We start from the raw sequence: 72,089 nt of genomic DNA, 5'->3' as shown, positions 1-72,089 counted from the left end.
ATAACGATAGATTTTGTGGTATCCCCTTGTGTAAATATTTTAAATTGAAGATCGAATTCATTCATTGTATTCATATAGGGTCAAGGAGTGTACCTGTAAAAAATCATCAAAATCGGAGTTAAAATAACCGTTAAATCGTGATTTTTCGTTTATAACCGTCGAAAAGTTTTATCCCGTTACTTGATCTCTGAATGTTTTTTTTTTGTGATTTTTTATTGATGTGATCTCCAAGCATATACAAACAAGTTTGACGGTTTGGATCATTGAAATTAGTTTTGGAGAATTTGTATCCCATCAAAACGATAGATTAACTAACACTTAAAGAATTTATTTATACTTTCATTAAGTATAACATAAGATTTTGTGGTATCCACTTGTGTAAATATTTTAAATTGAAGATCAAACTTATTCATTGTATTCATATAGGGTCAAGGAGTGTAGCTGTATAAAATCATCAAAATCGGAGTTAAAATAACCGTTAAATTGTGATTTTTCGTTTATAACCGTCGAAAAGCTTTGTCCCGTTACTTGATCTCTAAATGTTTGTTTTTTGTGATTTTTTGCTGATGTGATCTCCAAGCATATGCAAACAAGTTTGACAGTTTAGATCATTGAAATTAGTTTTGGAGAATTCGTATCCCATCAAAACGGTAGATTGACTAATACTTAGAGTTTATTTATACTTTCATTAAGTATAACATAAGATTTTGTAGTATCCACTTGTGTAAATATTTTAAATTGAAGATCGAATTCATTCATTGTATTCATATAGGGTCAAGGAGTGTACCTGTAAAAAATCATCGAAATTAGAGTTAAAATAACCGTTAAATCATGATTTTTTGTTTATAATCGTCGAAAGGTTTTGTCCCGTTACTTGATCTCTGAATGTTTGTTTTTTGTGATTTTTGCTGATGTGATCTCCAAGCATATACAAACAAGTTTGACGGTTTGGATTGTTGAAATTAGTTTTGGAGAATTCGCATCCCATCAAAACGATATATTGACTAACACTTAGAGTTTATTTATACTTTTATTAAGTATAACATAAGATTTTGTGGTATCCACTTGTGTAAATATTTTAAATTGAAGATCGAATTCCTTCATTGTATTCATATAGGGTCAATGAGTGTACCTGTAAAAAATCATCAAAATCGAAGTTAAAATAACCGTTAAATCGTGATTTTTCGTTTATAACCGTCGAAAAGCTTTGTCACGTTACTTGATCTCTGAATGTTTTTTTTTTTTGCGATTTTTTGCTGATGTGATCTCAAAGCATATATAAACAAGTTTGACGGTTGTGATCGTTGAAATTAGTTTCGGAAAATTTGTATCCCATCAAGTTCCAATGGTGTGTATACATACACACACACACACACACACACACACATATATATATATATATATATATTTATTTATTTATTAAGTAGATTTAAATCTATTTATTTTGTACGTATAATTGACTGGTAGACGGAGTAGTACATCACGTGTGTCATTATAAAAATAGTGAGATATGTCATATGTGTGATAAAAAGTTAACTTAAAAAAAAAAAAAAAATTCTCACCACTTCTATTAATTTTCATTTTTCCCTCTCTTTTTTGTTTCCTTTTTAACTTTTCTTATAATTTTCACTTTTCCCTCCAACATCTTTCCTTAATTTCCTCACTTTTTTGTTTCATTTTCAACTTTTCTTATCATTTTCATTTTTCCTCCATTTTTCTTCAAAAAGGGCGGCAGGAATGGAATGGAATCAAATCAATGGATACATCATGCATCATGCATATTAATTAATAATTATTATAGTTTTTATAAAATTTAATTCAAAATTTAATATATATATATATATATATATAATTATATAATTATTATAGATAGTTAATATTTTGGGGGTATAATTATTATCGTATATATAATTATTATAATTATTATAGACTTTATAGTTAATTTAATATATATATATTATTATAGTTTTAGGGGTATAAAATTGTTAAATTAATGTATATAATTATTAAAATATTTTTTTTAGGGTTATAAAATTATAAAAACAATATTTTGCTTATCGTGTATCGTGTTACCCACGTGTATACCCGAATCAACCCGTTATCTTAACAGGTGCTTATCGGGTTACCCGATAACGACCCGATTCGTTATCGTGTCGACCCGAACAACTGTTAATTTCGTGTCGTGTCGGGTTATCGGGTCGTGTCAGGAATTGCCAGGCCTAGTCTTCAAGTAAAAGAAGGTTTTGAGCGATAACAGCTCCATTGGCCAAAAGTCTATGAAACTTGGAAAAATTTAAAAAAAATGAAAAAAAGTAAAAGTACAAAAATAGAAAGAAAAAAAAATATATTACATTCGAATATTTAAAAAAAAAATTGTAAAAATGAAAAATAATATTTACAGCCAAAAACAATTCTTCGTACAATTATAATATAGAAAAATAAAAAAAAGGAAATAGTAAACTACTGTGTTAAGGGGTCCCGTGACTGTTGAGGCAGCTTCTAGGACATCTCTTGATACTGCTGCTAGGGGGCTCCTAGTATGGTTGCCCAATAATCATAATCCCAGAAGCTGACTAAGACTGGGATATGGTAATGAAGTACAAGCAAACTAATTCCTTTTGACGCACCAGTTCCATCTCCACATGCTGAAGTCTAGAATCAGTCTCGGTCAATGGAGTAGAGCTGGATGAAGAAGAAGACTCGACTTCCCGAACCCGACATACTCCTAGGCTGCCAACTTTCTTGCCCTTCCTTCGTCCAACCCCCTCTATCAGCATATGGAGAGACACCTTTGGCTCAGGTGTCAGCTAGGCTTGACAGTTCCTGACACGACCCAATAACCAGACATGACACGACACGAAATTAACAAGTGTTCTAGTCGACACGATAACGAATCGGGTCGTTACCGGGTAACCCGATAAGCAACTATTAAGATAACGGGTTGGTTTGGGTATACACATGGGTAACATGATACACGATAAGTAAAATATTAATTTTATAATTTTATAACCCTAAAATAAATACTATAATAATTATATACATTAATTTAATAATTTTATACGCCTAAAAATTATAGTAATTATATATATATATATATGTATTAAATTAAATATTAAAAATTGGTGACCATTGGATCGGCTTAAATATACATACCATTCGATTTCTTAAGTGTTATACGTACAAAATAAATAAATTTAAATCTACTTAATAAATATATATATACACACACACACACACACCCCATTGAACTTGACGGTATATGAATTCTACGAAACTAATTTCAACGATTTAATCGTCAAACTTGTTTGTATATGCTTCGAGATCACATCAACAAAAAATCACAAAAAAAAAAAAAAAAAAAAAAAAAATTCAGAGATCAAGTAACAGGACAAAACTTTTCGACAGTTATCAACGAAAAATCACGATTTAACGGTTATTTTAATTTCGATTTTGATGATTTTTTACAGCTACGCTCCTTGACCCTATATGAATACAATGAATAAACTCAATCTTCAATTTAAAATATTTACACTAGTGGATACCACAAAATCTTATGTTATACTTAATGAAAGTATGAATAAACTCTGAAGTGTTAGTGAATCTATTGTTTTGATGGGATACGCATTCTACGAAACTAGTTTCAACGATCCAACTATGAAACATGTTTGTATATACTTCGAGATCGCATACAAAAAAATTGCAAAAAACAAATATTCAGAGATTAAGTAAGGGGACAAAACTTTTCGACGGTTGTAAACGAAAAATCAAGATTTAACGGTTATTTTAACTCCGATTTTGATGATTTTTTACAGTTACACCCCTTGACCCTATATGAATACAATGAATGAATTCAATCTTCAATTTAAAATATTTACACTAGTGGATACCACAAAATCTTATGTTATACTTAATGAAAGTATAAATAAACTCTAAGTGTTAATGAATCTATCGTTTTGATGGGATACGCATTCTACGAAAGTAATTTCAACTATCCAACCATCAAACTTGTTTGTATATGCTTTGAGATCACATATGCCAAAAATCGTAAAAAAGAAACATTCAGAGATCAAGTAACGGGACAAAACTTTTCAACGGTTATAAACGAAAAATCACGATTTAGCGGTTATTTTAACTCCGATTTTGATGATTTTTTTTCAACTACACTCCTTGACCTTATATGAATACAATGAATGAATTCAATCTTCAATTTAAAATAATTACACCAGTGGATACCACAAAAATCTTATGTTATACTTAATGAAAGTATGAATAAACTCTTAAGTGTTAGTTAATCTATCGTTTGATGGGATACGCATTCTACGAAACTATTTCAACGATCCAACCGTCAAGTTTGTTTGTATATGCTTTAAGATCGCACACGCCAAAAATCGCGAAAAACAAACATTCAAATATTAAGTAACAGGACAAAACTATGCAACGGTTATCAACAAAAAATCATGATTTAACGGTTATTTGAACTCCGATTTTGATGATTTTTTACAACTACACTTCTTGATCATATATGAATACAATGAATGAACTCGATCTTCAATTTAAAACATTTATTTACACTAGTGGATACAATAAAATCTTATGTTATACTTAATGAAAGTATAAATAAACTCTTAAATGTTATTGAATCTATTGTTTTGATGGAATACGCATTCTACGAAACTAATTTCAACAATCCAACCGTCAACCTTGTTTGTATATGCTTCGAGATTGCATATGCTAAAAATCATAAAAAGCAAACATTCAAAGATCAAGTAATAGCACAAAATTTTTCGACGGTTATCAACGAAAAATTATGATTTAATGGTTATTTGAACTCCGATTTTGATGATTTTTTTTATAGCTACACTCCTTGACCCTATATGAATACAACGAATGAACTGGATCTTCAATTTAAAATATTTACACAAGTGGATATTACAAAATCTTATGTTATACTTAGTGAAAATATGAATAAACTCTAAGTGTTAGTGAATCTATCATTTTGATGGAATACGCGTTCTACGAAACTAATTTCAACGATCTAACCGTCAAACTTGTTTGTATATGCTTCAAGATTGCATACGCAAAAAATTGCAAAAAAAAAACTTTAAGAGATCAAGTAACGAACAAAACGTTTCGACGGTTATCAACGAAAAATCACGATTTAACGATTATTTTAACTCCGATTTTGATGATTTTTTATAGCTACACTCCTTGACCCTATATGAATACAATGAATGAATTCGATCTTCAATTTAAAATATTTACACTAGTGAATACCATAAAATTTTATGTTATACTTAATGAAAGTATAAATAAACTCTAAGTGCTAGTGAATCTATCGTTTTGATGGGATACGCATTCTATGAAACTAATTTCAACGATCTAACTATCAAACTTGTTTGTATATGCTTCAAGATCACATACACCAAAAATCACAAAAACAAACATTTAGAGATCAAGTAACGGGACAAAACATTTCGACAGTTATCAATGAAAAATTACGATTTAACGGTTATTTTAACTCCAATTTTGATGATTTTTTTTACAGTTACACTCCTTGACCATATATGAATACAATGAATAAATTCGATCTTCAATTTAAAATATTCATACTAGTGGATACCACAAAATCTTATGTCATGATGATCGATGAAAATTGAGGATTTTGTAAAAGGAATAACATGCAAGTTTTGAGTTCTATTGGCAATGTTTAAACTTTTGAGTAAGGCTTCACAACCTTGAAAACAAAAACTCTTTCATTTTGCATATCCTTGCACATTTAATATTTTGTAATAGACTAGTAGTGTATGGGTGTTTGTTTATTAGGCTTTTATTTTCGAGTGTAGATGTAGTACTTAAACAACAAATGTGTTATAATGTTTTGAAGTAATATTTTTATGTGGCAATGTATGTAAGTGCAAATTTAAGAAATTTTTTTTGTTCTTAACGGGTCAGGTGGGTAAGTGTGACCCGACCTGTTAAGGGACCGTTAAGATAACATGTGTTACATGAAAACGACACGAACACGACGGACACAACCCGTTTACCAAGCCTAGTGTCATCTCTTCTATAGGAATGTTTAGATGCTGCTAGGAGAGCTTGGCGAGTTACTCGTCCTTCTTCTGTGCCATATAAACAAGGGATATCAATATTAAGTCAAACCATAATTATTGTAATGAAAATTATAATTGAAAAATAAGAGTAAATAATTATATAAACTCTGTCTGTGACCTCGTTACTATAATTCGCGTGCGTCTCCACCCAAACCACAACTTCTAGGAACTTCTCCCCAGTCTCATATTGTTCCTCAACCCGGTAAGATAGGGGTCAAGAATTGGAGTGGTGATCTTACAACTTGTTGTCCTGATTTCCTTTATTTGCCGCTGATTTTTTCTGTTTATTACAAATATATAGTTTAACTTAAGTGAAAAACAATATAAATTAAATTAAATTTGATTACCTAATACTTTTCACTCTCAAAATGAGTGCACAACCACTCCCACTCGGCATCTTCTCCACAATCTCCTTGGGTAGTTCTGCCAGCGCTGCCTAAGGCATCAGATTTGATGTAATCGACACAACCTTTGTCCTGTTTGTTCAAGTCGAAGTTAGATTGCAATTTCTCAAAAAAAATAAATGGTTAGTTTAAAACCACATAAAATAAATTAAAGAAAAAATAATATTAAATTAAGCAAGTAATAGTACACTTCCCAAAAGTTGGCGGTTCATCTCCTTACAAACCTCATCCTTAGGCGTAATCCATGATTCGGTGTCTATGGGGCATTTGTTGCAAATGAGGGCACTGTAGTCATGAGTCAACAAACTGTTAACATTGGCACTCGCTCGACGGTGGTTAGGGAGGTATACAATCCGAATCCTTTATTGCGTGGTCCAAGTGATTTGGTTTATCTTCAAGCCCTAACAAATGCCTCAAGCCTTGTTACTCCTTAGTCTGTAAGGAGGTGTCCTTCCTCCTCCACGGGCATTGATTCGATCTCTACCTTATCCTGGGAAAGGTGGAAAGTGATCGAGGCGGATGGTGGGGGCGGTTAGTGGCGACGATGTGGAGTCGCCTGGCAATTCAGGCTACATGGGCAATGGCGCAAACGAACGCACGTCGATGGCTGACTCGGTCGTAGTGGCACGTCGGTGGCTACCTGGGCAATTCGGGCTACCTGATGCATTGGATTCTCACTCTCATTTGGTACTTCATTGTCCTCTTTAAACTTGTGTTACTCAAATTCCCTTTTGGTGATTCGATTTGTAATTTGAAATATGTGAGGTTGGAATTTTAATTAAACTCCTCATTGATCATGTTAATAACTTAATATCATTCTTAATGTTTTCTTTTAATCTGAATTTCAGTTTTGTTTGCAAACCAAAATTGATGCGTTAAAAGGGTTATAATGTTAGGGCTTTAACTACATTTTGTCTTTAAAGATGCCACTAATTAACTCATTATTGGGCAATTATATAGTAACGTTTTCCTCATTCAATTTGTAATTATATGTCTAATATTTAATTACCCATTATCCTATATTAGACCTTGTTTTTATTTTTTTATTTCTTATATTTGTTTTCATCTATTTCTCTTTCTCTAGAATTCTCTCATTTCTTGTCTATGGATTCCTCATTCTTTCAAATGCTGATATGTATTCAATTATTTTGTACCAATTGAGGAATCGAGTTGTTCACTCGACCTAAGTATTGTGAGTGTATGCTTACAAGAATTACATGTTGTTTTAACCTGGAGGGTAGGGCGCCATAAGGGGTGAAGTCTACTCTTAATGATAGTTGCATGCCTCAACCTAAAATTTTGTTCTAATCAAGTATTGATGAAGAGCTGTTTCTACCCTATAAAAGATAAGTATTTGTTTGTTTTATCTAATCAGTTGTGAAAATATTATAAATTACTATGTACTAATATTTATTTTATGTGTTATTGTAGGAGAAGTAGCATTCATATCACCAAATATTTCCAACACTCCATATGCAATATATCCGAGTAACTTTTGCTCACCACCTTCTTCGACACTACGGTGGTATCCTACCATCATCTCCATTTACTTCCTAAATCTTCGGCCACAATAGTCATGCCTTTGTTGCTGGTGTTTTTCATGACGTAGAGGGTATTGAAGCAAATAAGAATAGGAGAAGGGAGAAACATGAATAGGAAGGCACAAAGTAGAAAGTGGAAAATGAAGGTATTGAGGAGAAAAAGAAATAGGAAGGCACAGACTTATAAATTTATGCATAAGGGCTTGCTCGGTGAACCCTCCGTTGGGCAAGGAATAGGTAAGAGTTGAGCAAAAGTTTTGTCAAAGGATATTTATTACACACCACCATATTTAGACTTTTTTTTATTTCCGACATTACACTTAGCCGACGAACTGTTTTGTCGGGCAAATTTTTCTTAGCCTACATTTCCCCACATTGTCGGGCAAAAGTTTTCCATCTTCGTGCTAAAAGTTTGCCCGACGACGTATTACTTGCCCAACAACGGTGTGCCATTACTCAAAGATTTTCATTAAACTCTAAATGTTAACCGTCTTCACCCTACCAACTCAAACATCCATCGCGTAAAGGTTTTTGACTTGAAAGAATTTCTTCCATCACGCAAAATATTGTAGGGCAAGCTGTATTTACTAGTAGTGGACTAAAAACTCTCACTTAGTACTATGGTTTAGTGATATTAAGGTTGAGGATGATGGAGCATAGACTTTGTATTTTTGTTTTTGTTAATTGTTTAGGGTTTTCTTTTTCTTCATAAACCTGAATGCAAGGATCAGAAATGGACCCAATTGGGAATTGAAGAATGAGAATGAATAAAAGTCCAGAAGATCAAAACCCAAATCGAAATGGAATACCACTGTTGACAGGTTAACTTGGATCTAGTGCCTTTGTCAAGGTATTTATCTTGGTCCGAGAGCCCATCATGATTATGATTGGGGCCTTGAAGCTCTCTTTCTCCTTTGTTAGTGCTTCCTCGTTCAAAATTGTGGACTTTTTGAAGGAATTGTTTGTAAAATGACATCTCCTAGAGGTCACTTTGTTTTTGCTGCTTCTTTATTTTCTTCTACTGTTTTCCGCTTGCTCCCTAGCTGTTCCGGCATAGAGCTGATGCTAACTAAATAAGCACACAAATTAAAACCATCTTGTGACAATTGTAGTATAAGTATAAGTAGGGATCGTTCTTAACCGGGGATTAGGAGGGATTGCAAAATCACTTGGAAACTGACTCAAAAAAGTAAAATAAAGTTTAAAACACTAAACTAGACTCAAAGAATGCAAAACTAAACACTTAAAACACTAAAACAAACCAAAAGACTCAAACAGCACCCAAAACACTCAAAATTGCCTTAAAAACACTTTCTGGGCAGTTTTGAGCATTTTGACTACTTTGGACGAAATTGGGTAATAAAATGAATCAAAACACTTAGAAACACAAACTAAGACACTTTCTAACTAAGTTGGACACTAAAGCAAAGGGAGATTGAGTTTTTGACGAATTTGAAAACAAAACTTAAAACTTTGTAAAACGAACAAATTTTAAAACGAATTTGGATTTAATGAATGGAATGGAAGCTAGCTAAGGGGTTCATCTCCACACATGCCATACTTGTACACAAAACGATTTCTAATTGCTTTTCAATAACCCATGAATTCTCAACGCCCCAGATTAACCGTGAATTGCACTAATTAACCCTCAGATTTTCCTAACGTTATTGAATTGGATGATTGCATACGACAACCCAAAACATTCCCCACAAGTTCCCTACATGAATTGCATAATAGAGATACAAGCAAGAATCATTAAGTTCTTTGAAAACCATAAGCATTGACGAAGCACTCGTTACTATGAATTGCATGAAACTTATGCCAAGAATTTACTTAACGCAATTGAGGTCATCAACTTTTACTACTTGTGAATATAAGTTTGTAACGATTAGGTGAAACTTCCTTATATCCTAGCATTAGATTTACGCATGATAATTAAGCGTGCACTTTCAACCAACACACACAAATCAGTTTAATTCAAATAGATAAGTAAATTGAATTCACAACTTATGAAACGCAATTAGAGGTAATCAAATCATATAGCAAGCATGATCATGGTTTCGAATCCCCCCTAGCCAAGGGGGGTTTAGTTCCTCATACGTACAAGACAAAGATAAGTAAATTTAACCATTGAAATCAAGGAGAGGAAAACACCTAAAAATTCCAACAACTCAAACTTGAATTGTATGAACGTTTAAGCCCTCTTCTCCTCCTCTTTGTTGCGGCACAAGGGTTTGTTGTGAATTTTTGGGGTTATGGATGGTGTAGAATGATGTGTTTAGGATAGGGATGGATGTAGGGGATGGCAAGGCTTATTTTTGGGCAGAAAATATGAAGAATGGTGAAGTATGGATGTGTTATAGAGAGGGGATGAATTTCTGGCGTGAATGGTGAATGAATGAATGTTTTGTGGCTGCAACAAGGATGTTTATTTATAGGTGGCTGAATGATTAAAGAGGGAATGCATGTGGAATGACAGCTAGGGAGTGAATGATTAAAGAGGGAATGCATGTGGAAGTGTGGCTGATTGTTTTATGAAGGGGGAAAGCTGGAAATGGTGTTAGAATGGGCTAGGCCCTTTGTTTTATGTCCTAAAGTGCATACAAGGCCTTCAATTTCGTCCAACACTTTGGCTCCAAGCATAAGCTATCCATCCTTAGCCCAAAAGTGCTTCAAAAGGCTCCAAAATGCACTTCTTTGCTCCTTTAGCCCTTAGAACCTGAAAACATACGAAAATAACTTAAAAGACTTAAAGAACTAAGAAATAACAACGTAAATGCACAAGAACAAGCCAACTAAGTTGCCTAAATATGCTCCTATCAAGAGCTTTGGTTGTTCGCTCCAGTTACTCCCTAGTTGCCTTTTTACAGGGACTAGTGTAAATTTTGAAAAGCTTTGAGTGAATATTTCCTCTCATTAACTGATAATTTTCTTTCTACAAACTACAAGTATAAATAGTTGTAAGACTATACAATCAACTCCTACAAGCTAGCTAATTGATTTGCTATATTACATGATAAGAAAGTAATCAATACAAAATACTTGCCCTATAATACTAATTGATACGAGTATTTTCACATAATCTTTGACTTTCTCAACACTCTCCCTCAAGTTGGTGAGTGAATATTGTGAACACCCAACTTGCCGAGCAAAGAATGAAATCTCTCCTTTCCAAGAGCCTTGGTGAACAAGTCAGCTAGTTGAGAGATAGATGGAACAAATCCTGTTATAACCTTTCCTTCCATAATCTTATCACAAACAAAATGACAATCAATCTCAATATGTCTTGTACGTTCATGAACTACTAGATTTGCTGTTATATGAAGAGTGACTTGATTGTCGCAAAACAAGGTGGTTGGCCCTTTGTCTTGAATGTGTAAATCATGAAAAAGACTTTGTAACCATGTGAGTTCACAACAAGCTACTGCAATTGATCTATATTCAGCTTCAGTGGAGGATAAAGATACCGTCTTCTGACGTTTGCTTTTCCATGAAATGAGACAATTTCCAAGGAAAACACAATAACCAGTTGTTGAGCATCGTGTAGTAAGACAATCTGCCTAATCTGAATCACAATATGCCTTTAATTTTAATGAATAATGAGATGGAAACATCATACCTTGCCCCGGTGTACCTTTCAAATACTTCAAAATACATAAGCCTGCTTCGTAGTGAGGTTTTCCGGGAGATTGCATGAATCTACTTAATAAATGAATGAACTACGTAATGTCCGGTCGTGTAATGGTAAGATATATCAAATGGCCAACCAATCGTCGATACTTGGCTAGATCATCTAGTCCATCAACATCATCTGGAAGCATTTAAGATTTTGCTCCATTGGAAAACTTACATGTCGTGAACCCAAAAACCCCGCATCATTCAAAATGTCCAGTACATCTTTTCGTTGCAAAATGAAAATACCGTGCTTTGATTGTGCCACTTCGATTCCCAAAAAATATTTTAAATTACCAAAATCTTTGATACAAAACTTGATATTTAAAAAATCTTTGAGATCATTAATGGCTACCAAATCATTTCCTGTTATTAAAATGACATTGACATAAATAAGAAGCACAATAAATGACTTTCCTTTTCACTTAGTAAAAAACGAGTAGTCTGCTTTGGACTGAACATACTCGGTGGATTGGATAGCTTGTGAAAACTTTAAGAACCATTGTCAGGAAGCTTGTTTCAATCCATAAAGTGACTTGTTAGGGCGACAAACTAGATCCTCCCCCTATCGCCGAAGACCAGGCGGTGGGAGCATATAAAATTCCTCCATGATACCACCATAAAGGAAAACATTATGGACATCAAGCTGATAAAGAGACCATGAGTAAGCAACAACAGGAGCAAGCAGCGGAAAGTAACAAGTTTGGCCATTGGGAAAAAAGTGTCATGGTAGTCAATGCCTTACAATTGAGTGTTACCCTTAGCCACCAAACGATTTTTGTAGCGCTCAATACTAACATCAAATTTTCGTTGTATCTTATAGACCCATTTACAACTAATAGGCACCTTGTCGGGAGCTAATGAAGACAGGGTCCAATTGTTGTTGGCTTCAAGAGCTTGAATTTCCTCATGCATGGCTTAGCACCATTGAGGATGTTTAATAGCTTCTCCATAACTGATAGGTTTAGGAGCAAAAGATAATTGTGCAATGAAAGATTGATATTGAGTTGAGAGTCCTTTAGAAGATAAGTAATTGGAAAGGGGATACCTTGTACTAGGGCAGAAGGGCGAAGAAGTAGTAGGGGCAACGTATTATTGGACCAAATATAGTCTTGCAGTTTAGCTGGCAAGACTCTAATGCGATTAGAATGACGCAAAGGTGCTGGAGAAAAATCAGCAACAGTGCTCTGATCATTTGTAGCAGTAAGATCAGCTGCAGTGCACTGATCAGTGAAGGCAGCAGGCACTGATCAGGAGGGTCAGTGGAAAGGTTAGCAGGTGCAGCAGGCATGGTTGACATTTGGAGTGGTGTTGGGCTATTAAAGGTGCTAGATGGAGCAATTATAGGCATTGGTGCTCAATTAGGAAAATGATTTGGTTGGGTTGGTGTTTGAGCTGATGGAGGGGGTCTGGTTAAGGTTAGGGATAAATATGCTCATGAAATGTGACATCTCGTTGTAAAAGCTTGTTTGGAATTAAGATCATATAATTTATATGCTTTTTGTCTGAAAAGATAACCAATGAAAACACATTTTGTAGCCCATACATCAAATTTGTGTGTAGGGTGAAGATTAGTAGCATAAGCTAAACACCCAAAAGTACGTAGATGTTTATATGAGGGACGATGTCCAAATAATTTCTCATGAGGCTTGGCTTGACAATAGTGGGGTAGGAATGAGATTTATATGGTAAACAGTTGTAAGAATACATTCATCCTAAAAGTGCAAAGGTATATGAGATTGAAAAGTAAAGCCCGTGCGGTTTGAAGAATATGTCGATGCTTACGTTCCACGGCCCCATTTTGTTGAGGAGTGGAAACACAAGAACTTGAAAAATGATACCCTTATCACTAAAAAAAAAAAAAAAGCATGCATGGAAACAAACTCACTCCCATTGTCACTTTGAATTGTTTTAATTTGGTGGTGGAATTGTGTTTCGGCATAGGCAATAAAAGACTTAAGTAATGTTTAGGTATCTAATTTATGATGCATAAGATAGATCTAAGTACAACATATAAAATCATCAACAATAGTAAGGAAATAACGGGCACCAGAAAGAGATGGAATTTTATGTGGCCCTTAAGTGTTACAATGTATAAGTTCAAAAGCATGCTTTGTATTAATATGACTTAATCCAAAGGACAATCGAGTTTTTTTTGCCAAAGGGCAAACATCACAAGGTTTATTTGATGAATGAGAAATTTATGGAAAACTCTTAGCTAACAATTGTAGTTACAAAGATGAAGAGTGGCCAAGTCAGCGACGCCAAGTAACTGAGAAGACCTTGGGTTGTGAGGTAGTTGGAGATGACGTGCGTCCTTTAGAATCCACCATATAATAGAGCCCATTATGTTGTCACCCCTAACCAATCATCGTCCTCGTTTTCAGGTCCTATAAAATACATAAATTAGGATAAAAGGTTATTAAACATCGTAGTGATTGGGTTATCCAACTAATGGAAATTAAATTGATAAAAAATGAAGCTATCATGAGAACATTGTAAAGTGGTATTTTGGATCCAAAATGATAAGTTCCAATAAAATTGATAGGAACCCAGTCTCATTAGGCAATGCCACTAGCTGCAAAGGCGGATTTGTGATGGCATAAGTCAACATGAGACAAGATATGTGGTCTGCGGCACCACTATCTATCACCCATTGAGGAGAACATGTAAGAGACCCACCTGCAACATTGGCCTTAGCATCAACTCGTAATTTTTTACTCATCAGGGATAAAAGTTGTTGAAACTGACCTGCCGTGAGATTAGGCTTTCTGCCATCCTTCTTCTCTCGTCCTCCAGAACCTCCAAAACCATTTAATTTCCCATGAAGGCGATGCTCCGGTGGATAGCGGGAAATTTCCAGCATGTTTCGATGGTGTGGTAGTCACGATCACAATTCGTACAGTACATTGGTTTCTTCTTAGAGGATTGGCTTTTCCCTCTCTTGTTACCATGTCTAATTTGGACAACCATAGTCGCAGGTTCGAGGAGACTTGGCCCTGCAGCAGGGCTGGCCCTAAGGGGGTGCAAAGTGTGCAACCGCATAAGGCCCCAATTTTTTGGGGCCTTCAAATTCTAAAAAACTTTATATATACACACGTAAAAGCGTAGACATGACTACAATGCTTTCTAGGCAGAGTTGTCAAGTGCGGATACTGTCATTTACTAGCGCACGGGTTCGAATCCTCACATGCTCATATTTATTTGTCAAGCGCGGATATTGTCATTTATTAGGTTTGTTAAAAAAAAAAAAAACAACATTTCTTTGATTATATAACATAACTTTTGCTAATAAACCTGTAATTAGGAATATAAATTAAAATTCTTAAAAGTCTAAAAATATCATCTTTAAAAACTCATTTTCTTATATGACATCATTTAATAGAATACATGTAATAATAAGAATCGTTTATTCATTTGGTCACCACTTAAAAGTTATCTAATTATAATTTTCATCCATTTGAAGACTTTAGTCATCCATATATCAAAAGAAAATTATAATACAACTTTGCTCATACCTACCGTTAGATCCAACAGGATCTTCTTCGGATCATTTTGGTGAGGATTCTAGGGATCTGTAAATCGTGTCTGTTCATCGTACATCATGCGGTTAATTTTTGTCAGGTACCTATTTGTATTTAATTTTAAATAAAAAATATTTAAAATGATTTCTGATCGTACGGTGTACGATGAATGGATATGATTCACGGATCCCCAGGATCCTCACAAAGAGGATCCTGATTCCCATTAGATTATTTGGTTTAATTGTTGAAGACACGAATCTCGAATTTTCAACTAATCTAACAGCAGTCAACCGAGGGGGGTGGTGAGAATAATCCTTGCTTTGGGGCGTGAGCAAAAATGCAATAAAAAATGGGATTTGCTATCCACACACCCCAAATTACTCCTCACACACCTCTTGTTAATTTATGTCCGTTGATCTTTTTCAATTTATCCGATTCGACGGCCGAAAATGAGGAGGGTGTGTGGATATCACATCCCTAAAAAATAACACTTCATTATAAGATGCTATCAATATAACCAGTAATTCATTTAACACAAATTTTTCATGAGATGAACTCTAGATGATAATAAAGAGCATTAATGGTTATCATTATGGTATTTGTACGGTGATATGATAACTATATGGCCATCACTCCATACTTTTTGTATTTAAAAAGTAAGGAGTTTTGAACAAAAAAGATATAGGATTGCAAATAGGTGCGTACCACCACACTATGCTTCATGATTTTTTTATTTTTTTTGGCCTTTTTGCCTTATATCAATTTATACATAATATAAAATATAAAAGAAAATTTAGCAATCAAAATTTTAAACCATGTAAGGCCCCCGTTTGAGTCTCGCACATGGCCTTCAAAATTTTAGGACCGGCCCTGCCCAGCAGCCATACCCCGTTGTTTCTCCCCCTGCGTGGAATAAACAAACCTTATGGAAGAGAGAGGTTGGATCAACAATATTTGGCCACGAAATGCTGAATATGAATCGTGTAATCCCATCAAAATCTGCAACACCTTGGTTCTCTCAGCCCGCTCATGGTTGGACTTGGCGGCGCCACAAGAACAATGCTCAAACGTTTGGTAGGAATCCATCTCATCCCACAAACTCTTAAGCTTGGTAAAATACACGTTGATGGGCTGTTGGTTTTGTAAAAGGCGTGCAAGGTCACGCTGAATTTCGAAGAGACAAGACACGTTTTGTTTTGAGAAAAACGTTCTCGGAGATCATCCCAAACCGCCTTGGCTGTCTTCATGTACACCACACTGGTGGCGAGGTCTCCGCAAAGCGCATTGTGAATCCACATAAGGATCATGTCGTTGCACCGTTACCAAATAGCAGATTCTTTGGGCTTCTTCTCTGCGGATGGTTGTTCAACACTTCCATCAACAAACCCGAATTTGTTCTTCACACTTAGTGCAATAGACATAGAGCGGCACCAAGTGATCGGAATGATGAATGTAGAAGGGGCTGGCGGGATCACTATTAGAGGCTTGAACATCGTTGATTTTTGTTCAACGCTGGAAATTTATTCAGACGTAGAATCCTTCCCATAGCCTTAAAAAAAAAAAGAGAAGGAAAAAAAACTAAGAACCCAGGAGGGGCTCTGATGCCATGTAAATTTTGGAAAGCTTTGAGTGAATATTTCCTCTCATTAACCGATGATTTTCTTAATTTCTACAAACTACAAGTATAAATAGTTGTAAGACCATACAATCAACTCCTAAAGACTAGCTAATTGATTTGCTATATTACATGATAGGGCATAGGATATTCAAACCCTATCTCTCTTGTAGAATCCAGCTTGCGGAAACGAAGAAAGCTGACGTTTTCTTTCTTGGCATGGAGGAGCAAAAGAGAGCACCGGTTCAAAGTGAATTTGGTTCAATTTTGGCGGGGTACCATCCCCTAGAAATTCATGGGGCTTGACAGCATCTGGCACATTAGTCGTGACTCTTTAATTATTCGAATTTCGTGGACTTAGCTTTACTTGCAAGGCAAGACGATTTACCTTGCGGGCAAATCAAATAATTAAATAGCTAGCCGATAGTGCAGATTTTTGCTGAGATTATTTAGTCCGTATTAGGACATTCTTTGACTTGGATGCCAAAAAAAAACTCTCCAAATATTTTATCGCCTCTTTCTTTTTTATTGGATTTCTTTCACGCCAAACAATCACACAATACAAAAACAAACGACCTAAACAAGAACAGTAGAAAGACATTCTCACTACCTCTCTCTCTCTCAATCACTGTCGATTTTACTTTCTAGTATGCTGTCTCTCTTACTGGGATGTCTACTGTTGTTTTCAACAGGTTTAGGGTTTAGGGTTTTGAAGTATTCTTAGAAATCTTTCCTCTGTTGGAAAATTTGGAACTTTGGCATCCAAAGTGAAGGTTCCAATCCTGATTTCCAAAATTAATTAGATGATTGTTTTTTACTGAAAGTAACTGTAATATATTGGATGGTGGTGTACTGATGGAAGATAGAAAAACTGAACCATTATTTTTTGCATCAGGCTTGTTGAAGATGTCATTTTTTACTATTTTCGCAAATTTACAGTTCCTAATAAATTGTGAAATTTGGGTGGGAAACCATTTGAGCATTTATTTTTTTGTTACAGAATCAACGTCTGTCTTTGATTTATAGTTGGTAGTAGTGCATTTGTTTAGAGGTAAGCATCATATGATCATAATTTCAAAATATAAAATTTCATACCAGTTGAGGCAAGTTACATAATATAACAACATACTTTTCGGATGTTATTTAGAGTTACGAAATTATGTGATCACATTTACCATACTTTTGAGGGGCTTCCAAGTACCAACTCCCAAGAAATTTTGGATAAGGAAGAAATAGTCAACTAAAGTGATTAGAAATGCACTTCATGAACATTACAACTCATGTATATGAGATTGGTAAATGATGCATTCCATGCAGTCATTTGCAAAATTCCTCTTATATGTTTTTGTAGATCTCATGTGAAGAGCAAAATCTAGGTAGGAGTTTCACGTTTCCCTTAAGATGCACAACTTTAGTTGGACACATCTTTTCATCCTTATAGAAACTCCTTGGAGGTATTGAACATGGACGTTCCTACCTCAAATCCAATATGTTCAGAAAAATAGCTATTGTTATCTTTTTACATTTCTTATAAACACATGCACGCGCCACTGACTATAGTGGTCTAATGGTATTCTTGTTCATTTGTAAGTGAAAGACCTTAAATTTGAATCTCGTGAATGATAAATTTGCAACCCATTTATTCTCCCACTACTTAGTGTAAATACATTGTTGTATAAAAACATAACGCACTCGCGCACACAGTAAAGTCCACCTTTTTATTTAATTTATCAGACTAAATAATTATAGAAACCAAACAGTTAAGTCCAAACACTGATTAGCTTGAGAATTAAGTAACTGACAAAGATTCTGATCTCCATTAACTAATCAAGGCAAAACCACAATATAGAAAAGTAACAACTCCTAATCATCGAGTCCAGTTTGACGTCTTGTTGTGGATGCCTCAGGTCCAAAATAGAAATCTTCCAACATCTCTAAAACCCAAGTGCTGATAAAAAAAAAAAAAAAAAAAATTGCAATGATGGTTCTGTCGTGATCCTTTTAGTTTTAATCGCTAAGAAACATTGGTCATGGAGGCTTTGACAGTAATCGTTCTATATTTAACCGTGAAAAGAAAAAGCCTGCTTTATCGTGATACTTTTGGTTTTAACCGCGGAAAAAGGGAAAACTTTGTGTAAAATCGTACTACTAGTCTACTACATGATAGTTCTTTTTATCTTTTTCTAATTTTTGTTTAGGGATTTATTTTCTTGACAGGGCCCAAACGTAAGGAACTAAAACGGGCCCAAATGGAAACCGAAGATGAAAAGCCCAAATTCGAAATGGAAAACCACACTATACAAAACCAAAGAACCTAAAACAAGAACACAGCAGAAAGACACTCTCATTTCCTCTCTCCCCATCTAGGTCGATTTTACTTTCAGGTACTCTCTCTCTCTCTCTCTCTCTCTCTAGTTGTGTTGATTTCAAATTTTGGGTTTGAATCAATTTTGAAAATGGTGATCAATATTGTTAGAAATCTTTGCCTGTTTGTCTGAAAATTTGAAACGTTGGCATTAAAAGTGAAGGTTTCAATCCTCATTTGCAAAATTTGATTGCTTTTTACTGAAGGTAAATGTAATCATGGGCAAGTTGAATTCTTGTTGTTGTCATTAAGTCTTCGATTCTTGGGAGTTTTTGGAAGTTGGGTTTGAAGTGCTTCTTCTATCTGTTCAAGTTGGATCAAACTGGATTTATGGACTTAGCAAACCATACAGGGTTTATGCTTATAATTTTTCTTGCAGATAAAAGCTAGATGTTCGTTTCTTGTTATATAAATATAAGATTTCCTTTACTGTTTCCACAAAAGCACGAGTTAGGCAAATCGCAACTAGGTTTTGGAATTTGATAATATAGTGTTTTTTTTCCTTCTTGTTTTTTGAATGAGAATCCCTTTATTGTTTCGGCAGAAGCATGAGCTAAGAATGTCGCAAGAAGGTAGGTGGAATTGGAAAATTTAGGTGTTCTTGGTATTTATTTATTTATTTATTTCTTTTTTTTAACAAACTACTATCCTTTAAGCTTGTAGAAACTGAAAGAAAAGGGATATAAGTAGAAATATTGATGTGAAATATCGATGTAAAGTTCCACTTCTGGTTAAGCTTATGCTATAAGGATATTGCATTTTGTTCTTATGTTATGTAAACACCGTAAACACAATAAAGGACTTGGGTACAGAAAGTCTGGCTTATATTAACAAGGCTATGAATGAACTTGCATATAATATTTTGTGTGTTTTTAAATTTTGGCATGATTTTTGGCTGATACCTACTACCACTTCATGAAAGCCAGATTCCATGCTTTGTTATGTGGTCTAAAGCTTCAAAAGAATGTTATTATTAGTGGATGAGGAAGCAACATGACTTCTGTTTGACAACTCCCTGCTGTTTACCTACGTGCATTCATTTTGTCTCATCAATAGATATAAATAGGAGATTTCCCCTCATTAGAGCTTTTGCACTGCACCGCCCTCCAAGAGTGATGGATTAACGTTTGATAATCCCAGGGGGTTTTCGACACGTCTTTGCTAAAGAGCTCCGTCTTTCTTCATTCAAGTAAGATGCTAACTCGTTCACCTTCTATACACTACATTAGTAGGGTAGGAGTTGATCATTCTGTCGTCAACCCTATCTATTCTTTGTTCATTAGCGCAAGCGCTAAGTAACCATGGCAAGAAGGCCATAGCAGCCTTTGGGGCAGTCAAATACTTGTTCCCCATGCTCCATCTTTTTCCAGTGGTATGGAAAGTGAGACATTCTTTTGGCAATTCATTTAGTGACTTCGCGGTTGCCTATTACCCTCTATGAACAGTCCATGAGCTCGGGAAGAGAGGTAGGGCCTTTGGTCAACCAAGAGAGGTCCAGCCCTTCCTCAACCAGTTTCCTGAAGCGTTGGAAAACTGGTTGAAAGTTGTTTAACTTTATGAGCTAAAGGATAGTTCAAAAGTTTTTTAGCTATTCTATCCTGTCTTTTGTTCACTTGGAATAAAGATTCTATCCAGTCTTTTGGATCATTGAGCATTATGTTTCATAAAATCACTTTGACGCTCAAACATAGGCCTTGAAAGTGCATATCCATTAGATCCTTCATTACATTTTCCTTGCATTAGTCATTCGAAAATGTATTTTCAGTGTGCTTGATATTGATCATTATATGCGCTCCTTTAATCTTAATTTCTTGTTTTGGGTTTCTTATTAGCAATGGGGTATAAGGGAGTAATTTGGGCTGCTGTATGTAATGTTCCCAACCGTTTGATATTTGATGTGTCTATATTTTCTCTGCCCTTTCAATTGCTCAGCGGAATCATTCTTCCATACTTAACAGAAAAAGAACAGGGTACTGTGCTACGGTGTTTTCTTTAGCCTGAACAGCATCTTTCTTTCAGAGGGCAGACAAATTTAGTTTAGTCTTCTCTTTCTCTTTTCGGATTTGCAGATGGAAGCATAAAGCAGAAGTTGATGCAGAATTTAGCTGTAAATGGCTGGGATTTCAGGATTTAGGAGCCTTGCACCTAAAACAAAGACTGCTATTGTTGCGGGGGGCTTGTCAGCTTTTGTTTTCGGAGTATATTTCGACACCATGAGAGCTGTTGGAGGCACAGATGAACTACAAGTGGCTATAAACAAGTTTGAGGAGGAAAAAGGTCAATAGAGGCTGAAGCAAGCGTGGCATCAAAGGTTTGATCCTTTATAAAAAAATGTTCATCACGCGACTACCTTCATATTCTTTATAAGAAATTATTACATTCTTTTATTTATTTATTTTTTAGTTTATAGGAAATTTAGAGAATTGTTTTTAGGTTCAAATAAAATATCAAAAAGTACTTGGATGTTTTGGAGTGAATTAAAAACAGGATTAAAGGACTTCGGAAGAAAGGGAAAAAAAAAAAAAGATTAAAGGAAGGTTCCAAGAATTTTGGTGGAAGTAGCTATTTCCTTTAAATAATGGGAGATTTGAATAAAACGTCCAATAGAGAAAGCAAATTGCCAAGTTTTTACCTTCAACGACTTTAAGAATTCAAGTCAATGCTCTTTTGTGTCAATCTTACTCGGATATTTTATCACACTCAAGAATTCAGGTCAATGATTTGTTGTATCAATCTCACTTGCCTCTGTAACGAGTGAGATTGATTAAGAGCACATACATCGGATACCACAGATTTTATCATGCTCGAGATTCAAGTTAATGCTCTATTGTGTCAATCTCACTCGTCTCTGTAACGAGTGAGATTGATATAAGAGCATGTACATCGGATACTGTAAATTCTAATAAGTTACAACATAGTGGAGAGTATTCTGAAGGCACCAACCATTCAAAGAAAAGCTGAGACGAGTGAGATTGATACAAGAGCATGTACATCGGATACCGTAAATTCTAATAACTTACAACATAGTGGAGAGTATTCTGAAGGCACCAACCACTCAAAGAAAAGCAGAGATGAGTGAGATTGATACAAGAGCATGTACATCGGATGCTGTAAATTCTAATAAGTTACAACATAATGGAGAGTATTCTGAAGGCACCAACCACTCAAAGAAAAGCTTTGAGTGAGATTGATACAAGAGCATGTATGTTGGATACCGTAAATTCTAATAATTTACAACATAGTGTAGAGTATTCAAGGCACCAACCACTCAAAGAAAAGCAGAGACGAGTGAGATTGATACAAGAGCATGTACATCGGATACCGTAAATTCTAATAAGTTACAACATAGTGGAGAGTAATATGAAGACACCCGACCACTCAAAGAAAAGTAAAAGCATCCAAAAACCAAAACAGTGCCAAGACTTCAATTAATATTAAATAAGAACATCAATAATATCTTTTCCAATCATCTCCTTCGCGCACACATTTTCTCACTCTAACCCTCTTCACATTTCTCTGGAAATCAAACATGCCGGATCAACCAGGCGGGTGCTGCAGGTGCTGCTTCAGCTTCATATTCACCCTCGGCCTCACAGCCCTCTTCGTGTGGCTGAGCCTCCGCACCTCCAACCCCAAGTGCACCATCCGCTCGTTTTACCTTCCTGCCCTCAACCGGACCCTAAAGGACACCAAAAACAACACCCTCGTCGTCACCCTCCGGCTCGGAAACACCAACAAGGACAAGGGCGTTTACTACGACGCCGTCAACCTCACCTTCCGGCTGCAGCCCAACGCCACCGGCATACCGGTGGCAACTTATGCTGTGCCCCAGTTCTACCAGGGGCACAAGAAGACGGCGACAAAGCAAGCGGTCGTGGGGCCCCAAGAGTGGCTTAACTGGACGGCGGTGTCCAGTGGGGTCTACGCCAATGGGAGTGTGATTTTTAGGGTGGATTTGGCCACTGCTGTGAGGTTCAAGATCATGTTTTGGAGGACCAAGAGGCATAGGCTGAACGTTGGGGCTGATGTGCTGGTCAATGACTCTGGTGGAAAAGTCAACAGGAAGGATATCAAGCTCTCTGCTGCACCAGATCATCACCAGATTGGATTCTTTTCCGGACGGGTGGGGGTTTTGTCCAATTTCTTGGTTTTGATTTTCCTTATTTTTCTGTGATTTTTTTTATATTTTCTTATTTTATAATTCCATATGTTGATTTGCTTTTAGTGCTATTCTTTAACTTGGGAAGAAATTGGTGCTAACTTTTTATATTTTCTACTTGAACTGGAATTTCAAATTTTTGGTGTCTATTTATTTGGGTTGCCTAAATTATTGGATATTCATTCTTGTTATTTGGCAGTTGTTTAGATGGACTGTAGACAATGTAATATTAGTCAAATCACAATTCCGCTCGCCTAAGGACCGAAAATTTCACACCGTGACGTTGTTTAGTTTTCAAACACACTGACTTGACTAATCGGCCTAACCCAAATCTGCGACCGCACCAGCAAATTTGTCTCTCTTTATATACCCCTTATTTTAAATTATGGAGTTCATGAGTGGTGTGTGTGGGTGGGAAAATTAAATGGGTTGGAAATAATGATGCCACCAAGAAAAATACATTTTTGAAAAACTCCTGGTACGGTTTTGCAAAAGTAGGTAGTCCCACAAAAAAAAAACGTGGTTGGATTTCAATTGGCGACCAATTCTGATGCTTTCGGAATCAGATTTCAATTGAGGCTGTAAAGCCTGTGACATGGAGCCATTGGACCACTTTATTAGCCTAGAATACTTGAAATGGTACTGTCAAGATTAGATTGGCATTAGACCATGAATTTATGTTCTTGTTAGTGGATCTGGCAAAATCATGACACTTTTAATTTTAAATTTTTTTTGTTTTTTTTTGTTTTTTTATCACAAGACAACTTTCATTACAATAAAAACTAGTACAAGGTCCAAAAAAGATTAGGGAGATTAGCAACCCGACATACAAAAGGAGGCCCACAAAGTTTAGGTCTGAAGGCAACAGAAATATACAATTAAAAACCCTAATCTCCAATCGCAAAGACCGCATCGCCCCCGCCATCATATCCTCAGAGGAAGCCAAACTCCAAACAGAGAAAGTAAACATTAGATCCAAGTCCCCTTCACGAACCCCTACAAATATATACAAAGAAAGTAACATATGGGAAGAGGATGAGGCTAAGGGGTATGTAAGATACCCAACACGGCCTCAATGGGGATCCAGCATGCCGGTTGGGAGAGGGAAAGTGAGGGAGGGAAGTGGACTTGATATCCAATTTCTTATTAGAGCTCGCCGATCCAAGTACATGGTGGGATGGGGATGAAGTATCACACTAAGAGGAGGGAGGAAGGGAAATAAAAGACCGAAAAGCAGTAAAAGTAGGCGAAAAAACGCTGGATAAGAGGCAAGAAGCCCTAGATAGTTGAGACTCAGCTCAAGGAAAACAAAGAATAAACCCAGGGGAGAACCGATAATTAAAAAGGAAGGGAGAAAATTGGAAAAGATGAAGAAAGATGAGGAGGGAAGCAGGGATAGGGGAGAAGCAGAGGAGAAGAGGGGGGAAGGAAAATAGGGAAAGGGCAAGGGATGGAGAATTTGAGAAAACTCAGAAGGAAAAGGAGAAGAGCAAGGAAAAGAAGAAAGGAAGGAAGGGAGGGAGGAAAGGTGGATGCCTCCGGCACCCAAGCCAAAGGCTAAGGCCGGCGGCGAAGTTGCTAGGAGGTTTTCACAAAGAGAAAATTAGAGAGAGAAAAGGGAAGACTTTTGAGAGAGAGTCCATCAAAAGCTGTTTAATTGGAGCGAATTTAGTTATGGTCACGTTTAATAATTTAATATGATACAAATACACTTGGAAAATAGTTGAGTTAAACGAGTCAATTTTGTGATGGGTTGACACGGTTCCGCACGATAGTCACATTTTTTTTTAAAAGTTTTTTTTATTAATGAGGACGTTGAAGGATTAGGAGCGTCGAACTACCCATAAGGCTTGCTGAACTATAAAAGTAGGCTACTTACGTCCTACTCAGAGCGATTAGAAAGGGCTAGCTTCCCAATAGAACGACTCCCTTCTCCCCCATCTCTATGTTGTATATACTTCCAATTTTTTGGACGCATTTCTTTTGTGGAATATGTTCGGATATTTGGTTATGTAATGTGTTACACCAGTACTGTAAGTCTTTAGTATTGTAAGATTTTTATTTTATTTTATACTAAACTTGATATTATTTTGTTTAGTTAATAAGAAAGAAAATGGTCAAACGAGACACGACGCTTTAAACTTGCAAATGAGTTTGTATTTACATATTTGAACATGACAAGTTAATGGGTCAGGTTTAAATTTAGTATAATTCCCCGTAACACATATACTAATTGCAATAGGATTTCTTATATCAAAGCCTATATATATTAATCTCCATCTGCCATGTTAAACCTTAAAAATTACAACCTACAATCAAATTCCTTCTCATATTTAACAAAAAATGAGGTAACTAATTCAAAGCAAATCTACATAATATCACAATGCAACATCCTTAAATATTATGTCACCATTTCTCTGGTTCACCTAGGAGGTGAGCTACCAGTTTGTAGTTTTATCAGACTGTAGTACGCTCCATTGCTCCCTAACGAAATCAATTCGTTATGTGAACCCTGTTCCGCAACCTTCCCGTTCTGGATCACGGCAATGGAGTTGGCCTTCTGTATTGTAGATAATCGGTGAGCAATGACGATGCATGTTCTGTTAGCCATCATCTTTTCAAGCGCTTCTTGAACTGCCTTTTCCGACACGCTGTCAAGCGCACTGGTAGCTTCGTCCAGTAGAAGGATTGACGGGTCCTTGAGTATTGCCCGAGCTATTGCAATCCCTTGTTTCTGACCTCCTGATAGCTGAACTCCTCTCTCTCCACAATACGTATCATAACCATTGTCCATTCCACTGCAAAATATAGGAAAAGAGAGAAATGTCAGCATATTATGAAACTGCAAAACGACACAATATTTTTTCGTATGTAAATGTCAGCTGTAATTTCATACCTGATGAAGTCATGAGCATCAGCCAGACTTGCAGCCCTCTTTATCTCAGATTCTTTTGCATTCTGTTTACCGTATGCAATATTTTCGCGGACAGGTCCAGCGAAAGGAGTAGGCTCCTGACTGACCAATGCAATATGTGACCTCAATATCCTTAATTTATAGTTCTTGACATCCTGCTCATCTTTGCATACCGTTCCCTTCATTGGATCGTAAAACCTCTCAGTGGATTTTCCAGAACCGCTCCCTCCAACTAACGCCACTGTCTTGCCTGCGTCAATTCTGAGGGTCAATCCCTTAAGGATCATCTGGTCAGGTCTTGTTGGATACGAAAAGAAAACATTTCTGAACTCAACCCGACCCTTTATCCTCCTCTTGATTTCCAAACCCCATTGGTTATTCGGATCAATCTTTCTTTTCCTGTCTAACATTGCAAAAACTGATTGAATGGCACTGTTTCCGTTATATAGATTAGAAGTCATGCTTCTGGGATCTGCAATGATATAAGCGGTGAATAGCAGTATCAAAAATGCCTGGAAAAGTTCCTTTGGAGTTATGAGCTCGTCCACCAGTAGCCTCCCACCATACAGTATGCTAAAGCTGTAGCAGCAGTGTTGAAGAATTGGGAGCTAAACAAGCCAGCACCCAAAACATAGGACTGTTTGATGCTCTCCTTCATCGGACCTTACAAGGTTGCACCAAACAGCCCCAGAATTCTTTTCTGAGAAGACAAGGCGGTTATGGTTCTGTGGTTAATGACAGCTTCGCTCGCCAATTGGCTTCCTTGCTTTTCAGCTATTTGTACGTTCTCACCACCACTCTTCATTAAGATGCTTCTTGCGTAAAAGCTCCCGATGACTAGTGGCTGCACTGCTATCATAACAAGGGCTAGCCTCCATGTCAGCAAAAGTCCTACTGTATAAGCAAAACAAGCCCCGAAAACTGCTTGGACCAGCAATGACATCCGGTCCCCAACAAGGCAACAAGAGATCGAACCGTGTTTACTTCGGTGGCGAAACTTGCACAAATAGCTGCACTTGTATTCTCATCTTGATCAAACCACCCGATCTCAAAAGTCAGCAGCTTTTCAAGCAGTTGCTCTCTTACTCCTGTCGTCAACTTTTCTCCCATGACCGCAAAATTGTAATGTTGGAGGAGATTGGTGAAGAAGTTGAAAACACCGATTCCTAAGAAAACGAGGGACAAGACTCTGGATTGTCTCTTAATTTCAGATTTGTCCTGGAGGAAGTAGACTGATATAAGTGATCCAACACAGTAGGCGTTTATAGGTTGCAATGCCCCGGAACCGATTGCACCCAAGCATCCGAGTAAGGCTTGTCCCCATTCTGGTGCATTCATTTTCAGCAGGCGCCATTGGGATGGAGGAGGATAATTGGGGCGCTTGGTGTCTTCATCGTCACTTTTGTCATCAGGATTATATTGGACAGAGAATGAGTAGGGTGTTCCCATGGACATAGACATTGTTGTGGGGTTGAATGCTGGAGAAGGAGTAACCGATCTGAAACTAATGGGGCTTGGTGCAACACTCCTCCTACTGCGAGGCTTTTCATATATTTGAGAACTGAAATCATCAGAAGCCTCGTTTTGGGCCACTGTCTGCTGCATTTGTACCATCTTGAAGTATTCGCCTCCCTGTTCTCCCTTCTTTTGCATTAGCTGATTGTGTGAGCCTGACTCAACTACTTTCCCAGCTTGAACAACAAAAAGCAAGTCTGCTGTTTGGATTGTAGACAGGCGGTGGGCAATGATGATTGTTGTCCTCCCTTTTGATGCCTGATCAATTGCCTCCTGCACTACTCTTTCGGACTACGCATCCAGTGCACTAGTTGCCTCATCAAGAAGCAGGATTTTTGGATCCCTAAGCAGAGCACGCGCAATGGCAATTCGCTGCTTTTGCCCCCCAGACAGTTGGAATCCAAATTGACCAGCCTGGGGAAACCATAAAAATGATGTTATGAGCAGTAATCATGTGACGAGATCAGTTTCAAAGAAGTTCATATCAGGTCAATTTGTACAGTTAATTTTTTTTATTTTTTATTACCATAACATTTTTGAAATATAATTCAAGGTTTAAGAACTAAGCATGGAAACCAAAATAGATTCCAAGAATGGAAGATAGCATACTTGAGTTTCATATCCGTCTGGTAACTTAACAATGAAGTCATGTGCGTTTGCAGCTTTAGCTGCGATTAGTACTTCTTCCATTGGTGCCACTTCCTTTCCGAAAAGTATGTTCTCTTTCAAGGAAGTTGCAAATAGAACAGGTTCTTGATTAACTAGACTGACGTCTTCGAATTTTGTGTCCATCGAGAAGAATTTCTCCTTCAATGGGGTCATAAAATCTTTCGAGCAATGCAATGGTGGTTGACTTTCCAGAACCACTGCCCCCAAGTAGACCTGCACTCTTTACCAGCCGGAATCTTAAGACTCATCAAGCCTTGTAAGACCGGGGTATCAGGTCTCGACGGGTAACTGAAATAAATGTCCTGGAATTCTATTTCTCATCTGACATGTGACAAAGCCTTCCCTTTTTTATCTTCAGTGTCAATACTAGGAACTCGATCAATCATTTCAAGGATTTGAGTTGTAGCTGCTAATGCCACCGTGATGGCAGTTAAGTTTGGGAGTGCACTTAAAATACTCCTGCCATAGCAAAGCTAGATTATAAGTTCAAGATCAAAAGTGAACTATTGAAATGAAATGCAGTGTTAAATTAACTCACAGGCCTCCCATGAGGACATTGAAACCGGCTACAAAAACAAGACCGCCATCTTCGCCTTTCTGAGTAACCAAATAAGTCCCGACCCAGGCCTGAAAACCCCAACCGATATAGATGATTCCCATGCTTCCCATCAGCAATCCCTTTACCAAACCTACATTTATTCCAAGCTCAGTAACTGTCTGAAGTGCAGTGCTGAACCTATTTAGCGTTTGGTTCTCTCCAACGTATGAGTACACGGTTCTTGCTGAAGAAATTGCTTGTTCAGCAAGTTCCCCAGCAACTCCATAAGCTTCAATCCCCTTCATTACCATCCCCATCAGGATCTTTCCGAATACAAGTCCCGGAGCTACGGACATGACTGAAAGAGGCAGCTTGAAGGCAAAAATATGGCAGAAGAAGAAAGTTGACATGTAAGTCAAGCAGTCAGGTATCTGCATCAAAGAAAACATCACACATTTAATTTATCGCCAGCTTCATGCGCATTTTCTTCAATTCGGTGCAGGAAAATGTTGTTTTCATAGAGTTTTTAATTTTTAGTTGGATTTATGATGAAATTAACTCTTACCTTCTCGCACAGGGAAACTTGGACTGCGGTGGCATCAGAGGAGATGATTGAGATAACTTGGAATGCTGTTGAAGAACCAGCGGTCTGAGTGTCAAAGAAGGAAACTTCTTGTCTAAGAACAGATTTCAGATATTCCATTCTCATTTTAGAAGTCTGCCTCTCCGCCGTTCGTGTCCAACATAACCCTTCTGCAGAAATAGTAATCACCACAAGAGGATTAGGTTCAATCTTTCATTCTTTCCTTCAAGCAAGAAAACTCAAGACAGATTATTGGAAAAAGTTGCAGATAACCCGAAGAGAAGTAATTACTAACTAACGTTCGAATTTACGTACCAACAAATGCTGCTAATCCAACTCCAATTGCAACATAGAATAACCTGAGTGCAAACTGGAGAAAAAACAAAAAATCGAAAGTAGCAAGTGCCGCAAATATTCAACACAGTGAAATGCCTTGTACTGAAAGAGTTGCAGAGAAAATTTACCGTGCTTAATTACCTTGTCCACATCTGCATTTGTCACCTGACTCTTTCCATAAGAATTAATAACCTCACTAAGAACATACATCATGAGAGGGTTCTGCAACCCGTCACCGATGCTGCCTAACGTCCCGAAGAACATCAACAACTTATCGGTGCCATCGGCGTATCGAAACATGCTGTTTTTGAGTCCCATTTTTGTTGTAGGATTTGAAACGTTAGAACTTTCAAGGCCATCGAGTTTTATACAACTTCATCACCCATTTAACCACAGATATAAAGAAGAAAGATTTATAATGCGTAATATAATGTGTATTTTAGTAATTTAATTTGCCAGAATATCGGCAGCTTGTTATCTGTTATATTTTTTTTATTTTTTAAACAAGCCGGCAGTCCCATCCTGGACGTTGGTAAGCAATGAATGTTTGTTGGTATAATTCCAATTAGTTCATAATCCAAGGCTTAATTTGTCTTCATGCATTCATTCAACATGATAAGAAATATTCCACTTTAGAGTTGCTGAATTTGAAAATGACATTTAGACTTTTGTTCCCCGGAGTTTTCAATTTGACCAACTATGGCCCTATAGTCTACTTATTTTTTAAATTTTGGTTATGTAGTTTGCTTACTTTACAATTTCAGTCCCAACCGTTAACTCCTTTAGAATCGACGACGAAAATTTGATGTGACAAGATGTGTGTGTGTGTGGTGTATGAGCATCTTTGAAATTTTGAAGTGCACCAGGAGAAGACTGGCATACCTTTGTGAGTTTTCTCGACCCTCGGAAAAAGTGGATAACCGTGATTTGTCAAACTACATGATTAAATTTTCTAAAGTCGAAACCACAAGAACCAAAGTTAAAGATTCTCTAAACTACAAGGAGCAAAAGTTTAATTGGCCAACTTATGTATCTGCATCACATCTAGTAACAAACCAATTAACAATAAGTGAGGATTTCGATCGTTTTTTGTAACATTCTTTTGCCTTTTGCATTGTTACAAATGGGTATAAAAGTCACACACTTCAATTCGGTTAACAACAACTATATGGTTTGTTTTCTTTTTCAATCAGATACCAAATTCGACAATTTTCAAATTAATTAAGTCCAAAGATTAGGATAAGAATTCTCTCCATCATAGAGATCCTCACATTTTATGCGTTTATCATATATCGTGCGGCAAAAAATCATTAGATGTTGTTTGTGTTTAATTTTAAATAAAAAATATTCAAAATGATTTATGACCGCACAATGTACGATGAATGGATAAGATATAAGAATCTAGGGATCCTAGAATCCAGATGAAATCCAAATCTCAAATATTAGGTTAAAGACGAGAAATTTTTTATTGTAACTGGAACATAGGTGGTACATCACGTGCTTTTATATGAATGGTGAGAAATTGTAATTTTCAAATTATTAACTTTTTAACACACATATCTCATTATTTATATAGTAATACATGATGTACTACCCGGTATTCCGTTGACATTGAAAAAGATCTCTCATTCACGAAGTCCATTCAATTTGTTTTCGACTTTAGATTCTTTTATTAATTGTAAGATTACCCTTTGTAAAAGCAACCCAATTATTATTAAAATAAATAATCTGCGATCTCATTGTTTTGTTTTGGAAATTGTTATTAGCACTCTAAAAATTTTATTTTACACTCCTTACAAGTGTTTTTTCTTTCTAATTATAGAAAATTTGAAGTGATAAATGAGATTTTTAAAGTGTTAATAACAATTCCCTTTATTTTTTTTTCTCTGCTGTAATTCTCAAAGTGGGTCCGACGAATGTTGCCCTTGTATCTCTGTCTTTAGGACATTTGTGCTCGATAATGAGTCTTTACCATTCCTTTCACATAGCAAATGTCGATAAGAGAATGGCTTCTAGGACACTGGTACAACTCATGACAGTGTTATATGATAATAAAATATATTGATGCAATGTTATATATATTTTTATTTGGTTAATACGGAATGTTATGTGATAGTGTACACGTTTATTATTAAAATTGTATCTCTTGGGGTGGAAGAATTTTACGCTTAAAAAAAGCTAGCATCTTTCGAATTTTAGAGTTTCTCTTTTGTTAAGGGAGCTGCTATTGGTGTCCTAAAAGGTCATCGTGCACTCTTTATGTGCAAAAATTAAAAGGAAAAAAAAAAAAATCAATTGAAGTGCAAGATGGTCATTTTAGAGTTCATTGGAACAACGTATTATCGCCCTAAATTGGAGACAAAGAATACCTACTCCGAAAAACTCAAAATTAATTTGCTTTTCTTGGACTTGTGCTCGTGGAGCTGTTCTCTTCTTTCTATTTCTTTCAATAGTAATGCTAAGTAGACTAACATAAATGATGAACGCTTTTGGATAGGATACCAAACAGGCCTTTTCGTTTTCGTCTACTAAACTAGGTTATTTTCAATGAAATGTACAGGCAAACACCAAGGTCCAAGTAGAACAACAGATACTTGAAAGAATATTAGCAGACACTCCCAAATGAATCCATCTGCAGTCACGCAGGAAAAGTGACGAGGTATCGACATCTTCAGTCCCAAACATCCAAACACAAGATCAAAGAGCAATACAAAGGCACGTAAAATAGAAATTTCAAATGCAAACGGAATAGGAAACCCAGCAGATGCATATGAAAGTACTTCTATTCATTAACTATATAATATTAGGGTGACCCATCCATTGGTCGAAGTTGGAGGACGAAAATCCAAAACCAAAATTAAACTATTCCCTGTTCAGTGAAGGATGAGATCACAAGCATCATTCCGAATTCAGAAACCCCCACTGAGGCGAAGGACAAGGTGAAGGGTAGACTCCTTTTGGATGTTGTAATCCGCAAGAGTACTTCCGTCCTCCAGCTGCTTACCGGCATAGATGAGTCTCTGCTGGTCCGGAGGAATGCCCTCCTTGTCCTGGATCTTTGCTTTCGCATTATCAATGGTATCACTACTCTCGACCTCCAACGTTATCGTCTTCCCAGTCAATTGTTGAGGAAAAATTTGAGTACACAACTCTCACACAAGCGTTGGAGAGACAAAACAAGTAAACAAATCACTTATATTACACTCACAAAATATTACAACTCAAGAATTCTCAAAGACACAACTTAGAAGCTATGACACTCTCTTTTTAGAGACACTTCAGACCACTCACACTCTTCACAAGATCACTCTCACTTGTAGGCTACTTGGTCGCGTTACAACACTCATGCATACATATTTATAAGGCATGTTTGCCGACTTATACTATCATAGAATTTGCTAGTGCACTGATCATGCACACACCCTTCCACCGACTTAAGAAACAACCTTCTAGTCCTTTCTACATAGGACTACTTAGCTTAGATAATTCTATATTTAATGCTTCTTCACCGACCACCTTCCATGCATATTTGAACTAGAAAAATCTAGATCCATTGCAGCCTTATGGAAGACTTGCTGCTAGAATCTTCTAGAATCCAAACACCAAATGGGCTGGTGTTGATCTTCAACATCAATGTGTTCACAAAGATATGTATCCCACCACGCAGACGAAGTACCAGGTGGAGGGTGGACTCCTTTTGAATGTTGTAGTCAGCGAGTGTGCGGCCGTCTTCAAGCTGCTTGCCTGCAAAGATCAACCGCTGCTGGTCTGGGGGAATGCCCTCCTTATCCTGGATTTTGGCTTTCACATTATCAATTGTATCACAACTTTCAACTTCCAGAGTGATGGTCTTCCCGGTCAAGGTCTTCACGAAGATTTGCATACCACCACGCAGTCGGAGCACCAAGTGGAGAGTCGATTCCTTTTGAATGTTATAATCGGCAAGCGTGAGACCATCCCCAAGCTCAAGCTGCTTACAAGCGAAGATGAGCCTCTGATGGTCTGGGGAAATACCCTCCTTGTCCTGGATCTTTGCCTTCAAATTATCAATGGTATCCGAGCTTTCAACTTCCAAGGTGATGGTCTTTCCGGTCAGCATCTTGACAAAGATTTGCATGCCACCACGGAGACGAAGCACCAGGTGGAGAGTGGACTCCTTCTGGATGTTGTAGTCAGCGAGTGTGCGGCCGTCTTCAAGCTGCTTGCCAGCAAAGATGAGCCTCTGCTGGTCTGGGGGGATGCCTTCCTTGTCTTGAATCTTGGCTTTGACATTTTCAATTGTGTCAGAGCTTTCAACCTCGAGGGTGATGGTCTTGCCTGTGAGGGTTTTCACAAAGATCTGCATCTGTTCACATAAAAAATCCCTAGGGAATGCTTCAGAAGTTGAAGATTCTCGAATCGCATCAGCTTTAGCTTCTTAATATAAATTATTTAAGACAGACTGAAGATTCTAAAGAGTTTTGTTCAACTTTGATACGAGTATACTAACAATTTCATCCACTACTAAACAACTGAGTGAAAAGTGAAAACACATAGACATACAAGCAATCCAAAACACAAACCAAAACCAAAAATACCATCCGATATATTTCTACATCTAAATCAACACAAAATCCAGGTGGTAGTAGAGTCAGAACAGATTAGCCTTGAATTTTAACAAAATCTCAGACATCCAAGGAAGGATAAAGCAGCACTAGCTCTCAAGCCCGGCGAAAGGCGAAAGCTCTTAGATGTAGGGGTTGAAGGAATTCAAGATAACAGAATACAAACCTTGGAAGCGAACCGAGAGAGAAGTTTGAAGAGGTTGAAGGAATTGGCGTGCGTCTGATTTTTCTCTGAATTCTGAACGATGGAGGGGTTGAGGACGGGGGCCGTCGTGTTTTTATAGAGCGATTACCGACTGAGATTCTGAGCGTGTTTCAAGGATTTAATAATTTCAGGGTATTCAGTTAGAAATTTAAAAGGTTTTATAAAAGTTCAGATGTATTGAGGATTACAAATACTTTTTAAAAGTCTCTACACATTAGGGAATCCTACGAGGACTAATTCAATGGAACACCGCCACGTGTTGGGATATTTCTTGCACGCCAAGATTAGTCAAATAGTATCCCTTTACTGGGCAAAAGTAATTAACAAACAAAATAAATTTACATAAAAAGCAATAAAAATAAAAATATTTTTACTTTTTCCTAATTTTGCATTTGAGAATTTTTTTTTTTTTTTTTTTTTTTAGTAATTAGCTGTTGGTGAGGAGGAGATCAGTGGAGATTAAATTTGTACCAAGATGCATAGACATAATTACTTTTTGACATTACGTAAAGAGCCATCTTTGAGAATTTAATCCTTCATTAACTTTTAGTCGGATAGTTTTTTTTTAATAATAGACAACGTTTTCGTCTACTAAACTTCGTTATTTTTAAATGAAATGTTCAAGCAAACACCAAGGTCCAAGTAGAACAACAGATACTTGAAAGAATATTAGCAAACAACTTGTGCAGATCCCAAATGAAACCATCTGCAGTCACGTAGGAACAGGGCCGGCCTTGTGGGTAGTCCAAGTTGGCGCCTGCCTAGGGCCCCCCTTCGGAAGGGCCTCAAAAAAATTTTTATATCATTTAATTAACATATAAATATTAAAAAAAAGTAAGAAATATCATAATTCATTTGCTAGTGCAGTGGAAACGTTGAGTTCGAAGCACGAAGTTGCCTTTCAGTCACTAGATTTTTCTTGTTTTTCAAATTTACTGTCAATCCATTTATCCAAATGCATATAAAGTTATAAAACTCAAGCCTTTTGCAATCTTTTTTCTTTCAACTTCTCATTCTCTCCATTTCTATCGAATGTTTAAACCAACTTCTCATTCTCTCCATTTCTATTGTATGTTTAAACCAACTATCATATGGTCTTAATATTGTACCTTAAGGTAATCAAAACTTTGAATTATATATTTTTCTTTTCAATAACTTTTTATTCAATGGATTATTTTAATATTCAATTCGTTAATGTGATGTTGATTTTAGAAGAAAAAAAAAACACAAGAGAAACAATTGGCATTGAATTTATTATACTCGTCAATCAAGTTTTATTGTTTTTCACTCTCAATCTTAAACAATTGACTGCAAACATTTAGTACATTTGTGTCTAAAAACGTGAATCGTGTAATGTTTAGATAATGTTTGTATATTTATCTTCTATTGATATTAATTTTTAATGATATTTGATGTGAAAAATAGAACTTTTTATGTATTTAGCGAATTCTTTTTTATACAAATCAATATACAAAAGAACCGGAGACCAGAGAATTTTAGAGTCCCACTTCGAAAGCTCGCCTAGGGCCCCCAAATTCTCAGGACCGGCCTGCGTAGGAAAAGTAAAGAGGTATCGACATCTTCAGTTCCAAACACCCAAACACAAGATCAAGGAGCAATACAGAGGCACGTAAAATAGAAATTTCTAATGCAAACGGAAACGGAAACCCAGTAGATGCATATAAAACTACTTTTATTCATTAACTACATAGTATTAGGGTGATCCATCCATTGGTCAAAGTTGGAGTACGAAAATCCAAAACCAAAATTAAACTCTTCCCTGTTCGGTGCAGGATGAGATCACAAGCATCATTCAGAATTCAGAAACCACCGCGGAGGCGAAGGACAAGGTGAAGGGTAGACTCCTTTTGGATGTTGTAATCCGCAAGAGTCCTTCCGTCCTCCAGCTGCTTACCGGCAAAGATGAGTCTCTGCTGGTCCGGAGGAATGCCCTCCTTGTCCTGGATCTTTGCTTTCACATCATCAATGGTATCACAACTCCCTACCTCCAACGTTATCGTCTTCCCAGTCAATGTCTTCGCAAAGATCTGCATCCCACCACGCAGAGGAATTACCAGGTGCAGGGTGGACTCCTTTTGAATGTTGTAGTCAGCAAGTGTGCGGCCGTCTTCAAGCTGCTTGCCATCAAAGATGAGCCTCTGCTGGTCTGGGGGAATGCCTTCCTTGTCTTGAGTCTTGGCTTTGACATTATCAATTGTGTTAGAGCTTTCAACCTCGAGGGTGATGGTCTTGCCTGTGAGGGTTTTCACAAAGATCTGCATCTGTTCACAGAAAACATACCTAGGGAATGCTTCAGAAGTTGAAGATTCTCGAATCACATCAGCTTTGGCTTCTTAATATAAATTATTTAAGACAGATTGAAGATTCCAAGGAGTTTTGTTCAACTTTGATACTAGTATACTAACAATTTAATCCACTACTACACAACTGAGTGAAAAGTGAAAACACAGAGAAATAAAAGCAATCAAAAACACCATTTAATTCATAAAAAAATCACAATAAAATCTCAAATCACAACAGATAATAATCAAAACCTTAAAACAAATTTGGATTGCGGCAAATAATCAAATAAAAAGATAAATAATTAAATCAAAGGATTCCGTACAGATACATGGATTCTCGGCAAATTAAACAATTATTTCAAGCAGATTTCGGTTAACAGCATCCCTAAATCAGAACTTTCATCCGCAAATAGTATATCAACAGCAAAAAGAAAAGCGAAAAGGAATTCAAGATAACAGAACACGAACCTTGGAAGCGAAGCGAAAAGGAATTCAAATCCCCCTTGCCGTCTCTGATGTTCTGAGTACTTAAAGAGCCTGGCCAGCAACCATAATAACCACAAACGCAAGTTCCTAGCCCACCATAGCAGAGTAAATGACGATTACTAAATGGCGGCACAATTCCTAATTAAAACATCACTTTCAAGAAATCAAGTTACTAGGAAGTATTAAATCGAATTTAAACCAGCCACCAACCTACATTGATGGCACTGCATCATGAACGATGGAGGGTTTGAGGACCGGGGCGGTCGTGTTTGTATAAAGCCATTACCGATTTAATTAGGAAATAAAAATTTTATTTGAACCCATACATCTTTTTTCTACACTAAATTTATTTTCTACACTCATATTACTTTTAACATTAAACTATCAATATCTCTTTAAACCTAATTTTATTACCTAAACTACTCTCACAAACTAATTTAATATAAAAATTTATCTATACATCCATCTAAAAAATAAAAACTGAAAAATTGGTCTCTCTCACATATTTGTCTTGTACGTAATCCTTTTTTTTTTTTTTTTGGTTAATACTAATTTTGCTTAATCTCATATATGTTTTTTGGGTGACAACATGGCCAAGAACGGTGCTCTTCATTGTAGCCCAAGTTTTTCCTTTCAATATTGCAATTATGATTATTACTATTAATCACGGGAGAAGATCCTTGTGGCTTTCCACCGTTGCTGCAACTGCATGCACATCGTTGATGGCAATCCTTTATTTGCTAATTTTTCTTAATCTCATATAGATTATTTAAAAAAATGAATTTTTTTTAATTTTATATATGTTTTGAATAATGCTATTCTTACCATATTTTTATACCACCTTATGTGGCATTTGATATGGACAACCACATCATTTAAATTAATAAGAATTTAATTTAAATAAAAAACATTTAATAAACCAATAATTAAAAAAAAACTAGAATTAAATGGTGATTGTGGTATACAAGGAGTCTTTTCATTCCTTCCCCATTCTTTTCCTGTTTCTTCTTCCACACCAATTCTTTCACGCCATTTTTTTTCACCCTAGTTTTTTTTTCACATTAGTGTGGGACTGCCACCCTCTCTTGTACTTTTCACATCCACAATCTCCTTTTCCAAAAAAAAACCCTCCAAATCTTAAGATCCCAGTAGTGGGTTGAAGGTAACTTCAATCATGGCCGTCACCGTTCTTGACTCCATTGCCAAAAGTGGGTTGAAGGTAACTTCCACTACTTACATGAACTTCAATCTTGCATTGACACCAATTCTATTCAACTAGGTCGGAAGATCCATGAGCATATTGATGTAGTTGAGGAATTGAACTCGTTTGTTGAGATGAAGTTGGTGAGCACGTATGTGAAATACGCGTTTTTGGATGATGCGCGCAAGGTGTTCTATGCAATGCATGACAGAAATTTGTACTCTTGGTCGGCCATGATCGGTGCGTGTCTTAGAGACTAGAGGTGGAAAGAGGTGGTGGAGCTTTTTTACTCGATGATGAGAGATGGGGTTTTGTACTATGGGTTCAAAAAAAAAATGACGCTTGGTGTGAGTAGTGTGAAGTGGGTACAAAAGGACTGGCGTGGGTGGTAGTCCACACTTACGTGCAAAAAAATTGGAGTGAAAAAAAAGTGGCGTGAAAGAACTGGGGTGGAAGAAGAAATGGGAGAAGAAGCAGGATTGAACAGAGAAGGAAGGAGAAGATTCCTCGTGTGCCACAATTACCATTTAATTCTAGCTTTTTTTTTTTAATTCTTGGTTTATTAAATGTTTTTAATTTAAATTAAATTCTAATTAATTTAAATGATATGACTGTCCACATCAGATACTACATAAGTTGGTATAAAAACATGATAAGAATAACATTACTTATATGTTTTTACTAGTAATAATGCTTTGAGATTTAAAAAATTTTAAATCTCATACCCATCAATTTTTTAAATTTAAAAAGAAAAAAAAGGTTCCTTGAAAAATAACGAACGCTTTCGGAAAGGATACCAAACAGGCCTTTCCGTTTTCGTCTACAAAACCAGGTTATTTTTAAAGAAATGTACAGGCAAACACCAAGGTCCAAGTAGAACAACAGATACATCAAAGAATATTAGCAAACAACTTGTGCAGATCCCAAATGAATCCATCTGCAGTCGCGCAGGAAAAGTGAAGAGGTATCGACATCTTCAGTCCCGAACATCCAAACACAAGATCAAAGAGCAATACAAGGACGCGTAAAATAGAAATTTCAAATGCAAACGGAAACGGAAACCCAGCAGATGCGTATAAAATTACTTTTATTCATTAACTACATAGTATTAGGGTGACCCTTCCATTGGTCAAAGTGGAGTACGAAAATCCAATACCAAAATTAAACTATTCCCTGTTCAGTGCAGGATGAGCTCACAAGCATCATTCAGAATTCAGAAACCCCCACGGAGGCGAAGGACAAGGTGAAGGGTAGACTCCTTTTGGATGTTGTAATCCGCAAGAGTCCTTCCGTCCTCCAGCTGCTTACCGGCAAAGATGAGTCTCTGCTGGTCCGGAGGAATGCCCTCCTTGTCCTGGATCTTTGCCTTCACATTATCAATGGTATCAGAACTCTCTACCTCCAACGTTATCGTCTTCCCAGTCAATGTCTTCACAAAGATCTGCATCCCACCACGCAGACGAAGTACCAGGTGCAGGGTGGACTCCTTTTGAATGTTGTAATCAGCAAGTGTCCTTCCATCCTCGAGCTGCTTACCTGCAAAGATCAACCGCTGCTGGTCTGGGGGAATGCCCTCCTTATCCTGGATTTTGGTCTTCACATTGTCAATTGTATCAGAACTTTCAACTTCCAGAGTAATGGTCTTCCCGGTCAAGGTCTTCACGAAGATTTGCATACCACCACGCAGTCGGAGAACCAAGTGGAGAGTCGATTCCTTTTGAATGTTATAATCGGCAAGCGTGCGACCATCCTCCAGCTGCTTACCAGCGAAGATGAGCCTCTGCTGGTCTGGGGGAATACCCTCCTTGTCCTGGATCTTTGCCTTCACATTATCAATGGTATCCGAGCTTTCAACTTCCAAGGTGATGGTCTTTCCGGTAAGTGTCTTCACAAAGATTTGCATGCCACCACGGAGACGAAGCACCAGGTGGAGAGTGGACTCCTTCTGGATGTTGTAGTCAGCGAGTGTGCGGCCATCTTCAAGCTGCTTGCCAGCAAAGATCAGCCTCTGCTGGTCTGGGGGAATGCCTTCCTTGTCTTGAATCTTGGCTTTGACATTATCAATTGTGTCAGAGCTTTCAACCTCGAGGGTGATGGTCTTGCCTGTGAGGGTTTTCACAAAGATCTGCATCTGTTCACATAAAACATCCCTATCGATCAGTGTTCATTCTTGAAGCAAAACTGAATGTCCAAATATAACTGATTTAATCACACAAATATTTAATCAAAAAAAAAATTCATACAGATGTTGAAGATCCTAAAGAGTTCCTTTCAAAATTTGATGAATACCAGTACGCGAGCATCAAAAACTAAAGAATGACTAAAACAATAGTAAATTGCAGAACACAAATCAAAACCCAAAATGCCACACCGTATATTTTAAGATCCAAATCAACAAAAATCATCGTACTAATAGACTTAAAACAGATTAGCATTAAATTTTAAAAAATCGCAGACATCCAAGGAACAGTCAAGCAGCATTAGCTCTCAAGCCTGGCGAAAGGCGAAAGCTCTTAGGCCGCCACTGCGAATGTTGTTGAGAAACAAGCCTTAGATGTTGTCATCATAGATACAATATATGATTAACACAATTTGCTTCATAATAAATATCTCAAATGACATCCAGAAAATCCTAGGGATTGCTTCAGAAGTTGAAGATTCTCGAATCACAGCAGCTTTAGCTTCTTAATATAAATTTTTTAAGACAGATTGAAGATTTTAAAGAGTTTTGTTCAACTTTGATGCTAGTATACTAACAATTTCATCCACTGCTAAACAACTGAGTGAAAACAAATAGAAATAAAAGCAATAAAAAACACAAACCAAAACCAAAAATACCATCCGATATATTTCTACATCTAAATCAACACAAAATCCGGGTGGTAGTAGAGTCAGAACAGATTAGCCTTAAATTTTAACAAAATCTCAGACATCCAAGGAAGGATAAAGCAGCACTAGCTCTCAAGCCCGGCGAAAGGCGAAAGCTCTTAGGCGGCCACTGCGAATGTTCTTGAGAAACAAGCCTTAGATTTCATCATCATCGATAATATATTAGAAAAAACACAATTTAATTCACAAAAAATCACAATAAAATCTCAAATCACAACAGAATAATCAAAACCTTAGGAAATCTAGACAAAATTGACCGAATTCCATCCAACATCGGTCGATAATCCGTAGTATTTCTTGGAATTCATACAAACAAATTTGGATTGCGGCAAATAATCAAACAAAAACATAAATAATTAAATCAAAGGATTCCCTACAGACTCGTGGATTCTCGGCAAATTAAACAATAATTTCAAGCAGATTTCGGTTAATAGCATCCCTAAATCAGAACTTTCATCCGCAAATAGTATATCAACAGCAAAAAGAAAAGCGAAAAGGAATTTAAGATAACAGAATACGAACCTTGGAAGCGAATCGAGAGAGTAGTTTGAAGAGGTTGAAGGAATTGGCGTGCGTCCGATTTTTCTCTGAATTCTCAACGATGCAGCGTATGAGGACCGGGGCAGTCGTGTTTTTATAGAGCGATTACCGACTTAATTAGGGATTCCTTCGAGGACTAATCCAATGGAACACCGCCACGTGTTGGGATTATTCTTGCACGCCAGGATTAGTCAAATAGTATGGGAAGAGATTATTTTCGAATCTCTTCCACCAAATCTTAGGGATCCGAAAATCCGAACCCTTGAAATTTGATCAAACGACTGCAATTATTATAACTTTTAGAGGGACACCTATTTGTAACCGTTTGATCAAATTTTAAGGATCCAGATTTTTAAAATTTGGTGGGAGAGATCTGGAGAGAATTTCTTTTTCCCTTTACTTGGCAAAAGTAACTAACAAACAAAATAAATTTACATAAAAAGCAATAAAAACAAATATATTTCTAGTTTTTTCCTAATTTTGCATTTGAGAATTTTGTTTTTAGTAATTAGCTGTTAGTGAGGAGGAGAATCAATGAAGATAAAATCCGTAACAAGGTGCATAAACATACTTACATTCCGACACTACGTAAAGCGCCATCTCCAAGAATTTAATCTTTCTTTAAATTTTAGTCGGATAGTTTTTTCAACAATACACAACGTTTTTTATTTACAAACAATATGATAATTTCACTAAATTTATGTCAACTAAATGCAAAGAGATTCAAACTTGAATGCATAAAGTGGATCGCACTGCTCTAGCCAACTTGACTAAATCTAAACTTTCTTCCAATAATACATTTGTTTTAAGAAAAGATACATATATAGGTCAAACATGTATTGATTTATAATTTATTTGGAAATTGCCATGATAACGTACCAATTTGAACCCCTATTTGCTCACTTGACTAACCCTATCTATTTAGGCCGTGAGCAAATAAGAGTTTCCTGCAATCAATACTAGAGGAATCCATCTTCGGATAACAGCAGAACTGGCTGCAACGAGACTGAAGGTTCTCGAAGACAACATTCAAGAAGTTGCCAATAATCAAGCACCAAGAAACAAAGTAGTCCCTCCAAATATCATAGCGCATCTCCAACAACACTAGCTAATGTCGAATGCTACTCGATAAATGTTCCCTAGTTTTGACTAACATTGAACATTTTAATGATTTTTTCTAGCGCAGTAATTTGCGCACACCATGCTTCTCCCCCTGCACACCTTGTTTGTAGCCTTTTGATAGACAAGCTAATGGAGAAATCAACGGACAATAATAAACAAGAGTGTGCAAGAGGAGAAATGGGACGTGCGGAACCTTTATCTAATGAGATCAAATCATTAAGGCAGAGAGATAAGAGAGAAAGAATAAGATTTGGCCAAATGAAAGATAAATTGAGAGTGGAAAGGTGAGGAGCTGTTGGAAGGCAGATCAAATAAAAGAGCAATAAGATCAAGAAGAAAACGCCCAGAGTTCGCCTCTTTCTCCTAAACCGAGCTCCGTTCGATATACGCTTTGAATGTGATCAAAAGGAAACATGTTAGAAGTGCATTCAGATGTTCAATGAGATTGTTGATGCGAAAACAAGAAGAGGAGGGTGAGCTTTTAGACAATGCAACAAAGGAGATGGAAATTTGGTACAACGGACTGGAAACCTCAAACTACTACAGGCAAGAAGCATCGATGTGTAAAAGAAGAGTCAGTTTTCCATGAAGTTCACGGGATCATAGAGAAACAAGTGAACTTGAATTACTAGTAGTCAGTGCTAGAATGATGTATACTATTATAATTGTGGAAAAGATTCTTGAAGAACAGCCTATGGCTCATGTAAAACTATGTTGTGAAACCAATGAAGACAACATCTCACAGAGCTTCCCCACAAAAAAAAAGCTTGTTGGTAATGCAAAATGCAATGGGAAGACAGCAATCAAACACAAGGTAGAATTATAAGGGTAAGACAATAATGTTAAAACACTCAACACATCCAGGATATGCAACAAAAGAAATACATAAACAACTGTTACTCTACGAGTTCATACGGGATAATGTTAAAACGCTCAACATATCCAGGATATGCAACAAAAGAAATACATAAACAACTGTTACTCCTCGAGTACAGAGCAGGGAAACTAAAATAACCAAAGTAAAATAAACTTTTAAAACTGGAGAATAAGAGTCCCACCAGAAATGTTTTCAAGCTGAAAAGAAACCCACCAGAGCGAGCATCATGCTTCTCGCTATATTTCCATCCCCTCTTGATGAATGTAGAATCAGTTACCTGTTTAAGAAAAGTTCATAAGTAATAGATATCAAAAACTGCTTGGTTTAAGCCAATCCCAAGTTATCAAAATGGTTGCACTACAAGTAAATAGTTGGTTCAATTCAAGATAGGATTCTACTGGGTAAATATTGCAATTCAAAATACTTTCCGATAAACACCCACTAATTTAAAGCAGAAGAGACACAAAAATCAATGAATAACTATTCCAAAAACATATAAATTGAAAGCAGTTAGAGTACTTACAAGGGAGAAGGCTTTTCTTGTATGGAAAGACAATAAAAAAAATCCCGTTCAACGAACTCAGCAAAATAAATTCGCTTCCAGGTAGTCTTGTCGGTGTTAAGAATGTAACAATAAATTGTAGTCATGAAAACAATTCATTTTTTCTAGCAGCTACAGAGTTGAGCAACTCATAATCATCTGCGAATGGAGTATAATCCCAGCACTTCAACTCCCAAACACTCATTTTCATCCTTTAAAATCCATACCTTCATATACAGACGATCATCGCAGTTTACAACATCGAATGATAAGCAACCATCAAGATCAATTAGGTAGGACCAGTCAGTTGCATCATCTGGAAGTTCGATGGTTTTAAAATTCCCCTCCATATCCACTGAAAGAACGACTTCAACGGTTTCGCGGTCTTCCTTTTCAGCCATAAACCAGTAAACTTTTCCATTACAAAATATGTGATGTGCACCAAGAGGACTTTGCTGAACACGACCTATGCCTCTCCAGGCTCCAGTGCTTGATGAAAATATCTCACACTCAGGGTTGAGTTCTTTGTCGTCGTCGTCGAAGTTGGAGGAGAAAAAGTGAAATACTTTGTACTTACTGACTCCTTGGCCAAAGGCAACCCCCATGCCTAGTTCCGCTTCTGATGGGCTACCTATTGTAAGTGCCCTAGTTTCATGAGTAGCAGGATTGCATTGAATCCTTCTCGAGTGAATATACCAAGGATAGTTGGTGAAACATGTCAACCCATTATAGGAACAAAACATTCTAAGAGATGACAGATTTTCAGAATGAGGAAGAGTTATTACTTCGGTGATTACCCCATTACTATCAATCAAATGCAAAGTTTTCACAGCATCCGTACAAGAATAAACTATATAGAGCACATCTTCTGCTGATCGGCTAAAATGCAATTCAGCGAATTGTGCTCTGTGAATCAGTCCACGCCAATGTCTAGAAACAAACTTGGAACTTAAGAGGCAATGAACAAGAAGCCTTGACAGAATATCCCCGAACAATTCTTCCAGACATTCCACATGAGACCAAGCACTGCGATTTCTCAGCATAACATTTGAGGTACGTTGTGTAACAGCTCTATCCATTTCAGTCTGCTCTCAGGGCTTTTGTTTCAAGAGTAATAAACTATACCACCTGGACAGTTTTCCAAATGAGCCCGTCTGCAGCATGAATAGGGCAATCTTTTGTTTCATATGTTTATCATGGAGAAACAATGACAAAATCCGAAGCTCAGAAAAACAGAGAGATATACTTCAGCTAAGTTATTTATTTGTCCAAACTTCTATTTCAAAAGCAATTGCAAAATCTGGACCAAAAAATAACACACTATACATGGAGAGCATCTCAAAATTTTGATAGTAGTATCTCTTAACAAAAATTGTTAACAAACATTTGTCTTTTTACAGTAATATCAGTATACAAATGACAAAAATAATACCATATTTCATCTTGGGAAACCCGTTCCAATTCTCACTTACAAATTCACAGTAACGAATAGTCATTTTAAACTATCAAATTGAGCAAGCCATAGTGCCATGTAGAACCGCATCTTGCAAGTTATTCTCCTGGTTGTATATATCATTCTCAGAGTCAACAATTTTATAATATAATATTTACCAAAACTTGGAATTCAGGAAATGACCATTGATTTGAAAAATTCTTGCAATTATCTGTTGACATATCCAGATATATACCTAGTTTAACTACAATAGCTTGAACTCCAGCTATTAGGGGAGATTGATTTGTTGCTACAAGGATACAAACATCCGCAGGAAGAACCTGATACCCTTCGAGTCAGTCTTTTAAACCTTATGAATTCTTCATGTTGTTTTGTGTGTGTGTGTGTGTGTGTGTGTGTGTGTGAGAGAGAGAGAGAGAGAGAGAGAGAGAGAGAGAGAGAGGTTATTGGATACAACAATCCCATAGCTTAATGAGATTGTGCAATCATTGTAGAATGATTTCAGAAGTATGTCCCTGTGAGGCTGTGAGCACAGCTCTGTGGTACATTTGCTTTCCAAGGGAACAACCTGGGTTAAATCCCTGACCATGTCCTCAGTTGCTTGTTTTATCAGCCGGTTATGGTTTCAGAAGCATTTCCACTTATTTCCTTTAATTTTTTGTAGATGTTTTGATAATTATTTCAACTTTTCCTAGCTTTATATTGACATACAAAAAAGGTCAAAAGAAAACAAAGTAACCGGGAACTCTATCACAAACGAAAAAAGGAAGGGTAAAACTAATACAAATGGACATAAACATCAAACGCTGAAATTTTCTTTACCAATGCGTTAAGAACATTCATGTGGTCAACCAGATCCAATTATTATCATACAACAATTCAGATATCTAGAGAATATGAAACTGACAATTTTAATTCCGAGAGCTGGACAGTGTTTACGAAGAGATAGTTACACCAGAAACAAACATATGATACAAATCCCTCTTAAATTGGTGCAAGAAAAGGTATGACCTCATGCACAAGTTTGGAAGATCACAGCACTCATAGGTAAAGGGGATCAACAACGAAATCAGAGCACCCTCATTCCCGTAATGAGCCAATCTTTCGGATTCTTTTCTTAACCTAGTTGTAATATTTACCCAGTAAATAACTTTTTACCTTTTGCGATAATAGTGACTAATATATCCAACAAATTACTCTAAATACGATGAATACTATAACATTGTGCAGAAACAATTTTGTAATGGTTATTCATTCAAGTATTATGTATAAGAAATGCAATGCTTGTGACGTAGAACTGCGGTAGTATTAGGGTGAACAAGGGTGTGATGGGACCGAGAGGAAGTAAAAGATCGAGGAGACGAGTAGGGATCGAAAAGACGAAAGGAAAGGGAAAGAAATCAGGAAGTTCTAGTAAGGAGATTTTTTCATTCATCAAAATTAATTAAAAGATTACAAACTGCTCTATTTATAGAGACAAACTTTGTTAAATTAGGAAAGTAATTTAACTAATAAGAACTCCTTTAGCAACAGGGAATTCTTAACTAAAATAGGAAAACTAATAAAAGGAAAGCTAATCCAAATAGAATTAGGAGATGCATTCTGCATCATTCTCCCCTACTGAAAAGAACTCGACACAGGCGAGTAAACGAATATTAAGGACAACGACGACGTTTGTAAGTATGGATGATAGGAGGACGGGATGCTGCCAAATCAAGATCCTTAAGAGCATCTTGATAATGGTGCAAAAGACTGGAATCCAACTCGCGAAATTCATCTTCTGTAATCCAAGTATCCTCAGTAGCAGGTTTTCCCACCCAACGAACCAGATAACGGGTCAATCCTCCAGTAGACGAGGTCACAACTTCATGATCCAAAACATCAGCAATCTGCTCTGTAGGGGCAGAAATAGTGGACGGAAGTCGTGGTGCCATAGGAGGAATGGAACTCTGAGTAACATCCATCGACAGAGGTGGAGAAAAGGTTCCCCGATAAGGAGATAAATCAGAAACATTAAAAATGGGACTGATCTGCATCGTGTCAGGTAACTCAATCAAATAAGCATTGGACCCAAGCTTCCTAAGGACACGATAAGGACCCATCGAACGAGCATGAAGCTTTTTAAAAGATTGCTTAGGAAAACGCTCAGGACAGATCCGCACCATAACAAAATCCCCCTGCTGAAACTCCTGGTGACGACGATGAGCATTAGCTGCCAGTTGATAACTGTCGGTGTGCATGGCTATTTGCCGACGGACGTCATCATGCAGCTGTCTAATATGTTCAGCAAATGACGTAGCAGAGTCGGAGGCGCGGGTAGCCATAGGAAGAGCAACTAGATCCATAGGTGATCGGGGAGAAAACCCGTGAACAACCTCAAAAGGACTTTTACCGGTGCTTCGATTAACTGAATTGTTATAAGCAAACTCAGCCACAGGCAACAAGAGATCCCAATTACCAGGCTTGTCCCCAACTAAACAGCGAAGTAAATTCCCAAGACTGCGATTAACCACCTCCGTTTGTCCATCCGTTTGGGGGTGGAAAGCGGAAGAAAACTTCAAAGTTGTCCCGAAAAGCTTCCACAAAGTTTTCCAAAAATAACTAACAAATTTGACATCACGATCAGAAACAATAGAGACAGGGAGGCCATGCAAACGAACTACGTCCTTAAAAAATAATTTGGCCACATGAGAAGCATCGGTATTTTTGGCACAAGGTAGAAAATGCGCCATTTTAGAAAAGCGATCAACTACGACAAAGATAGAGTCATGGCCGCGACTAGTCTTAGGTAAACCGAGCACAAAATCCATACTAATATCCTTCCAAGGAGCATGAGGGATTGGTAGAGGGGTATACAGACCTGTATTACGTTTGCAAGATTTAGCTAGTTGACATGTGCGGCATTGTGAGAGAAGCCGAGCAACATCACGTTTTAACGACGGCCAATAGAAACGATCTTCCACCAAGGCAATGGTTTTATCTTTACCAAAATGTCCAGCCAAACCACCACCATGTAGTTCCCAAATAAGGAATTCACGAAGAGAAGTACGAGGAATGCATAATTGGGTTTTCCGAAACAAGAACCCATCCCGTGTGATAAAGTCCACATACTCATGACGGTTACCGTTGGAAACTTCATGGAAAATAATTCCAAAATCTGGACACGACGAATATTCGGCCTTAATACGATCAAACCCAGTGACCTCAACTGTCATTGTGTGCAAAATAGTAGCCACACGACTAAGGGCATCAGCTGCCTTATTGTCAATGCCTGGACGGTGTCGTAAAACAAACGTAAAAATCTGTAAATATTCGGACCACTTGACATGTCGACTGCTAATGGTGCGTTGAGAGTGGAGATATTTCAAAGCTTGATGATCGGAATATAGCACAAATTCGTTGGGCAATAGGTAATATTGCCAATACCGCAGGGCCTGTACCACAGCATAAAACTCCTTGTCATAAGTAGAATAACGTTGCTTTGCTGCATTAAGTTTCTCACTAAAGTAGGCTACTGGATGTCCTTCTTGGCTAAGCACGCCACCAATTCCGACTCCGGAAGCGTCGCATGCCACTTCAAAGACTTTAGTCAAATCAGGATGTCGAAGAACAGGTGCTTGACTCATCTTTTGCTTCAAAATTGTAAAGGCCGTGGTAGCTGCAGGGGTCCAAAGAAACACTCCTTGTTTCATACAATCAGTTATTGGTGCCATAATAGTACTGAACCCGGGAATAAATCGGCGATAAAAAGAGGCGAGACCATGAAAGCTGCGTGCCTCTGTTAATGTCGTAGGTGTTGGCCAACGGGTAATGGCCTCCACTTTAGTGGGATCGGTGCTAACCCCAGCTGCAGAAATATTGAACCCCAAAAATAGAACTTGCGGTTGAAGAAACGAACATTTGGGTAAGTTAGCATACAGTTTCTCCGCTCGTAATGTAAAGAATACTGAATGAAGATGTTGAAGATGTTCTTCTCTAGAGTGGCTGTATACAAGGATGTCATCAAAATAAACCACCAGAAATTTGCCAATATAGGGCCGTAACACATGAGTCATTACCCTCATAAACGTGCTAGGTGCATTGGACATGCCAAAGGGCATAACAAGCCATTCATATAAACCATCAGGGGTTTTAAACGCGGTTTTCCACTCATCTCCTTCACGAATTCGGATTTGATGGTAACCACTGCGAAGATCTATCTTAGAAAACCATTGGGAACCAGCCAAATCATCCAACATATCCTCAAGTCGCGGTATTGGGAAACGATACTTAACCGTAATTTTATTTATGGCACGACTATCCACACACATTCGCCAGGAGCCATCTTTTTTTGGTGTAAGGAGAACTGGAACAGCACAAGGACTTAAACTATGACGAATAAAACCCTTAGCCAGCAACCCCTGGATTTGTCGATTTAATTCCGCTCGCTCAGGTGGGTTCATACGATAATGGGGAAGGTTAGGAAGTTGTGAACCAGGAACAAGGTCGATGGCATGCTGAATCTCTCGTGCTGGAGGTAGTTCATCTGGTAAGTCCTCAGGTATAACATCAGAGAATTCCGTGAGTAGCTGCCGTATGGGTTCGGCCAATGGAGTGGGAGTACATTCCGAAACCGGTTTAAGCAAGAGAGCAAATACCACCCCCGTGTCTTTTATTTCCTGTGTAAAATCTACAGGTGATAAGATACTTAAACGATGCTCCGAAGCCTTTCCGTTTAAGGGCAGTGTCGGTTGAACCTCCTTAATAGGTTTGATGGCTGGATTGGAAGGCTTGAGGGTTATGTTTTTCCCTTCATGTTGGAAAGTATAGGTGTTCTCTCGGCCGCAACTTTTGACGTTACGGTCATAAAGCCAAGGCCGGCCTAGTAGCACATGTGCAACACTCATAGGTAGGATATCACAATAAAGTTTCTCGTGACAGGGACCCAATTGCAGAGGAACAAGACATCTTTCAGTAACAGGTAACCTAGTTTTATCTACCCAGCCGACTTGAAAAGGATGGGGATGTGGTTCGGCCTGAAGGTGAAGACGATCGACGGCAGCTTTCGAAATCACATTCAGCGTACTTCCCCCATCAATAACTAGCTGGCATCGAGTGGTACCACAAGGGACATAAGTCTAGAAGATACTTGTGCGTTTCCATGAATCAGGAGGTGGAGGTGTAGATGCTGAATAAATGCAACGCATAACACTTAGTTGTTGCAATGCTTCTTCCTCACAACAATTATCAAGGTCGGGATCATAAATAGGTTCAAGGGGCTCCACATACTCATCCACCCGAGGGTCCTCAATGTTGGAGCTAATATTTAAAGTTCTGTGGGGGCAACGGGATGCTATGTGGCCCTTAGCATGGCAACGATAGCATTCGAGGTGAGTAGCCGTGGCTGGAGCTGATCCCTTCTCTATGGCAGGTACCGTGGGAACAGGTGGACCAGTGATGCCATATTTGGAGCTTGGATTACTGCGGTTTGGAGCAGAAGTGGAAGGATACCCGGGAGTCCCGGTGTACCTACGTTGTGGGCGTAAAAAGATTTCAGCTTCCAATGCATGGCAATATGCATCTTCCAAAGTGTACGGACGGAACCGACGGACTTCACGCTTGATATCGTCACGAAGACCATGAATAAAACGAGACATGGTGATGTCGGGTTCTTCACGAAGCCCCGCACGTATTTTGTGTTCAATAAAACGAGCGTGGAATTCTGTAACGGTAAAACTTCCTTGTGAAAGGGTCCATAACTGATCATACAATTGATGGCGATAAAATGTAGGAAGATATTGTTTGCGAAGCTTGAATTTCATCTCGTCCCAAAGAATCACAGGCTGTTGTCCCAGTTGGTATAGTTGCTCCTCCACGGAATTCCAATATTGTCTAGCGGCTCCCTGTAATGACATCTTACCAATGCGTAGTTTATAAGCATCCGTCAAATCATACCAAGCAAAATAATCTTCCAGGCCTTGGATCCAATCAAGAAACATCGTAGGATCCCCACGACCATCAAAAGTAGGAGCGATAGGTTTGATGTGGCGGATGATCTCGTTGTCAAACTGGCGAGGAGGATGAGGGTACTGATCATGTGGAGCGGGTGGTAGGTTTAGAGCCTGAGGAGTCACTGGAGGAGGACCTATTGTATGTTGGTTATAATGGCGTGGCGGCATAGACCCAGTGGAGTTAAGCGGCATGCCGTAGGACACTGCCTTTAATTTAGGATCCACCGGTGGAGTGGGCAAAAGGCCACTTGTTGGTGGTGGCGTAGACGAGCTTGGGATCACGGTGGAGGAAGACGAAGTTGCAGCGTGTTCAACCCGAAAGTGGTTGATAAGTAACTGAACGGAGTTTTGAAGTTTAGTGATGGCAAGGTCCGTCGTTGAACGATGGGCGTGAGCCTGTACCAACTCTTCTTTGAGGTCAGTGCTGAGTTTAGAGAGTTGGGTTTCTATGCCCGCGATATCGTCCGTGACTTTGTTTTGGAACGTATGACATTGCTCTGCAAGGTTGGCCACGGTTTGGGGTGCCATGGCAGGGATCAAACGCCAACGAAAGGGATTGTAGGCTCTGATTACCAATTGATGTAGAACTGCGGTAGTATTAGGGTGAACAAGGGTGTGATGGGACCGAGAGGAAGTAAAAGATCGAGGAGACGAGTAGGGATCGAAAAGACGAAAGGAAAGGGAAAGAAATCAGGAAGTTCTAGTAAGGAGATTTTTTCATTCATCAAAATTAATTAAAAGATTACAAACTGCTCTATTTATAGAGACAAACTTTGTTAAATTAGGAAAGTAATTTAACTAATAAGAACTCCTTTAACAACAGGGAATTCTTAACTAAAATAGGAAAACTAATAAAAGGAAAGCTAATCCAAATAGAATTAGGAGATGCATTCTGCATCAGCTTGTTTATACTGTGTAACTCATACTTATATCTTAGCACGGTTTTACCAATGCCAAGGTCGAGATAATTTCTGCTAAGAAATGAAATGCTTGTAAGCTATGTTCATTGCTAAATTAATTTTTTATTGACAAAGTTCTAACATTACCATTCACTTCCTGGTTGGACACGGGCTTATGCTGATGCTTTCACATGAATTTCAACTTTTCTGTCGTCTTCATATTTAGTATTCACACAAATCGCATAGAGAACTTTTCTGTCGTGATCATTGCCTTCATAAGCCATTGCAAGTCACATTCTTTAACTTTCTTTTATTTCCTTCATTTCTACAGAAATAAAACAAATTCAACAAAAAAAATTATTCCACCATTGGCCTCACCTAACAAAAGACCACACACCACAAGGCCGAACATATCATTGAAAGGAATGTCCATATGCAATGAACTATAGAACAGATGAAATAAACATGGAGAGGTTGCCACCATTGAAATATCTCTCCGGGAAAAATTTGGGATAACAAAAAATTTCCCTACATCCTTGTAAAGAACAAAAGAAAAATGACCATTCATGTTAGTAACGGGCATATCTTTTGTAATGATGTACCGAAATTAGGTAATCAAACATGGATCAATTCTTATTCGCCTCCTATAAAAGACAATGATCAGTTTTTCACAAACCCTAGAAACAAAATTGATGAAATAAATGCTTCTGTTCATACATGGTTGCTTACAACAAATCAACTGCTCATGATTAATATACAATTCACTTGGCATGAGCCAATTGAAGTCATAGTAGGGGAGGCATCAAATCATGACTATAAAGTAACGAAGGGGTTTCTGCTAGTAGTAAGATTGACATCCATAGCTTATAACTCATAAACTCATCGACGCGTCACAGAAATCAACAGTAAGACTCATTCAAACGCAATTACATGTTACATCGCTACCTCATAAGGCCTTCCACAGTAAAGTGAATCCCGTGGTTAGACTGGATGATAGATTATAAAAAAGGACTTTGAATGTACATTTTCTTCAACAAGAGAAGCTTGAATCGAATCCTTTAATTTTCATCCAACCTAACAAAAATCCATTTCTTTACTCTAAATTACTTTCCGTTTCATTCCCTATTTGTCTTATCAACTTAGGAACCAAATAACTAGCCTCTTAACTCAACCAAAACCGAAATCCTCTTATCCTGTAGAATTTAGAAACAGACCCAACTGAAATAAGAAAAATGGGTATAATCCATTCATATGAATTAAACACTGCCATTAAATTTAATAATGGTAAAATATTTCTAAACTTTGTGGGTTCCCATTGTTCATATATTTGTTCTCTTTCCAATTTTCTGCTTTGGACGATCATACAAGATCAATATACATTACAAGAAATATCAAATTCAAAAAAATAAATTTAAATTGAGAAACAATATAAAGTTTAGACCTTCCCCGTTTCACAAAAAAGCAGAATTTTGCAGTAACTGAAGAAACGGCAGGTAAAAAAGGTAAAAAATAAATTGAATTTTGAATTTACGTGTGCAAAGAAAAGGTGAAAATGGTATCCCCTGGCCTGTACAAAATTGCCATGGAGGGCACCACAGAGAATTTTGATAGGCATAGAACTGAAGCATTGAATTTACAGAAAAAAGGTGGAGAAGGAGACATACATTGGAGGTAGCAAACAAATAGCAGTATCTGCAGCTGCAGAAGGCTGAGGCTGCTGCTGCTGCTGCCGCTTCCCAGAAACAATTGAAAACACCATTGTTAACACCATTGGGTTGGGTTTTCCCTCGGTCCGAACCCGGTCCTTTAGTTCTTGGATCGGGTCAACCTGATTTTGGGTTAGTTTTAATTTGGACCACGCTTTGACCACTGTGTGAATTTTGTACAGTAAAACATGATGATCAAAATAGATTTTAAGTAACAAATGGTCTTTTATTACAGTGGTAAAAAGGTGGTAAATCCTTAAATGACGACATGAGTTTAAATTTTGTCGATACTAATTTAACATACATATAACAAAATTTATTGTTTGACAAAAAAAAAAAAAGATTTTAATTATAAATACAATGATAAAAAAAAAATTTCAACCCAAACAAAAAAAGTGAGCATGAGGGTTGGATTTAGTCGGTCAAAAGTTAAAACAATCCAATTAAACAAGTGGTTTGTGTTTAAATTATGATTTTGGTGTGTAATTTGGACGAATTTTTACTTTCATTTTCGCGATTTTTTATATGTAATTTAGTATTTTTTGTAGTTTATAACTTGACATCAATTTGATCCTTCTGGTAGGATTTTGTCAGCTATGTTGTTAGTGTATTCACGGGGCAGATTAAGGATTGGAGGTGGAGGAAAATTAAGGATTCTTTTTGCTTTTTATTTTATTTTTATAAATTTTAGAATTTGAAAGAATTCATTACTTTTTTTTTGTAATTCATGTGTTAACATATCATTTGACTTGTAGATTCCACATGTATGCAATGTCAACACACTAATCATATAGTTGACCGAATCCTAACAGAAGAATAAAGTTGATGTCAAATAGTAAATTTCAAACATGACATTGATTGATTTTGAAATTGAGGAACAAAAATGAGGTTTTAGACAATTTCAGGAACTATTTGTATTGAAAGGACTAGGTCGTATCAGTCTTCTTGTGGGCTGAAAGTCCACTAGCTTGAGAATCACTACTGGGTCGAGAATCATGGCTTTTTAACTCAAGGTAATCCATTCTGGCCCAAATTATTTTTTTAGATCCAAACAAATATTTCATCTTTCACTTTATTCATTCCAAATGCTAGAAAGACGGCTAAAAAAATGTAAAAATCAACTTCCTTGATGTTATTACTTATATGCACGAAGTGAAGTGGACGCTTTGAATTGATAGGCTTTTGGTCGCTCAATAATACGCAAATCGTGGAGAGAAGAAGCAGTCAAATAGAAATAGGAGAAGAACCAGAGTCAAAAAGGAGAAAAAATAACACTTAAAAGGGAAAATCTGCTTATTCGATAGAATTCGTTTTCTCACCTGATCCTCTTTGTGAGAATTCAGGAGATTTGTAAATTATATCTGTTTATTGTACACCGTATGGTAATAAATCATTTTAAATATTTTTATTTAAAATTAAATACAAACCGTATCCGATAAAAAATGATCATACAATATACGATAAATGAACACAATTTACAAATTTCTAAAATTTTCACTAAAATGATCCGGAGAGGATCCTGTTGGTCTTCAAAAGAAGAAGAAAATGAGAAGTAGGCTTGACTACTGATGTGATAGAAGCAGAACAAACACAGAGACTTAAAAACAAGAACAATATAGAAAAAGGAACATGAAAGGCTCTCAAAATTTGATTAAGATTCTCTACCCTCTTTTTTTCTCTTTCCTTCTTTCTTCTCCTATTTGAACGGTCATGGTTAAATCACGTCAACATCTCATTAAAACTCAAAGTTTTCAAGCCTTTTTCATTAGTTTTCCTTTATTTTAATAGATCTATTTATCTTCAGTCGGATTATTATTATTTTATATATACACTGCTGTTAATATGAATGTCAAGAAAAAAAGTATAAAACTTACAACTAAATTAAGACATGGATTTAGCTAGATTAACTAAAACAATGTGTTCTCGTCTTTGCACACCTGTTCAAATCCTTATTCCTATAGTTCTAATGAATTTAGTTAGAATATAGCTTGTATCCAAAGAAATAACAAAAATTACAATTACATCAAGGGAATTGTTATTGACATTCCAAATTTCTCATTCTACACTTCAAACTTTCTATATTTAGAAAGAAAAATACACTTGTGAGGAGTGTAAAATAAAATTTTTGGAATGTCAATAACACTTCTCTTGCATCAAATAGTGGTCATGATTGATGGGTGTACAATTTAGGCTTATTTTGGTGTTTTCCTATCTTTGATGACTCCCACAAACGCGTTAGCAATTCTAACTATCAACGTCACAAAGTTAATGCAGCTCATGACTTTGAAAGTCTGATTTTCCAAATGGATTGTGATGGTTAGATCTAGCAAGGCTTCTGGTGTAGTTCATGGAATAACATTATTTCCCCTCTTTTTTTCTCTTAACTTCTTTTTTCTTTTATTTGAACGGTCACAGTTAAGTTACGTTAACATCTTATATTAATTTTTTTATAAATAAAAAAGGACAAAATAGAAAATGTGAGAAGAAGGGATGGAAAGAGAAGGGGAGAGATCCTACTCCATGTATCGTCAACGAAGTTGAACTTTAGACCATAGTTATGTGATACTTACTTACCACTACTAGCTTAAGCTAATTCCTAATAAACTTTCATGGATCCAAGGCTTTACAAATCTGCAAAATCCGGGGATGTTTACATCCTCAAGCAACTTCTTAACGATAATCGGAGCCCACTATATCAACTTACACCTCGAAGAAACACAGCCCTCCATGGCGCAGTTCAGTTCAGACATAAAAATGTTGTCACTGAAATTTATAGCAGATGCAAGTCCCTTCTCACACAGCCAAATTCGGATGGAGATACTATTTTACATGTGGCTGCAAGGGTTGGTTCCTTCTCTATTGTGTATTATCTGGTTCGCGAAATTCAATTAATGTCACAGGAAGATTTCATGAACACGAACATTGGCGTGTTTGTGTTGAATTAAAAGGGCTACGTGGCGCGCAAGTCAAGTAACTAATGAGCTAATTATGTCATTCGATTAATGCGAAGCATGCCAACTCGTCGGCAGAGCCTAGCCGAGGAGTACAATTTGTTGATGTTGCATTGAGCACGTTGTTGATTTCTTGATCTAGCGATTGTGGTCAAGGAAGGAACACGTCTCGGCCTTCGGGTTCTAGAGCCTGAAGACAAGGCTGCTAGTTCTGCGAAGTTCAATATCAAATTCGGCTCTCAGGATGCCGAATGTAGTAGCCTGGTAACACCTCACTTCGCCGAAAAGGTTAATGAGATCACCTCTACCAATAAGGATTCGAAAATCCTTCTCGACCGAGACTTGGATAGATAACCAGTCGGCCTTGACGCAGTGCTATTTATCCAAACTGAAGGTGCTTCGTGGTCGGCTGATTCTACAGCAACAATGTTGTTTATCCAAACTGAAGATGTTAGCTGGTTGCCTTCATAGTGTTGTTTATCCAAACTGAAGACGTGTTGGCAGAAAAAGAAAATAAAAATTCTCAAGATGTTTGAGAGGTTTGTGCAGGGCAGCTGTGTGTTGAATTGAAGGTGGCCATTTTAGTCGTTTGCCGCTCGGTATTTATAGAATCAAAACTCTTAGACGTGTTGTAGAATCCAAGCCGTGAACATCCAACCATCTTTGATGATAACTCACAACCATCTTTTATCCCAATCTCAATTACTGCGCCATCAGGTGAAATCACAACTGGATAAAATGGCATATGCCATCTTTTATCCCATATTTCCACGTGCATGGGTTCATAAGATAAACAACATCTTTATTGGCTAATTATCTAGGCAAGTTACCCCGTGCTGGATGAGTAACCCAATTTCCTCCACCTCGTTGACCAACCAACAATGGTTATCAGATCATCTTTATCTAAGCCAGCTAACTTTGATCAAATTCCAATGATAATACGATCTTATCTTTATCTCCATTGTATTTGTATAAATGCATGGAAGATAGTCTGTCACACTCTAACTCCATTCATGATAGTCATGCTATCTACCCACAAGATTGCATTAGTATTAATTCACACGGCATCGTATCAGATCACCACGACTTGATCACCCAGCTGTGCTCTAGATAATTCAATATATTATTAAGACATAATTATTATGATAAAAATCACAGTATTATTCCTTAACAATAACTAAAGTTATCCTAACTCAGTCACCTAATGGCTTAGACCTTCGTTCACTTAATAGCCTCGATCGTTCAGGCCGATTGTGTAATTTTGGGTCCAAACAGTTTGAGATGCTGAGAATTGGAAACAAGGGGAACAACACGGTCTTACACGAAGCTGCAAGGAATGGTCTGTTTTGAAAATGACAACGATGAGTCTCCATTGTACCTGGCTGCAAGAGGGGGACGTGTTAGAGAATGTGAATCAAATTTCTGCAACTCCTCCAGCAGCACCTCCTTCCACAGATCAGCAATGGCTCCACTAGCAACACCTCCCTCCACAGAGAACCTAGATCCCCCTCATTCGTCTCTATCCCACCTTCTGCGATTCCTCCCCTTACAAAATTCACTTCGCCACCAATAAGAAACGGCACCGACCTCAACTTGTAAATAACTTACAAAATTCACCCATATTCGCTTAGAAATTTGGATTTAACAATTTGATTCTCTCATCTGATCCAAAACACACTTCAATGTTCTGGAAGGTAAAGATTTTTTCCTATCTTTCTATTTTTCTTGAACAAAATTGTTGGGTTTTTTTAATAATATTCAAAGTTTTCCACTTTTAATCTCTTTTCCTTAGAAATTTTTTTTATTCCAAACTTGGTTTGTGAAGTTATTAGGTTTTGATTACCCATAAATATATATTGCTATATATTGCTAGGAAACGGCGGTGTGGGTGAAATCGGGGTGGTGGGACTAAGTGTAGCAGAAGAAGAGGTAGACAGGCCGCCATGAAAGGGGAAAGGAGTTGCAGACCTGGAGGAAGAACTCGTGGGTGAGTTGGAAGGCGGAGGAGTTGAGGTTCGAGTGGAGACGTGACTCAGGCAAGTTCTGTTGCTGGTAGAGAATGGTGCAAACCCGGAGAAGGTGGGCCAGATCGATTAGGGATGGGGCGGCGGTGGCAAGTTGGGTGGGTGTCGGGGATCGGGCGAGTTCTGTTAAGGAAGAAGACAATCTTTTTCTTTTGTAATTTTTAAATTTTTTAATGTTTAATTTTTAATTTATTTTTAATATCCACGTGAGACCTTTATTGACATGTGACGTTCAGTCATTGTCTACGTGAGCATCATGTGATCAGTTAACAAAAGACTTAACTGCCAAACTAATGGATGCATGAGACTGTCCCAAAATTAACACTTTAGGTATGATTCTGGGATGAAAAAAATTCATGTACTAAATGTTGAAAATCACAAAACTTGAGGATAATAAATTGATATTAACCAAAAAATTTAAGTATAAATGCAACGATAAAAAAAATTTCAACCCAAACAAAAAGTTAAAACAATCCAATTAAACAAGTGGTATGTGTTTAAATTATGACTAGCATATGGCATACACAAAGTGTGTGAGAAATTTTTTTTATTTTTGTTTTTGAAATAAAAGGAGAGAGGAAGGGAGTGATAGAGAAGAACGTGGGAGCGTGAAGTTTTTTATTTTTTTTATTTTTTTATTTTAATTAGAGATATATTAGAATTACATGTAGTTGAGGCTTTGAAAAAAAAAACAGCAAAATTTGGTTGTGTGAAATCATATTTTTGCTCCATATTTCTTATTCATGTTTTGTTTTAATTAGATGATTAAACTGATAATTTCATAAGGTTTTGGTTGACAATGAATGTTTTATTAATTAGTAGAGATTTTGGTGTGTAATTTGGGCGGATTTTTACTTTCATTCTCGTAGTTCATTTTTGTGAATAGTAGTTTTTGTAGTTTGTAACTTGACATCAATTTGATCCTTCTGGTAAGATTCTATCAGCTATGCTGTTAGTGTATTCACGTGGCAGATTGAGGATTCTTTTTGCTTTTTATTTTATTTTTATAAATTTTAGAATTTGAAAGAATTATTTATTATAATTATTATTATTATTATTATTATTATTTTGTAATCCATGTGTTAACATATCATTTGGCTTGTAGATTCCACATGTGTGCCATGTCAACACACTAACCATATAGCTGATCGAATCCTAATAGAAGAACAAAGTTGATGTCAACTAGTAAATTTCAAGCACGACATTTATTGATTTTGAAATTGAGGGACAAAAATGAGGTTTTAGGACAATTTCAGGAACTATTTGTACCGAAAAGACTAGGTCATATCAGTCTTCTTTTGGGCTGAAAGCCCAATAGCTTCAGAATCACTACTAGGTTGAGGATCATGACTTTTAACTCGAATTAATCCATTCTTGCCTAAATTGTTATTTTAGATCCAAACAATTATTTCATCTTTCACTTTATTCAATCCAAATGCTAGAAAAACGGCTAAAAAAGCTGTGTGATATCCACACACCATTTTTTACTTCTCCCACATCTTTTTAGTTTTTGGGCTTCGGATCGAATGAATTGAAGAAGATCAATGAACATAAATTAACAAGGGTATGTGAGAAGTAAAAAGATGTGTGTAAATAGCACATCCCAAAAAATGTAAAAGTCAACTTCCTCGATGTTATAACTTATATGCACGAAGTGAAGTGCACCCTTTGAACTGATAGGCTTTTGGTTACTCAAGAATACGCAAATCGTGGAGAAGGAGAAGAAGCAGTCAAATAGAAATAGGAGAAGAACCAGAGTGAAAAAGGAGAAAATAACAGTTAAAGGGGGAAAGATCTGCTTATTTGAAAGAATCCGGATTCTCACTTGATCCTCTTTACAAGGATTTTAAGAATCCATGAATCATATTCGTTCATACATTGTACGGTCATAAATCATTTTAAATATTTTATTTTAAATTAAATACAAACACTAGCTGATAAAAACTGACCGTACGATGTATGATAAACAGACACAATTTACGAATGTCTGGGATGATTACCAAAAGAATCCAAAGAGGATCCTGTTGGTATTCAAAAGAAGAAGAAAATGAGAAGCAGGCTTGGAAGTCGCAAGCACACTACTGATGTGATAGAAGCAAAACAAACACAGAGAATTTAAAACAAGAGCAACATGAAAAACGAACATGAAAGACTCTCAAAATCATATTCACACAAAAAATACGACACTTATGTGTCTAATCATAATACCTAATCACCGTAACGACTCCAGAACACAAAAAGATTACTTGATCACATAAACTATAATAAACCTATTATTTTAATAGATCCATTTATCTTCAATCGGATTATTATTATTTGATATATATGTTGTTAATATGAATGTCGAGAAAAAAAATATAAAACTTACAACTAAATTAATACATGGATTTAGCCAGGTAAACTAAAACAGTGTGTTCTCTTCTTTGCACACCTGTTCAAATCCTCATTCCTGTAGTTTTGTTGAATTTAGTTAGAATATAGCTTGTATCAAAAGAAATAAACAAAAACTACAATTACATCAAATAGTGATTATGATGAAGAAAGTCGAGATTTTACCGTAAAACCATTTTGTAAGTTTTCTCCTTCCATTAATGTGGAATTCATTCTCAACCTATGATTGATGAGCGCACAATTTAGGTTTCTTTTGGTGTTTTCCTTTCTTTGATGACTCCCACAAGCGCGTTGGCAATTCTGACTATTAACGTCACAAAGTTAATGCAGGTCATGATTTTGAAAGTTTGATTTTCCAGGATTGTGATGGTCAGATCTAGCAAGGCTTCTGCTGTAGTTCGTATATATATTGTCAACGAAGTTGAACCAATGAACTTTAGACCATAGTTACGTGATACTTATTTACCAATACTTATTTACCACTACTAGCTTAAGCTAATTCCTGATAAACTTTCATTGATCCAAGGCTCTACAAATCTGCAAAATCCGGGGATGTTTACATCCTCAAGCAACTTCTTAACGATAATCGGAGCCTACTGTATCAACTTACACCCCGAGGAAACACAGCCCTCCATGTCGCAGTTCAGTTCGGACATAACAATGTTGTCACTGAAATTTATAGCAGATGCAGGTCCCTTCTCACACAGCCAAATTTGGATGGAGATATATACGCTGCTGTTAATATGAATGTCGAGAAAAAAAAAATATAAAAATTACAACTAAATTAAGACATGGATTTAGCTAGATTAACTAAAACAATGTGTTCTCTTCTTTGCACACCTGTTCAAATCCTTATTCTCGTAGTTCTGATGAATTTAGTTAGAATATAGCTTGTATCAAAAGAAATAAACAAAAATTACAATTACATCAAGGGAATTGTTATAGGCAATTCAAAATTCTCATTCCACACTCCAAACTTTCTATATTTAGAAAGAAAAATACACTTGTGAGGAGTGTAGAATAAGATTTTTAGAGTGCCAATAACAATTCTCTTATATCAAATAGTGGTCATGATTGATGGGCGTACAATTTTCCTTTCTTTGAAAGTTTGACTTTCCAAATGGATTGTGATGGTCCTACTCCATATATCGTCAACGAAGTTGAACTTTCCAAATAAGTAGAGAAAGACAAAATAAAGAAGGTTAGAGGAGGGGATGAAAAGAGAAAGGAAGAGGTCCTGCTCCATATATAGTCAACGAAGTTGAACTTTAGACCATAGTTACGTGATACTTACTTACCACTACTAGCTTAAGCTAATTCCTGATAAACTTTCATGGATCCAAGGCTCTACATATCTGCAAAATCCGGGGATGTTTACATCCTCAAGCAACTTCTTAACGACAATCGGAGCCTGCTGTATCAACTTACACCTCAAGGAAACACAGCCCTCCATGTCGCAGTTCAGTTCGGACATAAAAATGTTGTCGCTGAAATTTATAGCAGATGCAGGTCCCTTCTCACACGGCCAAATTTGGATGGAGATACTCCTTTACATGTGGCTGCAAGGGTTGGTTCCTTCTCTATAGTGTATTATCTGGTTCGTGAAATTCAATTAATGTCACAGGAAGATTTCATGAACACGAACATTGGCGTGTTTGAGACGCTGAGAATTGGAAACAAGGGGAACAACACGGTCTTGCACGAAGCTGCAAGGAATGGTCATGTAAAAATTGTTGAGTTCTTGCTCAAAGTTGATCCCAAATTGGCCTGTTTTGAAAATGACAACGGCGAATCTCCCTTGTACCTGGCTGCAAGAGGGGACGTGGTAGAGATCGTGAATCAAATTTTAAGATCAACTCCATCATCAGCTCATGGCGGACCAGAAGGCGAAACGGCTTTGCATGCTGCTGTAATTGAGAAGCATTTTGGTACGTCATACTTTGGCTCCCTTTATGTTTTAGCTTCTCTTTGCACTTAACGGTTTAATTATTCATCATCAAACAGTCGGTACTAGCATAATTCCTCTTTTATTTTAGTTGCTCAAGTTCAGTATTTTCTTATAAAAACTTAATTTCGTTATTGTAGATATCGTGGAAGTACTCCTAAGGTTCAAACAGCAACTTGTCAAAGAAACTGATCACCAAGGCAGGACTCCTCTCCACTATGCAGCATCCCTTGGAGATCACAAAACAGTTCGACGATTAGTAGAAATCGATACTTCTACTGCGTATGTTCTGGATAAAGAGGGCCAGTCACCAATTCATGTTGCAGCAAGGGAAGGGTGTGGCAGTGTCATTAGGGAAATTATTCAACATTGCCCAGATTCGGGAGAACTAGTTGACCCTTTTGGGCGAAACACTCTTCATATTGCCATCCAAGGTGGGCAAGTAAATGTTGTCAGGTATATACTGGAAACACCCGATCTGGAGGGGCTCATAAATCAGCCGGATGTTGATGGAAATACACCTTTGCATCTCGCAACCATAGAGAGAAAAACATGGATTTTGTACTACTTGACGTGGGATGGAAGAGTAAATCAAAGATCGAAGAACAAATATGGCCAAACAGCATCTGATGTTGATAGATCAATCAAAGAATGCAGTCCTAGATTTCCCACGGTAAGTACCAAAAACATAACTAATCTCCTTTATTTATGATTGATCTAAATGCTTAACTACAACAGTTCATCTGCTATAAACTGCTAACGTGCAGAATATAATCCGTAAGCCTCATGCTTGGTTAGGCAACATCAAATTTTACCAAAAAGCAAAACGGGCAGAAGCCAGTGCAGTGCAAGCTTACAGGGAAATGGGCCAGACCCTTTTGGTGGTTGCAACACTTATTACAACTATAACATTTACAGCTGCATTCACAATGCCTGGAGGCTATAACAATGATATCGGTCCACACCAAGGAGTGGCTCTTCTGCAGTCAAATGAACATTTCAAGTGGTTCATAATCTCAGACACCATTGCGATGACTTGCTCAATAAATGCAGCTTGCCTTTTATTTGGGGGAGCTGTTAACGGCAATGAGTCGGTGTATATTTACTATTTAACAGGTGCTGGTGCTCTTACATATATTGCTCTGCAGTCTACTGCAATAGCATTCACAACCGGGATTATGGCTGTCCTGCCCCATCAGCAATTTGCCAAAACCTTGGCACTGGTTGTTGGAATCACTTTTCATGTTAGTACCTTCTTGTTTCTTTCACAATTGGTGAAAATATTTTCCAACCTCGAAGCCTGTAGATTATTGTTTTCGCATCTCTACAGGAAGCTCAATTGCAAAATAAGGAACAAACATTGAAAAAAACTACAGGAAGCCCATTGTCAATGTATGTCTTTTTTGTAATGATAAATAAGCGTTTAGTGTTGTATCAATTGTCTCGTGATCTCTTAACATGGTCAATCCGGTCTACCATAATAGAATCTGATCGTATCCAAATCCAGAACTTCGTCTTTCAACGAATGTTGATAGCAGCAGTGTAGCAAAAAATACAGATGGCTGGTCCCCTCATACCGAAAACAAAATGTTTTCACCGCTGCATTATGTTTGCTAAAAAGGACTCCTACCAAATTACCGACCGAAATTCTAAAACCATGTAATGAAAGACATGAAAGCCCTTACTCTGTGAAACAAGCAAAGATAATCAAAGAAGTAATGCCAAGGATTAATATATGTAGCAGCAAGACAAACCAAAAGTAAGAGAACTCTGAGCTGGTGCTGGTAGTGATTTTACATCCCTAAAGTGGAACATATCAACAATGTCGAGAATTTTGGGTCAATAATTTAGGGACAAAGCTACCGAACATGTAAGTTGCTCTAATTCATCCCTCCTGCCCTTGATTTCATTGATTTCCTCAAGCGATTGGTAGTTTAGTTTTGAGATAGTACATCACAAAACTTTGATTTAAATTCATATCCATTGGTTTAGAGACTGGGTTGGGTACAAATGTACTTTTTGGATCGATAATGTAAGGTTTGGAGTTGAGATAGAGTGAAAACATTCGATTTTGATGGGTTCGGCAGATGTCCCCCGAATGCCCATTGCTTCAGTAGGTTTCTGCTGAACGTTGATGCTGGGGTGAGAAAAGATATTTATTGATCTAGTTTTTGTGATCCATTTTTTACAATATTATTTACTTTCCGGTTTTAGTTTAGGTGATCAATTTCCCCTAATAAATCGGAATGTTATCTCCTAGTTGATTTCCTCTTACTGTTTCCTTTCTTCTTTTTATGAATACATCGATATATTTTTACATAATAGGATGAGAAGTTTGGCTAAGCCACACAATGAACAATAATTTGGTATCAAATTTGCATTCACAAGATTCGAACCTAAAACCTCTCACTTTTAAGTGAAGAGGAATACTATTAGACCATAATACTGAGTGTGTAGCTTTCTTCTTAAAAATATGTAGGCTAGTCACAAGACACATAAACCAAACTCTCTTCCATCCCTCTGTACCGGATAGGGTTTAGGAGATCAGCTTCCAAGAGGCCAACCCGAACCTAATTTCATTGACAATCTTCCTGACCATTTACACGGTGACCTAATTTCGTTGAAATCCTCTGTCGAGTTCCTTGCAAAATATTGATTGTTCAATGCAAGTGTGTTTCCAAGCGTTGGCTCCAAGTCATCTCCAAACCTCGTTTCATTGGCCGCTTTTTATCCGTCCAACATGGTCGCCAAAATCCCATACCAAGAACTCTGGTTATATATGTACCCTTATTATGGAGACGAAGTGTTTACGACGTCCAAGAATCCGGTGTTCAAAGAGCTAAGTGAGAAGAAGGAGAACAAAAACAAGAACAAGATCAAGAAGAACAGTGGTCTCCAGACATCACGTTGCTTTTAAAAGTTGCTTTATAAAAAGTGGAGTTGAGCCATTAATCCATTAATGAATAATTTTAATCATGTAATACCTTCATTAGTTTTTTAAGATGACATTATTTATTCTTTAACACGCATTTTAACCATTTGAGAGCAGAGTGACTGTAACTACTTACCACTACAACCACTAACCTTACACCACCATCGTTGGCATCATCGCTGCCACCATAGTCGTCACCACCACAACTACCATAGCAACCACCACCGCCACAACCACAACAGTGACCACTGCCACCATAACAATCTCCACTACTGTCATTGCCACTACCATCGTTGTCGCCAACCACTGCCACCACAACCACAAACGCTACCACTACTGCCAATGTCGCCACCCCTAACACCACTATTGGCACCCACTAAACTCCTAGCATTGCTGCTGCCATCACAAAAGTTGCCCCCACCGCCTCCATCACGTCTGCCATATGTACCATCTACAACTACAACCACCAACCTTATACCACTGTTGACATCACCACTATCAACGTTTCAACCACCACTGCCAACAACGCCTCTACCACTACCACCACAAATGCAACCACTGCCGCAGCCACAACTATCTTAGTCACCCGCCACTACCATGTCTATTTTTGTCATTATGTACAATAATATTACTAATCTTAGAATGTACCTAACAGTTTTACACTTGTTTTCATACTCACGACACTTTTAAAATATAATTTATCAAAGGTTCAACTGTTTTAATTTACAATTGATTATTTTTAAATTAGCACAATAATCGCAAACAGCCCTTAAGACGACATTGATGTGGGCATGAGCACATACGCATATTATCATAATCCTCTTGCCACAGGTGTTATCCAAGAGCCGTCAATTGAATGGGTATGGATCTTCCCAAGTTCTATCGAGTCTCCAAAAGATCAGGCTTGGTAAATTTGGTCAGTGCTTCATCCATCATGTCCTGCTCTCTTTAAGTTTACTTCCGGTATTTAGCCTTTCATCCCTGTCGATCCATCGGTTTTCTGCTTCTATACTTTCGGGGTAACAATCTACTTCACATGAATCAATGACTCAAACCACTTGAATTCCGTTTTCGTGTTTTTCTTATTTCTCCCAAGAATAATTGTAGCATTCTTTTGGTTGCATCTTGCATGCATGTGTAACAGCTTCACGACAAGACCTATCTTTATTGCACGATCATGAAATAGTAATTTATAAATTCTAATACGAAGAGCTAATAACTGACTTTAATTATCGAAGATGAAATTAATAGATCTAGTTGATTAGATCAGTTCAATTTGAAACAAAAATTCATTTGATAAATATAAGGTGTACGATCCAAGTATTAAAACGTGCATTAATTTTGATTTCTAGTTCATTGTCACACACTACGTACATGGTGTTTATTTTTTTGTCAATAAACGGATCCTCGTAATAGATATTGGCATGACATTGTAGAGTATCAATAAATGGCAGCTTCACATTGGTTAGTTAGTGAGGATGTCATGTCATACTAAAGTTGTTAGGTTGTTAAAAAAGGTTAGTCTCTTAGAAGTGTAAGAAGGAAGTTTTAAGCTAGATATATGTGTGTAAAAGCTTTGTAATTGTGAGGATCCAATTCATTAAGTTTGAAATACAATTCATGCAGTTTACTCTTTCTCTCTTTCTCTCCATTGTTTCTCTCTCAAGTTCCCTGTTTTTCTCTATTCCCTATTGCTCTTTGAATCTTTCTCAATGTAGTTAATAGACATGTGCTAGGATCTTATGACGAGGCACAAGGAGAAACAAACTAGAAAACCAGCCCGGAGATCTGAGACACAAAGTTGAGAGACTGCTGGAGGGGCTTTTTATCCGCACTTGGACTTGGACTTGGACTGGCTAGTGAAATGGTACTGGTGGTTGAAGAGGGAGCGATGTCAAAAGTCATCTTTTGCCCTTTGCTGCAGTGCCCGGCAAAAGTTGACGTTACATAATATGTGTCGGTTCCAAGAAATTTTATTGTGGTTGCATTCTCAAATACATGCAAGGGATCTACGGTGTTACAAGTGCCCAAATCTTCCTTGGTTACGAATGCCAAGTCTTGTTCTCCTGCTGCAAACTTAAACACTGCAAAGCCAAAACAACCATGTAGAAATCCGCACCTACCATAGAGTATAGATCAAAATCAAGCCATTGGATTGTCTTTGCATTCAATGCGAATTCATCCTATAAATACAAATGCTAATGAAAGTTACAGGATGAAAATTAGGATGCAGAAGAGAAAAAAAGGGGAGTGGCTTTTCTACAATTTTTTCTTTTATGCTGAGAGAAACGATGTTCTTATCTAAACTATGAGAAGGAGATTCCAAATTTGAGTGCATAAGAGGTCACTGCTCAAGGCAATATAGCTACATGCATGTCTACACATAGTGACATTTCTACACTACTGTCCAGAATATTTTCTTATGCATATGATCCATGAAATTCCAATACAAATTTTCAAACTACAATGAAAAGACAGAACGTAAAGTAAGAAAAATTTCACAGTAGTTGATTACCAAGAATGTCACCAACAAACAAGCTATGGTTAGAAGCCCATGCAGCATAAGTGGCAGCGCCATCCGGAGGGATAGTCCAGCCTAAGTCGTCTCCTACTACATATTCTGCGGCTTCTGCTCTAGGTAACGTCGCTTCTGTTGCTGCCACTGCGATGACGATTAGAAACATCACATTCACATCCATGCTTATACCCATTTTTTCAACTCCCCTCTCTTAAATAATTGTGTTCTTCTTGTAAAGACGGAGATCGATACAATATTGGGGGTCCTGAAGTGTCTCAATTTATAGAACTAAATGTTACGAGCATTGTGTACAAGTTCCGGCAATTGTAAGCTTAATTAGTCTATATTAGTACTGGCGCAGATTATCATAGATACGTTGACATCGTCAAAACGAATTGATTATTTCCAGGCACTTAGCATTTTGTTTTATAGATATGATGGGGTCAATGACTGTCGATACAAATTATGCCAAAGTAGTATAATTCTTTAATGGCAGATTTTTTTAATACAACCGATATATTTATATTAAAGGAAGTGCAAGTAAATTAGTTGTGAACTTATCATCTATGAGATTCGAATTTAAGAACTCTCACTTGCAAGTGAAAAGGATTACCATTAAAAGCAAGTCCAGTGGCAGCAAATGCCCGGTGGACCAAGGACCTTTTCAATCCAATTGCCTCCCTTCTTTGCTTTAGCCCATGCGGGCGATTGGGCTAAGGGGGGTTTGTGTGAGAGGGGAGGCATGAATCAAAGGCCCGAGCGCCTGAGGGCGCACTGATGCAAGGCTAACATCAACCATGTTACAACAACATTGGCGTCAGGCGCGTGCGTAACACGTGTGCGTAGAGCTGCATCACTGATAGCTTTTCAATCAATGGGGCCCACATTTTGATTTTTGAAATTTTACCGTTTTTGGGGGCTCGTGGCACCTTCTCGGCCTTTGGATTTCAACGGATTTTTTTTTGGACCGTTGAATTTCCAATGATCAAAAAAATCTTCAAACCTCCCCCAACGGCTAGATGACGTGGCACAATATTAGCCGTTGAATTCCAGATCAACGGTCCACGCTATTCCCCTTTAAAAATTAAAAAAGAAAAAAGAAAAAAAGGAAAACAAATCACATATGTTATCATTGTGCCACGTGGCACAATTTGGAGGGTTGGATTTCAAATTTTTTTTAATCCAACAGCAAAAATTAATTAAGTTAATAAAAAATCCGAAATTTTTTTTAAAAATTAAAAAAAAAATGATTTTACTTTTCTATAAATACATTCTTATTATCTTCTACCTTACACTATAATTTTATATTTTCTCAAGTACTTTGAACCACATTCCAATCTTTCTCTCAAAGTTTCTATGTACTTTTGTTTCCAACAAAATGGCTAATGATGCAGATACGAATTGGACGCTTATTGAAGATGCTACGTTGTGTTCTAGCTGGGTCGAAGTTACTCATGATCTAATTACGGGTAATGAGATGCAGTTGCGAGAAATGTGGAGCAATATTCATACACTTTTTCTTGAGAAAATTAGTAGGAAAAGAACGGAACAATCACTCTCCAGTCGTTGGAGAATACTCAGCCAATTGTTTACTCATTGGAGAAATGCCTTGGCACAAGCTAGTAGTAATATTTGAAGTGGGGAAAATTTCGTGGATCATGTAACTATATATTATTTATTTGTTTGTACTATACCCAAATTTACATTAGCTACTTTGATTATAATTATTTCTTCTCCTGCATTGTGTACACACTTCAAGCACAAGCTTGGTATAATGCCAAAAAAAAAAAAAAAAAAATCATTCACCCCACGGGAATGTTGGAATATTGTCAAAGATTGTCCTAAATTCAGAGTTGTGCCTGTCGGTCTAAAAGTTGTCATGAACAGCACCCCTTTACACTCTACGCCCGATCATGGCTTGCATGTTCATGGAGCAACACAGAACAAGTGCTGAAAGCTACCCCTGAACAAGATCCAATTAGGCCTCAAGGTAAGAAGATTTCAAAGAGAAAAGGAAGTGCTTCGAAGAATGATTATGCAAAATATATGGAAGAACTTACTCACCAAGGTGAATTGACTTTGGCGCGGGAAATGGCTAAATTTGAGGCTGATAAGGCTAGAGATGAGGCAAAAGTTGAAGCTGCTGAGAGATTATTTCAAGCTAATGAGAAAGAAAGAGAGCTACTTAGGCAAGAAAGAGAAGAGCTTAAAGACGAAAGAATGGCTCAACAAGATCGTGACATTATGAAGGAGCCTGTAGAGGCGATGTCTCCGAATTCTAAATATTTTTGGAATTCGGAGAAAGCGGACATGGTGCAAAGGAGGCGTGCAAGAGAAGCGAGAGCAAGAGGAGATGGTCCTAGCACCACAAATTGATTAGATGATGATTTTCCATTCACAAGGGACTAGGGAATTTGTATTTAATCGGAGCCCATAATTTTCCAATCACTTTGGGTTGTAATTTCTTATTTATTGAATAGAGTATGACACGCCCTGACCCCGAGGTCCTAGGGACATCGAGATGGTCACGTGCTGGCCGACACCCGAAGGGTGACGAAAGCCATTTA

General features: G+C 37.3%; 5 protein-coding genes, 2 non-coding genes and 1 pseudogene across 13 annotated transcripts; 2 read left to right on the top strand and 6 right to left on the bottom strand.

Annotated features, from left to right (window-relative positions):
- The first annotated feature begins 19,103 nt into the window (after positions 1 to 19,103).
- On the top strand, positions 19,104 to 23,539 carry LOC125468473 (protein NDR1-like). Of its 6 annotated transcripts, none has more exons than XM_048564271.1 (3): positions 19,182 to 19,250; positions 20,372 to 20,420; positions 21,301 to 23,539. In XM_048564271.1, exon 3 carries the CDS (start codon positions 22,761 to 22,763, stop codon positions 23,403 to 23,405), a length of 645 nt encoding a protein of 214 aa, XP_048420228.1. In that variant the 5' UTR covers positions 19,182 to 19,250; positions 20,372 to 20,420; positions 21,301 to 22,760; the 3' UTR covers positions 23,406 to 23,539. The 6 variants fall into 6 exon arrangements, with proteins under 6 accessions (XP_048420226.1, XP_048420227.1, XP_048420228.1 ...); XM_048564272.1 differs by lacking the exon at positions 20,372 to 20,420 and adding an exon at positions 21,164 to 21,201 and having other exon boundaries at positions 19,201 to 19,250; XM_048564269.1 differs by lacking the exon at positions 20,372 to 20,420 and having other exon boundaries at positions 19,104 to 19,250.
- Positions 23,540 to 25,663: 2,124 nt separating this feature from the next.
- Positions 25,664 to 30,263, bottom strand: LOC103937020 (annotated as a pseudogene).
- A 2,863-nt stretch (positions 30,264 to 33,126) lies between these two features.
- LOC103935043 (polyubiquitin-C) lies at positions 33,127 to 42,313 on the bottom strand. Its single transcript, XM_048564051.1, is given in 4 exon segments — positions 33,127 to 34,291; positions 36,582 to 37,037; positions 39,965 to 40,875; positions 42,156 to 42,313. Coding segments are annotated over 3 exon segments (2,370 nt in total). The 5' UTR covers positions 42,156 to 42,313; the 3' UTR covers positions 33,127 to 33,288.
- Positions 41,192 to 41,316, bottom strand: LOC125468481. The gene has a single exon (XR_007250867.1). It is a non-coding gene; the product is annotated as a small nucleolar RNA SNORD14 (small nucleolar RNA).
- Positions 41,666 to 41,790, bottom strand: LOC125468480. Its single transcript, XR_007250866.1, has one exon. It is a non-coding gene; the product is annotated as a small nucleolar RNA SNORD14 (small nucleolar RNA).
- Positions 42,314 to 44,161: 1,848 nt separating the features above from the next.
- LOC125468440 (F-box/LRR-repeat protein At2g43260-like) lies at positions 44,162 to 47,454 on the bottom strand. The gene is made up of 2 exons (XM_048564173.1): positions 44,696 to 47,454; positions 44,162 to 44,449 (listed from the first exon to the last, which is right to left on the bottom strand). The coding sequence occupies exon 1, from the start codon at positions 45,790 to 45,792 to the stop codon at positions 44,869 to 44,871; it is 924 nt and encodes a 307-aa protein (XP_048420130.1). The 5' UTR covers positions 45,793 to 47,454; the 3' UTR covers positions 44,162 to 44,449; positions 44,696 to 44,868.
- Positions 47,455 to 63,395: 15,941 nt separating this feature from the next.
- LOC103946585 (protein ACCELERATED CELL DEATH 6) lies at positions 63,396 to 65,576 on the top strand. Of its 2 annotated transcripts, none has more exons than XM_018647302.2 (3): positions 63,396 to 64,055; positions 64,213 to 64,745; positions 64,840 to 65,576. In XM_018647302.2, exons 1-3 carry the CDS (start codon positions 63,461 to 63,463, stop codon positions 65,434 to 65,436), a joined length of 1,725 nt encoding a protein of 574 aa, XP_018502818.2. In that variant the 5' UTR covers positions 63,396 to 63,460; the 3' UTR covers positions 65,437 to 65,576. The 2 variants fall into 2 exon arrangements, with proteins under 2 accessions (XP_018502818.2, XP_048420003.1); XM_048564046.1 differs by having other exon boundaries at positions 64,871 to 65,006.
- Positions 65,577 to 68,771: 3,195 nt separating this feature from the next.
- LOC103946662 (umecyanin-like) lies at positions 68,772 to 69,715 on the bottom strand. Its single transcript, XM_009357417.2, has 2 exons — positions 69,520 to 69,715; positions 68,772 to 69,088 (listed from the first exon to the last, which is right to left on the bottom strand). The coding sequence occupies exons 1-2, from the start codon at positions 69,713 to 69,715 to the stop codon at positions 68,772 to 68,774; spliced, it is 513 nt and encodes a 170-aa protein (XP_009355692.2).
- Positions 69,716 to 72,089: the final 2,374 nt, after the last annotated feature.

Source organism: the organism of the source record quoted next, unplaced genomic scaffold (assembly GCF_019419815.1).
Source record: "Pyrus x bretschneideri cultivar Hongxiangsu unplaced genomic scaffold, Pyrus_bretschneideri_v1 Contig38, whole genome shotgun sequence".
In the NCBI taxonomy this organism is placed as follows: domain Eukaryota; kingdom Viridiplantae; phylum Streptophyta; class Magnoliopsida; order Rosales; family Rosaceae; genus Pyrus; species Pyrus x bretschneideri.
The sequence above is the reverse complement of the archived record's forward strand: the minus strand, read 5'-3'. Positions and strand labels throughout refer to the sequence as shown.

Bases quoted from the DNA above. Each gene is read 5' to 3' on its own strand.
- LOC103946585 (XM_018647302.2), top strand. From the start codon at position 63,461: ATGGATCCAAGGCTCTACATATCTGCAAAATCCGGGGATGTTTACATC. The intron at 64,056-64,212 runs GTACGTCATACT...TCGTTATTGTAG, and splicing joins TGTAATTGAGAAGCATTTTG to ATATCGTGGAAGTACTCCTA. The intron at 64,746-64,839 runs GTAAGTACCAAA...GCTAACGTGCAG, and splicing joins GCAGTCCTAGATTTCCCACG to AATATAATCCGTAAGCCTCA.
- LOC125468440 (XM_048564173.1), bottom strand. From the start codon at position 45,792: ATGGATAGAGCTGTTACACAACGTACCTCAAATGTTATGCTGAGAAAT.
- LOC125468473 (XM_048564269.1), top strand. From the start codon at position 22,761: ATGCCGGATCAACCAGGCGGGTGCTGCAGGTGCTGCTTCAGCTTCATA.
- LOC103946662 (XM_009357417.2), bottom strand. From the start codon at position 69,715: ATGGGTATAAGCATGGATGTGAATGTGATGTTTCTAATCGTCATCGCA. The intron at 69,089-69,519 runs GTAATCAACTAC...TTGGCTTTGCAG, and splicing joins GTTTGTTGGTGACATTCTTG to TGTTTAAGTTTGCAGCAGGA.